This window comes from Xyrauchen texanus, chromosome 3, assembly GCF_025860055.1.
Source record: "Xyrauchen texanus isolate HMW12.3.18 chromosome 3, RBS_HiC_50CHRs, whole genome shotgun sequence".
NCBI lineage: Eukaryota > Metazoa > Chordata > Actinopteri > Cypriniformes > Catostomidae > Xyrauchen > Xyrauchen texanus.
Window position 1 is genome coordinate 44,175,238 of NC_068278.1, and position 60,948 is coordinate 44,236,185.

Below are 60,948 nucleotides of genomic sequence, written 5' to 3' on the forward strand. Positions count from 1 at the left end.
TCCTTTCATTTTTCAAATTGTTTGTGTTTTTTCTCTATGATAAATTTATCTTCAGACAACCCCAATATGACTAATTAACTCTGAAATATAGGAACCAGATGTTCGGGTAAAGGAAGTTTTTACGCGGCAGCCAAGAGAACATGCCAATCTCTCTCTCTCTCTCTCTCTCTCTCTCTCTCTCTCTCTCTCTCTCTCTCTCTCTCTCTCTCCTTTCTCTACTCATTTTATGTTAAGTCAGACTCACTCTGCTCTAATGTGTGACCTGTCATATTGAGGTCCAGAGTAAATTTCCTGGCTACACTGCACATCCTGCAGTTCACAGTCACTTTCCTCTCATTTCCATTACCTCTCTCCCCTCATCACTCAACAGTCCATGCTTAATAATACTCCTCCATCTCTCCAAGACCACAAATTTAAAGGGAGCATTTATAATTACACCTAATACACCATAAAGTTCAAAACATTTACACTAAGTGAACACAGGCTATAAGCAAGTCACAAATTACTGCTGTTGAGCTTGAAAGTGTTCGAACTTTGATTCACATATACATATAGTATGTAGCAATTAAATGAATGGTTTATTTAGACTTGAACATGAAGTGCTAAGTTGAAAAGAGTCTTTTTGGAGTGTTTGTGAGAGGGGCATGTGTGTACTGCTGCTAAAGCAGAGAGTCATGGCGCCTGGCCCGGAAGGGACGCATTGCTCTGAAACTCTGACAGTTTGCCATGAGTGACGTGTGATCTGTACAAATTTCAGGACTAATAAATCTACCTGTCAGTGCGGGGGACTTGAAAGGGCTGAGGCCCTCGGGCTGAGCTTTAACACAACTCATGTTGATGAAATTCTGTAGGCTGGAGAATTATAGCTGTCAGAAAAACGCCCACGTCAAATCTCCAGCTTTTGGCTCACTTAATTTCTCTCTCTCTCTCTCTCTCTCTCTCTCTCTCTCTCTCTACTCTCTCTCTCTTTCCTCTTGTCCCCTGCTCTCTCAACACTATCGCTCATGTACACCCCCCCAAAATCTATTGCCACAGCTAACTCACCAGCTCTCTTCCTTCTATTCAATGTAGAAAATAAGACACAGGCTTCTTTCATCGCTTGGTAACTATTATTACATCACTTTTACACCCTACAACCTCAGGCCTTTCAAGCCGCACCACACAACACTGTTCCTTCTCTGTTACTGCACTTAACACAAAACACATACTCGCAAACACATTGCAGATGACGTCTGTGTTATCTGTGTCTGGCATGACTGCTGGTCCTGATCTCTTCTGTTTTGAGGGGTTATAGGTGTACAGGACATGGAGAATTGCTGTTAGCGGTCGAGGTTAAACAGGGGGGAAAAGCGAGGGGGGGACGTGCTGAATTCAATACCAATACGCCAATAAATCACACACTCTCTCCTTTTCCTTTCTCCTTACTTGAAGGCTTGCAGTGTTAGATTTATTCCTGTTTGTCTTTTATTTTTGGCTGTGTTTGCTTAGCGTGTTCTCTCTGTGCACTCAGAGTGTCCGCAGGGCGATAACTCATGTTGTTTGGACACTTCTCGACTGATGCTGTCTTTCCCGTAAAGTATATAGAGGGGGGATATCAGGACGCTTGTATTTACACTATTGAGTGAAGTGTTCAGTATTGTTTGTGTGCGTGGAAAGCTACATGGCCTGTCTATTTAAATTTCAACAGCATTTTCTTACTGCACAGCAGCCTCACCCTCTCATATAAAGGGGTTATCCTGACTTTAATCAAAAAGTTTATGCATGTTCTCTCTCCCTCCGTAATACACACAGATGAATCTCATAAAACCTGTGAAGAATATTCCTGGGTCATATTTCACACCATAATGAATAAAAAGAAACAACATATATATAGTTTAATTTTGTTTTACACATTTATTTTTACTTATTTGTTTCAATGATTTAATTAAATGTATTTATTTAAATTATGTATGATTTTTTTTATTTAATATTTGTATATAATTAATGTAATAATACTTTTTTATGTGTAACAGTTTAAAATATTTGTATTATAGTACTGGAAAAAAAAACTGTTACAGTAATGAAAGTCTAAGGAGAATCACCATTAAGAAAATAGATAAATAAATAAAACATCCAGACACACAACGGTAGAATTTGGAGAAATGCCTAAAAACATTGTAATAGTCCTAAATATGATTTTGGCATGAAATGTGACCTGGACATACATGTTTTCATAAGATTCATCCGCACAGGTCTCATTTGTCATTATCGTTCCACATTATATGAAATCCTGATCTGCTGTAATTTAGAAAACCTTCAACAACAAAAAACATAAAAAAAATAAAAAACTGTTCATCTGTTTGACTTACATCTCTCACCAAACTATCTGCCAACAGATATTTATGATGTTCTTTAAAAACTGTTTCCGTGAAGGTTTACACTGACAATAAGTCTAGTTATCCTGCCATAAATATGTGGTTTAAAAGTGTATTTTAAGGGAGTTTCATCAAGTGTTATGAAAAGAATTCACCAAAATGAAATTCCACACCCCATTCTATGATAATGTCATCAGATAAAGGAAATGAGTCACTACTAGATTAAAGCCTGATCCCAGTCATTCATTCACTGACCTCACCCCATCATCAACACTTAGTATTTCCAAAAAAATACAAAATAAATAATGTCTTTAACTCCGTTAAAGTGTCATGGAGGGTGTGGCTGACAGTGTGTGTGTGTGTGTGTGTGTGTGTGTGTGTGAGCGTGTATTTATCACTTTGTGGGGACCAAATGTCCCCATAAGGATAGTAAAACCCAAAATGTTTGACCTTGTGGGGACATTTTGTCAGTCCCCATGAGGAAAACAGCTTATAAATCATACTAAATTATGTTTTTTGAAAATGTAAAAATGCAGAAAGTTTTCTGTGAGGGTTAGGTTTAGGGGTAGGGTTAGGTTTAGGGGATAGAATATAAAGTTTGTACAGTATAAAAACCATTATGTCTATGGAAAGTCCCCATAAAACATGGAAACACAACATGTGTGTGTGTGTGTGTGTGTGTGTGTGTGTGTGTGTGTGTGTGTGTGTGTGAGTGTTTGATAAAGTGTGTGATCTCAGAGCTTTAGCAGGGCTCGGGGTTAGGAGCAAAAGCGCCGCTTTGCAAATCCCAACAATAAAGCGTTCTCAGTGTAGCTATCAGTAAGTACACAAGATCTTTGAAGACAAATTAACAAGCACCATGCGTGCACACATGCAAATGATTCTGAAATGGGACCCTGGCTAACTACAACCAGACCTGTTGCAAATGTGATTTCCTAGCCTAATGGACTGAAGCGTCGCTGATGGCTTTAAGCAGCTGAAACCGCATACCTCTGTTCCTCAGCCTGTTTGTTGACTCCTACATGAACTGGGGAGTATGGCCCAGGGGCATCCAAGCATTTATGTGTGTGACAGCAGGGTCTAAACTAACAAACAAGAACCAGGATTCAGAGCTCTCGCCCTTTCTATTGCCCCGGTATTGACCTCTGAAGTCCTGCTGCAGTGGTCAGAGCCAAAGTCCACCCTAGATCTCCTCACCTGCCTGTCATTCTCACTTTTCACTTTAAATGAATCTGAAAACACACTTTCTGCCTCACCGAGTGTGTGTACACAGCTACATTAGAACAATATTATAGAAAATGATTGCTATGTTAGAACAATATGAGATAGAGTTAGATAGACAGACAGACAAACAGACAAAACTCATATTAAGGGAGACTACAAGGAATATACAGTATGTACTTTTAGAAAAATGTCACATTGCTGGACCATTTAAAATTACATAATTAGTAACTAACAAGACCCATAAAAAGATGTACTTTGCTTGTACATGTCAACTTTAACCTAAACTCTTGATAATTAAGAATAAAGATTTTTGGATATTCTATATGTCAAGTATCAATACATAATTTGAGCACTAAACACAACATACAGAAATATACAGTAAAGACAACTAAACACAGGAATCTTTAATGGAGTATTTACATTTACATTTACATTTACATTTACATTTACATTTACATTTATTCATTTGGCAGACGCTTTTATCCAAAGCGACTTACAAAAGAGGAAGAACATCAGCGAATCATCTTAGGGAGACAGTGGTACAAAAAGTGCCATATTACAAAGTTTCACTATCATCATAATAGCATACAAAACAGATTTAAGTGCAACAAGAAATGTACATTTTTTTTTTTTTGTGACCGGTTAAGTGCTTTTGGAAAAGATGTGTTTTTAGCCGTTTTTTGAATATAGAGAGTGAGTTAGCTTCCCGGATTGAGTTGGGAAGGTCATTCCACCACCGTGGTATGATGAAACTGAAAGTCCGGGAAAGTGTTTTGGTGCCTCTTTGTTTTGGTACGACAAGGCGACGTTCCTTAGCCGACCGCAGGCTTCTGGTAGGAACGTAGCTCTGCATAAATGTTTTTAGGTATGCTGGAGCAGACCCAGTGACTGTTTTATATGCCAGCATCAGGGCCTTGAATTTAAAACGTGCATGAACCGGCAGCCAGTGGAGAGAGACAAAGAGTGGTGTAACCCTCTTAGGTTCATTAAAGACCAGACGTGCTGCTGCATTCTGGATCATTTGGAGAGGTCTAATAGCACATGCAGGAAGGCCTGCAATGAGAGCGTTACAGTAGTCCAGTCTAGTTATGACAAGGGACTGAACGAGCAGTTGTGTGGCATGTACAGAGAGGAAGGGTCTTATCTTCCTGATATTGTAGAGTGTAAATCTACAAGATCTTGCAGTTTTTGAAATGTGGTCTGTGAAATTTAGCTCATCATCAATGGTTACCCCTAGATTTCTGACCGCTTTGGAAGGCTGAAACTGTAGTTGGACCCAGCTGCACGGTGATGTTGTGTTCAACAGCCGGGTTGGCTGGAAAGACAAGGAGTTCGGTCTTGGCAGGGTTGAGTTGAAGGTGGTGTTCCTTCATCCAGGCCGAGATGTCTGCCAGACAGGCAGCGATTCGAACGGTCACTGTGGTGTCTTTGGGCTGGTAAGACAAGTAGAGTTGCGTGTCATCAGCGTAGCAGTGGTAAGAGAAACCATGTGTCTGGATGATGGGTCCCAGTGATGTTGTGTATATGGAGAAGAGAAGTGGCCCAAGCACTGATCCCTGAGGTACCCCAGTAAGTAACTTGTGTGGCTTGGATACTTCCCCTCTCCATGCTACCTCAAAGGACCTTTCTGAGAGATAAGAGTTGAACCAGTCAAGCACAGTTCCAGTGATACCCAGTTTAGAGAGGGTGGAGAGTAGGATCTGATGGTTGACTGTGTCAAAGGCAGCAGAAAGGTCCAGCAAAATCAGAACGGATGATCTCGATTCAGCTCTCGCCTGTCTCAGCGACTCGATGACAGACAGCAGGGCAGTCTCAGTGGAGTGTCCACTTTTGAAGCCCGACTGATTGTCATCCAGCAGCTTGTTCTGTGAGAGATAGGCGGAGATCTGATTGAAAACTGCCCTTTCAAGTGTTTTTGCCATGAATGGGATGAGAGAGACTGGTCTGTAGTGTTCTATCTGTGTGGGGTTAAGTGCAGGTTTTTTCAGCAGTGGGGTTACTCGAGCCTGCTTAAATGTAGTGGGAAAAGTGCCTGCAAGAAGGGATGTGTTAATTATGTGTGTAAGTGCCGGTAGGATGGACGGAGAGATGGCCTGGAGAAGGTGTGATGGAATTGGGTCAAGGGAACAGGTTGTGGGGTGGTTGGAGAGGAGGAGTTTAGAGACCTCAGTGTTAGTTAAAGGAGAGAACATAGGGAAAGAAGGGTTGCATACAGGAGCCAGGTGTTTGACAGGGTGTGGTGCTGTGAATGTATTGCTGATGGCTGTAACCTTATCAGTAAAAAATGTGGCGAATATATCTGCTGTCAGTGATGTGTCAGGTGGTGGAGGGGAGGGCAGAGAAGTGTGTTAAATGTTCTAAACAAGCTACGAGTGTCTGTGGTGCTGTTGATCTTGGTCTGGTAATATTAAGTTTTTGCAGTTTTAACGCTTATTTGAAAAAGTTGCAAGCAGAAGCTGATATTTACCTAGATCAGCTGGATCTTTAGATTTCCGCCATCTCCTCTCAGCTGCCCTGAGATCAGTCCGATGTTCACGAAGGACGTCAGACAGCCAGGGGCTGGGTGGTGTAGTCCGTGCTGGTCTAGAGGAGAGAGGACAGATGTTGTCTAGACAGGTTGTTAAAGTAGAGCTAAGTGTGTCTGTGGCAGTGTTCACATCAAGCATGGAAAATACATTTATTGTGGGAAGAGAGGCAGAGACATCAGTGAAAAGGCGAGAGGGTGAGAGGGAACGGAGGTTACGGCGAAAGGAAACCAAAGGTGGGGTCGGTTTTACAATGGATGGGAGAATCATGTTGAATTGAACAAAGTAGTGATCAGAAACATGTAAAGGTGTAACAAGAATATTAGAGGTGGTACAGTTACGTGTAAAAATGAGGTCCAGCTGGTTGCCCGACCTGTGAGTTGCTGTGGTGTGTAGTCTTTCCAAGTCAAATGAGGCCAGAAGAGTATTCAGTTCAATGGCCTGGGGTTTGTCCTGGTGTATGTTGAAATCACCAAGAACCACAAGTGGCCTGCCATCCTCTGGCAAGGAGGACAGCAGGACATCCAATTCCTCAAGAAAGCTTGTCAGCTGACCTGGGGGGCGATAGATGACAACAACATGTAATTTTGTGGGTTGCATTGTAGTAATGGCATGGAATTCAAAAGATGTATTGTTACATAGTGAAGCATGTGGTGAAAAAGTCCAGTTATTATGAATGAGCAAACCTGTTCCCCCACCCCTACCAGTATGTCGAGGGGTGTATTTACACTTCGTCACTTTATGCATTTTTACTTATCAGATTGCTATCCAACTGAGTGAGCACATTCCATTAACACTTGGCCACATCAATGTTTCTCTGCCAAAAGGATATAAATCCGATCTTCAATTCCTGGCCTATATGCAAATAATCCCTTCCGTGATTATGCTAATGCAGGGCAGCAAATTTAAAAGATGTTATATATTATTTGTTTTCAAGTGACTTTTGCCCAGTGCATGTGTTTGTCTGTGTGTGTTCATGCTGTGTATTTCCCCCTTGGGCCTTGTCGTAGGTAAGATGCATCATGCATGTCAACTGTTATTGTGGTGTTCACTTTCAGTTTTTGTCAGCAATCTGCATCAAATACACAAAGAAAATGTTCTGTTTAGCCAACAACATGAATGCATTCCTTTCTTTGTTATTATTTACTGTGTGATGCAAGCCATATGCAAATGCTCAGTAAAAGCTGTGATGTTTCACTTTTTCTCTATGCTGACACAGAGCTGTTTGGGCGGAGTAAAGTTCACATATGTGGCTTAAAAGCTGCATTAACACTTGGCGAGTTTCGTCTGATGGTTGATGTGAACATTAACTGAAGTTGACCCTTATCTGCATTATTTTATGCATTGCACTGCTGCTAAACAATTGGCTTATTAGATAATTGCATGAATAATCAAGTATGCATAATAAAGTGGTCGGTGAGTGTATACTCTACTTTATTGAGGAAGAACAGTTCAACTTGACATCTCGCCTCTCTCAACTGCTGCTAGCCCACACACACTCACATAATCAGCATTTTAATATACAACATAATATCAAAATCACAACTAATGTTAAAGAGTGTCTCAAATATTATAAACATAGGCTGCATGTGGGTGTGTCTGTTTAGAGTGACAACTGAACCATGCATATGACCTCTTAATGACCCCTCTATCATGGCCACTCAATCATACCTGTCTCTTCACACACCTCCAACACTCCTTGGTAATGCAACAGGATAACACACACACACACACACACACACACACACACACACACACACACACACACACACACACACACACACACACACACCCTCTCATGAGAGGGGCCAATCATACTGAGCAGGGAGAAAGTTAACCCCCCTCCCACAGAGAAGTTCACACACACTCAAAGGGTTGTGTGTCTGACCCGGCTTGTCAGTTGTTATTCATTATTCATCAGGCAGATCAAAGGATGCCCAGCAGGAACTTTGAGGACCCTGACAAGAGGCAGTCTGTCCCTGCTATTGACAGGTCATCTCTCATTCCTTACTGACAAGGAATAGAAGTCACAGGAGCAAAGTCACACACATGAGCACACACACTTCAAAAGTGTGTGCATTCATGGACACATAAAAAAGTGGATTTTTGTTACCTTAAAGGGATAGTTCATCTAAAACTGTAAATATGCAATGAAACTAAAGGGTGACTGATGCTAATATTATGCTTACTATTGTACTATAGAGGATAGAAAGTCATACAGGCTTGAAACAACATTAAAGTGAATAAATTATGACAGAATTTATAGTTATAAGTGAACTATACCTTGATCTAACCCTTAAAAATTACTTTATTTGGCATAACCCAATGCAGAAAGGTTGATTCTGTCATATTAAAAAATATTTCTGACTTGAAGAATAACTACGTGTGTGTGTGTGTGTCTAATGCTTACATTAGATGGTGCCCTGCTGTAATGTCTGTATTAGTTTAGTATGTATGAGAATCTGTTTGAATGTATTTTTTTTATATGGTTGTGTGCGTGCCTGTGTGTTTTGACCATCTAAACAGTGACCCTTTCACTGTGTGTCTGAACAGCCCCCCTGCTGCATAGGAGGCATCAATTACAGCCTGCCGTCCCACTGTCACAGCCTTTAATTAATGAGCCCACAGCACACTCCACCACAGGGCTGGCCTCACCGTGAACTCTGCAGGAATTCAAGAACACACACAGGCCCAAATACACACACAGATGCAGATGCACATGCACAACAAGTCACAGTCTCTCCTGAGCAAAGAGTGAACCCACCACACACACATTCACATCGCTCCCTCCCCTGCTGACAAGCGCTCCTTTCGTCCATCAGACTGATAAACAGAAGCTTGTGGTCTGTGAAGGTCATCAGGTCATGGGACAGTTGTGGCTGAAATACAACTTCTGCTTCCCTTAGATCTCCCCATTCTCTCCCCTGCCCTCCTCCGCCTTCTCCGCTTGTCATCTCAAATGGTCTTCTACACTCATGATAATCTTACGCCAGAGATGCTTGTTGAGCGAATTTCCCCATAATGCAAGTATGTACTGAATTTGATAAAGAACTTTCCTCTTGACTGTTAAAAATTTACATTCTTTAAGTATGCAGTTGTGTAGTATTAAAAGCATTCTCTAACATACCGCATCCGGAAATGTGGGCATTGTTTTTTGTCCTGTATGTTCTTGGACCTGTGATGTACTAACAGCAACCACTAAAATAATTTACCAAAGTGCAATTTGACCACAAGGAAAAACTTTCTTGGCACCTGTTGCATTTACTAACGTAAAAAAAAAATATTTTCAGATCAATTGTGATCTTCATTTGAACTATCCCGATATTGATTCTTAAAATCACAAGATCGACTCATATGCCAGGGGTGCTTGTTACCTCGATCGAAAGACAATTACTGGTTTCCTAATTTCCATCTTATGTCTGTCTGCTTTATACCTTTATCTACATGTGCTATCAAAGCACTTGTAGAGTTGCTGTAATGCTGATACAGTGCATTCAGAAAGTATTCAGCCCCCTTCATTTTTTCACATTTTGTTATGTTGCAGCCTTATGCTTTAAATTATTATTTACATTTTTTTTATAACTTTGCAAATGTATTAAAAATGATGTGTATCACATGTGTAAGCACATTTTGGGTATGAAACGACAGGCTTTGCACACCTGGATTTAGGGATTTTTTGCCATTCTTCTCTGCAGATCCTCTCAAGCTCTGTCAGGTTGGATGGGAACCGTCGGTGGACGGCCATTTTCAGATCTCTCCAGAGATGTTGAAGTGTAGAAACATCTCGAAGATGATCCAGAGAAATGGGATGCACCTAAATTTCAAGTGTCATAGCAAATGGTCTGAACACTTATTATGTCAATGTGATATTAAATTTTTTTTTTTAAATGAACAAATCTGGTTTTTGCTTTGTCATTATGGGGTATGGAGTTTGGAGTGTAGATTGATTTGGATTTTTTTTTTTTTTACATTTTAGCATAAGTCTGCAACATATCAAAATGGACTGAATAATTTCTGAATGCACAGTACATGCCTAAACATTACAATACACTTTAGTTTCTTGAAAATGCCTGACTTGGTGAGGTCTTAATCTAAGCACAGTCATTTTAGCTTTGTAAGTGTCATAAGTGTTCTGTTGTTGGCTGTAAAAGTGAACAGAAGAGTATTCATGTACTCCGAGCCACTGAAGACGCAGTGGGCAAGTTTTGTTTTTGAAGGAAATGTGCCCAAAACATTAAAAAAAATTGTGTATGTTTGTGCAAATCATTTTACACCAGACTGCTTTGTGAATGAGTGTCAATATCAGGATTTTCAAAAATGTGATTCTCAAGCATGGATCAGTAGGCTACCAACTGTTCATTTTCCAGCTTTATATCCTGAAGATGTAAGTGTCGCACTTTATATTTTATGAATGTTTGCAAATCGCCTTTATGAATGTGCTTGTTAGCTGATTTCACGGCAAATGCAGCTAAAGTTACCATTGTCTCTGAATGTATTCACAGAGAACAGAGCTATGTCGTCATTTTTTATTTTTAACCTGAAAATGCTTACTGTCATTTACTACTGTCTCTGATTGTATTCACGGAGACCAGATATACACATACATACATACATATACTGTATATATATATATATATATATATATATATATATATATATATATATATATATATATATATTCATATATATATGGCTGAACTATTTATGCTGTCAGTCATATTGGTTCTGATTTGTTGTTGCTGTAGTATCCGAAGCATGAGCTGTAAAGGCACAGCCCTCTTCCAGAAAGGGGCGGAGAGCAGCAGCTCATTTGCATTTAAAGAGACACACACGAAATCAGCATGTTTTTGATTCTACCCAAAAAGATGCATATATAACATTGTATAATAAATTATCCATGGGGTATTTTGAGCTGAAACTTCACAGACACATTCTGGGGACACCTAAGACATATATTACATCTTGTGAAAGGGGCATAATAGGTCTGCGTATAGGTATGCGTGAGATCTTTCTTCTGCTGAACCCAAACTTTTTTTAGAAAGATTTTTTTAGAAGTTTTTTAGAACACCTCTCTAGGTCTACACAATGCAAATGAATGGTGACCAGAATTTTGAAGGACCAAAAAGAACATAAAGGCAGCATAAAAGTAATCCATACAACTCCAGTGGTTAAATTAATGTCTTCTATATTGGTATGATCGCTTTGGGTGAGAAACAGACCAATATTTAAGTCCTTTTTACTATAATTGTTTACTTTTGCACACCCAGAGAGCACCCAATTGACGCACTCTCTCATGTGATGTAAGCATGTTCACGAGAGAACTGATGCGATACACTCGTAATTGCAGCTCAGTTTATTTACAACAGAACGGTGTGCACAAAGCTTCAATGTGGTATTGAAATTGGGATTAAAAACCATAAAATGTATTTCATATGTAAGCAAAGTGGAATCAAAAAGAATCTGAATCAAATCAAGAGCTTCTAAATTACCTGAATTAAATCCTACTGTTTATAGAATTTATGTTTTTTGCATACTATATAGTAGAGAAATATGCATATTCGGATGTGCAGAAGGTCTGCCACTGTATTTTAACAAGATTTATTTTCGCCCCCATTCTTTCTTGCTATCCTCCTTCTACTCTCTTCTTCTTCTGGAAAGTGAGCGATCTAAGTTAAGAACAGCGACACAGAGGAGAAACAGCTCAAGCTAAAAAGAACCCTTACAACAGAAACTTCCAAATTATTCTAGGTGACATTTGGACAACCATACAAGTGCGAACACCAAGAAAAAAGTCTTCAAACAAGGTAGAAAACATTCCATTTTCCAGCTTTTATTTTTGTGGATCCAGCAAATAAAAAGGAGGCCTGTTAAGTTACGGTCAGAAAGAGAGCATTGTAGAGGTGACATTTTGACCATTATACTCGGCCTGCAAAATATTATCTTTATTAATGTGAGCAGGAATCAAGCTCTCCACAGCACTCTGGAGTATTTGAACAAATAGCTGTGTGAGAGCTTCAGGCAGTGAAATAAATAAAACAGTAACAAGCTGCCTCCATATTTCATTTTACAGTCACCTCAGAGAGCAGAGGAGAGGTAGAGCTAAATGGCCAAGCCAAACACTTGGAAGTTTGCACACTCATAAATTAACAGCTTGACAGTTGAAAGCGCTCTAACTAATTCATCACACAAATCAATCTCTCCACCACAAGCACCCTTTTTTTTTCTTCCTTTCATCATTTACATTTATTACAGAAGGTTGTCTTTCTTCTTCCAGGAGGGTTTGGGAGTTGAGGTGCTAATTTTTTTTACCACGTGATGGGGATGATCTTAAAGATTTATCCGAGTCTGGTCCACACTGAGGGGATATTTAATGTGTTATGCCATAATTTAACGTAAGTGACTTAGAAGTGATGGGAGGGATAGAGCTATAGATTAACCTCCAATGAGGATTTATAGTTAAGAGCGATTGCGGAACGAGAAAATATTTTGCCCATTAACTTCATGAGTTATTTTCGCAGTGTAAATCAAAACGTACAAAAACTATAGGGGAACTGATCCCAGCTGTGCTCAGGAGAATATGCTGGAATGAAAGCTTATCAATATGAGCACGCATGCAACTTGTGTGGCAGCATGCCTTCACAAACCCCTTCACCCCAATCTCTTGCAGTGGTTTGGTATGGTCACGGCATGTTAAAGTGCTATTCATCTTGACAGCGGGGTGAAGGTAGGTTTGGAGAATGTGCAGTTGTCTCGGGGGTGATTCCGCACGTCACTACATTGGTTTGGAGATTGACAGTAATACAGTTTGACATCCGCATACGTGTGGGGAAGACAGTTAGAGCAATTGGTGGAGAGGGACGGGGTGAAACTGAGATGGGTACTGTTCTGCACAGCACGAAACAAACTGCTGTTGACATCACTCTCACCAGCTCTTATTTCAACAGCACAGTAAAACTGAAGGCAGCCTATTAAATGGAAAAAGAGAGAGAAAAGTAAAAAAATAAAGTGAGAGCAAATATGCATTAAATGTTCACTCTACATTGAAAACTCTACATTTGCTCATCCTAGTGGTGTTCCAAACCTGTACAGTATCACTTTCTTTCTTGAGTGGAACACAAAATATTTTAGGCAGAAAAACCTTAGTTATTATTCACTTTTATTGAATGGGAAAAAAAGCAATACAAGTGAATGGTGACTGAGGCTGACATTCTGCCTTACATCTCCTTTTGTGTTCCACGCAAGAAAGAAAGTCATGCAGTTTTAGAACAAAATGAGGGTGAATTTTTTGTTTTTTGGTGAAGTATCCCTTAAATATTAGGTCTACCGCATATTTAGCTTCACACCTAAAATGTTTATCGCACCGACCTGATCAAAGATGCTACCTAGTAAGATTGGGGGTAAGTTTTGACATTTTTTTAATTTATTTTTTTAGATCAAAATAAGCTACAGGATCTGACAACTCTTACTCTTGCTTTGAACTGCTCAATCACAGCAACACACATATCCTTTGCTCCATGTAAATTTATAAGTAGAATTTTATGGGAAATAAAGTGTATAAGAGATGACAGACAGCATATTTTCATAAATCTTCCTAGTTGGCATGTAGTTCACTGGCAGAAGGCCTGTCAGCAAACTGTCTCTTTAGTTTAACAGGCAATAATGCTGTACCAGCCTCTCAAAATGGAAAGAGTAAAACAGAGTGAAAGGCAGAAAGAGCCAGCAAAAATTTGTGAAGGAGAGAGAGAGAGAGAGAGAGAGAGAGAGAGAGAGAGGGAGAGAGAGAGATTCAGTGTAACTAAGATATTATTATCGATGCCAAACAGCAAATATGAGGCCTTTCTTCTCTCTTACTGGAACTGTAACTTAAGCCAAGGTGCTTGGAGCTACACGCGTCACTAAGAGTTTGAGTAAGTGACTTTGATGAGGTAGCCTGCAGCCAAGGCGGTAAGCCCACACACACACACGCACACATACACATGTATGCCATGAAAAGTATGCTCCACTTCACCTTTGGTTTAGTGCTATGAAACCCCCCCTGTCCCCAAAAAGCAAACAAGAGGAAAACACCTATTGTTCTTCAACAGATAACAGACGATCGCAAAGTAAAAATCCACCCTAACACATAGCAAGACATAAAGCATGTATGCACATTGACACACAAGTACACTCATCAATGTTCAACATTATGAATAAAACATGAAGCAGGCAGTGAGACAAAGACATAATGTCCTGTGTGACATGGTGCGTTGTTCGCAAGTGCATGGAAATATGACACTGTGACATGCAGAGCACAGCAAAGAGAAATGAATGGCATTAAAAAAGCTCTCTCGCCCTCATGACTGAAAGGGCTAAAGGCAGAACTGCCCATACCATTCAGTCCTCGCCAATGGGAATGTGCCAGAAACAGGGGCAAGGTCAATCACCTCACGTCTGAATGTGCTACCAACAGGCTGGTATTAACAGGTTTTAATAGGTATTTCCCTTTAATATTCTCCAGGCTGTTAATGTGTCTATGTGTGTCTTAGTCTTTCTCTCCTGGGTCACTGTGCGTAATACTTCACAACATTTCTGAAGCCATTACGACACCATTTCAACCTCCCTGAGCCTGTCACCCACCTCCAGTTGAACAAACATGTGATCCAGTGTGTGCATGTGAGCATGTGTTTGACAGGGTTGATGTGTAGAGGGAAAATGATGGATAGCATTCATTTTCTTTTATTAGGGACTTTGGGTTGTGTGTTTTGGCTGTTAAGAGAGTGAGAGAGAAGAAGTTCATGCCAGTGGAGCATTTAACATGTTATTGGGTGGGAAAAATGGGAAGGAGGACTAAGCAAAGCTAGACCGCTGGCAAACGCAGCTCATCTCCATAGCTATTGACACATTTTTAAACAGTTCTAAAGAATAAATATAATTTCTGGAGACTGAGGGATTTGCTCTATTTGGCAAAACAATACCGTTTTAAAGCTGTAAACACACTCCTAGTTTAAAAGCTGCCATGCAAACATTATTCACTTTTCTCTTTTTAAAACCAATACTATAAATGTTCATTCAGCCTAGAACTCAAAAGCACACATATACAAAGTTCTTTGGTGTGAGGAGAGATAACCATTGCTGCTGGTCAGTAATGTAGTAAAAGGAGCTATGCTAGTTGAATATGATTGCCATAGGAATGGAAGTTTTGTTACAGTTAAAAGAGCCAATCATCTTTTTGATAAAGACATCACCTTATGTGCATCCATATTAGCTATAGAGCAGACTGAAAAAAGTGGTATTTATTTATTATTTATTTTTTTATTGAGTGGTCTGAGCTAAAGAAGCACAATTTATGATACCATTGCTGTCAGATTATATTGCAGAGTTGAAATATCATGTTTGATCATGTAATCTTGACTAACCATTTTGGAGATTTCAGTTTTTCCCCCAATTCAAGTAGACAGTTTCATGGTAAACATTCGGTACCCTCTCTCTCTCTCTCTCTCTCTCTCTCTCTCTCTCTCTCTCTCTCATTCTTTCTTTCTTTCTTTTGCCTTCAGTTTCCTTCCTTCCTGCCAAATATAATAGCCCCTGTCTTTATTCACCCCGCCCCACTTTATACTTGTACCCACACTTTTTTCAGTGGCAGCTGTGGACTTTTAAAGAATTTTTATTGGATTTCCTTGCTGGACTTAACAGCAAAGGCCATTTATCCTGTCTTGCTCCCTCTTATTTCTCTTTCCCTTTCACCCTATTTTACACTTTCACAAGTGTTACAGCCATTGATAATTGCCTTTTATTGCTTTTTTTTTTCTTTTTTTTCTTAGAATTGTAAATTTTTTGACAGTTCTCCAATATCGCTAACACAAAACTGTGTATAGGGCAAACCAGGCAACTTGACATAATCTTAAGTAACAAAACTGGAAATTTAATTTGAACTCCAAAACATTCATATATAACCCAAGTGTCACACACTCACTTGTATCCCGGTGTCCTCATCTCTTGTGCCATAGCCAGTGCTCTCCCATTCTCTACACATGTGTTAGTGATCACACATTCAGAGTTTTGATTAAACCTTAGCGTCATCCCTAGGCTTCCTTAAGCATGAAACATTCAAACGTAAACTCTAGCAGCTAAAAGGCCAGCTTACCTCTTTCTTGTGGTAATATGTTTGCCGTTTCTGGTCCAGACTTTCCCTCAGAGAGCTCTGAGTGTAGGCAGAGAGTGCCATATGGCCATAATCACATTACTGATGCCATAATATGTGTCGAGCTGTCAGAGTTCATTTGAATTTCTCCCTCATGGGGTTCAGGCATTTCTTTTATTTATGTTTCTGTTTTGATGTAGGGTAGATAACAGCGATAAAGTATCTGTGTGTGCATGTGTGACATTGAGTATGGCAGAGGACTGTAAGTTTGTGATTAGTGTTGGTGGATAGGGGCCAGTTTGTGTAACCTCTTCCTAATTGTGGGCATGTCTGAAGTCATTGAGCTTTCCTTGCTGAAACTCTGTCAGGAGGTTGAACCCTGCCTATCTGTCAGATTGCATCCACCTCATTCACTCTAAGGGGAGACTATTGAGGGGAGCAGAGAAAATTACAAAGACAAAATGTAAGAGAGAGAAGACCAACCATATTCTTTTCAAACTGGAGCTTGCAAATCTACTTGTCTTACCTGTCTTCTCCTGTTCACTTCCTAAGTTGATCAGGGCAGTTATGGAAACAGTGTGTTTTAAATGTTCTGCATACAGTATATTTAACGTACCCGCAAAGTAGCCCTACGTGTGTAATGGAGTCCAGCTAATGGGACTAAAGATCTCTCTTGATTTATGACAGCATATTAAATCACAGAGTGACTAAGTGATCTGATTATTAATTGTATTATTTTATGAAGTGTTAGTAAGCTTAATTGATAAGCATGATATGACATGGTGTATTTGTCAAGATTTTTCACTCAGCAGTTGTACCATGTGATAAAGCTGAAACTCACTCGTAAGAATTTCAATGCAATCTCAATATACCTGGGCAAAAGTCTGCACATGTATAATTATATGAAACTTGTAAAAAATGACACAACAAATTTACAACAGGTAAAAAAAAATGTTTGCTCAAAGCTTTATGAAGCAACTCAGCAGTTCTGGTTCATGAGTGAAGATTAAAAAATTTACAAGCCACTTGAACTTATGGAGGCTTGTAAATATGCATGTGCAATGTGTGGTGAATTATTGGCATTGGCAGGTCACATTAATATGTCAAATTAAAGCAGCAAGTCTGTTGACAGGTGCTGTTTGACCTCCATCAAAGCATGCACACACACACACCAACACAAACACACACATACACCTCAATTTGACCCATTTTCCATTTCTTCTACCAAGTGGTCTACCTTGCCATGCACTCTGAATCACATTTTCACACATACATACATTTTTGACACATATGCTCTAACATAAACATACACCTACATTTTAGACACACACACACAAATTGTTTAAACCATCCATAAATAGATTAAAACCACAATGAAGTTCACCATAATGGAAAAGGGCATTAAAAAGGGGCAAACTCATGAGTAATTCAGTCTGAATTAACACAACAGTGAGGCAGGTCACACTTCAGCAGATTCTTGTCAATACAGAAGTACACTCAAGTAGAACATTGGCCACTTGAATGCTCTTGTGTTAAGCCAGAGGGGTTAAAGAGAAAGAAATAATGAGAGACACCGAAAGAGGGGGGGAAAGAAAAGAGAAAGACATCAAAGGCCATGTTCCATTCAGAGACCCGACGCAGACAGCGGCAGGTCCTCATCAGACAGGCCCCCTCATGAGTTCCCCCACCAGCAGTGAGCTGCTCTGCTTATCAAAGCACCACAGATCTATAGAGGAGCACTTAAGCAATGCTCAATACACACACACACCTCAAATCCTTAAATAAGGCCGATTATCTTGGGCCTCACCCATCAGCAGATTTTCTGTACCACCCCTCTTCCTTGGATCCCCAAGACAAACCCACACAAATGTCTCTGTCTATCTTTTACCTTTTCACCACTTTTATTGACAGGGCTATCTACATATGACTGGAAATGATGGGGAGAAGAAAAGGGATTTGAATTGGGAAGATTCCAATTTGAATCAGACTCAAACTAAAATCGGTCACATGAGGACCACACACCCAACTTCACTCTCTCTTAAATATTACACTGTCGCTCCCTTGTTTTCCTAGACAATTGTTCTACAAAGGTTTTGCTGGGCACATATAAAGCAGGTTAACCTTCACAGAGACCAAAGAACTGGCAATGGTTATGTATCTTCCTTTTTCCTTCTTGAGAGTGGTCTTAGGATGTCATTGATTTTTCAATAATTATTTTTTATTAAGATATTAACATTTATGAATAATTATTTAAAAGATGTATTACATTTTTTGTTTTAGGGTGAATTTTACATTTAAAATGCATACATAAGACATTTAAAATGCAACTTTCTTCCCACCAACATTTTAGCTGAAATAGACTGTAGTAGTGTTTACTATGTGTAGTAGTTGTTTTTACTGGTTTTAATTAAATATATATATATATATATATATATATAATTGTTTTGAATAAATGTTGCAATTTTGCTACTTTTGGTCTCTGAGGGTTAAGTAATGGTTAAGATGGTGATGGCAATAATTTTTATGTTAAATGTTAAAATAATTTCTCCTAACCAAGCTTAACCCTTAAAGGCATACCTCAGGTCTTTAGTGACCCAGGACATCATTCCACACTCTCTACTTCATCCATTGTTTGGAACTGTGCCCAGACCTCTTTAGTATTCCTCAATCTCTTTCTTATAAATAGTGTCACGCAAAAATGCCAAAATTGCCAAAAATGCCAAGTCCCTTGGTATGTAAGAGTATTGTGTGTTTTTTTATAAATTGAAAACCGCTTCAATAAATTGTTTTTATGATTATTTCATATCTATATAAGTTTACTATCACAGGATATATATTTATTTGTTTATTACAGGGAAATTACTAATATTTTCCTACAAATATATACTATACCATGTTGATATTCTGTGCAACAATGAATTATCAAAAATGATGAATTATCATTATTCCACGTTTGTACATGGTGGTGCTGATGTGTCAGTGATTGGCTTGATTTACATTTGACATTGCTATTTGATGAAGAAGTAACATGGAAGTAAACTATAGCAAGTGAAACACATGAACAGTATGATTTAGCTTTGTCATTTGGATGTACTACTGAAATTATAAGTTGTGCATCTATTTAGACACAATAAGTGCCTAAGAAAATACTTATGTGGTATCTTATCTTTAGCTTATTAATGTTTATATTTGTGTTATGTGTACCTCAATATGCTTTAAATTTAAATTTTAGTGTGAAAATAATGAATCCACTTCTAGATCTGTTGCATTATCTCTTTGATACATGAAAATAAAACATGGTAATAAATCAAAATATATTTTATTTTATTATTTTCTAATTGTCTTTAAAATATTTTGAAAATGTGACACTATCTTGGCATTTTGTAGATCCCTTTGTAATATATATAAGTGCCAGGTCTCAAAAGACCCAAACATGTAGGTGTGTTTCTATGCATTTAAGGGTTAATGTGTTCAGACATCTACAGTCCATTCAGAAAGTATTCATACCCTTTCATTTTTTCATATTTTGTTATGTTGCAGCCTTATGCTAAAATGCTTTAAATAAAAATCACATCAATATACTCTCCATACCCCTTAATGACAAAGTAAAAAAAATATATTTTTGATATATTTGCAAATTTATTAAAAAGAAAAACTGAAAAATTACATTGACATAAGTATTCAGACCCTTTGTCTGTGTTGAAATATAGCTCAAGTGCATCCAGTTTATTTGGAAAATCGTTGAGATATTAATACACTTTGACTGAAATCCACCTGTGGCAAAATCAATTGATTGGACATGATTTGGAAAGGCAAACACCTGTCTATATGAGGTTTCACAGCTGAAAATGCATATCAGCGCAAAAACCAAGCCATGAGGTCAAAGGAACTGCCTACAGAGCTCAAAGACAGGATTGTGTCGAGGAACAGATCTGGGGAAGGCAAAAAAATAAAATTTTCGGCTGCACTGAAGGTTCTCAAGAGCAAAATGACCTCATTAATTCTTAAACCGAAGAAGTTTGAAACAACTAGGACTCTTCCTAGAGCTGGCCACCCAGCCAAACTGGACAATTGGGGGAGAAGGGCCTTAGTAAGAGAGGTGACCAAGAACCCGATGGTCACTCTGGTTGAGCTCCAGAGATCATGGGTGGAGATGGGAGAAACTTTCAGAAGGACAACCATCACTGCAACACTCCACTGATCTTGGCTTTATGGCAGAGTGGTCAGAAGAAGCCTCTCCTCAGTGCAAGACACATGAAAGGCCACTCTGAATTTGCAAATAAGCACCTAAAGGACTCTCAGACTGGTCTGATAAAATGAAGATTTGAACTGTTTGGCCTCAAGTGTCATGTCTGGAGGAAACCAGGCACCGCCCCTCACCTGCGCAATATCATCCCAACAGTGAAGAATAGTGGTGGTAGCATCATGCTGTAGGGGTGTTTTTCAGTGGCAGGGACTGGGGTGCAGGTCATACCCAAAAATACATGAGGCTATAATCACTGCCAAAGGTGATTGAAGTAATGCGATAAGGGTCTGAATACTTATGTCAATGTGATATTTCAGTTTTTCGGAATGCAGTATATACCCATTTGTACAATGATTTTGCTTTCAAAATATTGCTCTGTTTGTTGAAGCAATTCTTTTTGGTGACCATTATGGCACAGAAATTACACATTTCACCTTTACATCTCTGGGCTGGTTCCACATAAGACCACTACACAAACTTAGTTGTGGCTTGGGGCTTCATTGAGGCACAATAAAAGTACTAGTACAATGCTTTTTAAAATACACACAAGAGATCATCTCACCACTGACCCTCCCAGCATCCATTTTGTCGTGTCATTAGCACTAGTGTTGTTTCCTCTGCTATTGACTGGAAGTCTGTTGTAGTTGCAGGTCTAGTTATTTTCCTGCAGTCTCTCAGTTGTCTGAAGAGTGCAGTTTTACAAGCTCTCATCCCTTCTCTTGTCCTCTAGTGATCAAAGCCTCTCTTTCACAGATACATTTCCCCATCAGACAATACCTCCTCACAAGCTACTGTCAGCTCATCTTCTTTTCTTTAATTTCATCTTTTAAAGTTTTTTTAAAGACTCTTTCTTTTTAATCCTCATTCCCCTGCCTCTCTCTCTCTCTCCTTCTTTGTGTGTGCTGTCAGGCATGACAGATTGTAGCTTTGAGGGATGAGTGCGGAGAGAAAGGTAGAAGCAAATTTACAACAGTACACCACCTGGCCTTACCTCACTAGGACTGTCAATCACAAATACACACACACATACTTTGTGTATTTATATATATATATATATATATATATATATATATATATATATATATATATATATATATATATATATATATATATCACACACAGACACTAGTTGTGCCCATATATACACCGATCAGTCAAAACATTAAGACCACCTGCCAAATATTTTGTAGGTCCCCCTCGTGCCACCAAAACAGCACTAACCTGCATCTCATAATAGCATTCTGAGATGCTATTCTTCTCACCACAATTGTACAGCAGCGGTTATCTGAGTTACCATAGACTTTGTCAGTTCGAACTAATCTGGCCATTCTCTGTTGACCTCTTTCATTAAAAAGGCATTTCTGTCCACAGAACTGCTCCTCACTGGATGTTTTTTGTTTTTGGCACCATTCTGAGTAAATTCTAGAGACCGTAGTGTGAAAATCCCAGGAGATCAGCAGTTACAGAAATACTCGAACCAGCCCATCTGAAACCAACAATCATGCCACGATCCAAATCACTGAGATCACATTTTTTTCCCATTCTGATATGAACATTAACTGAAGCTCCTGACCCGTATCTGTATGATTTTTATGCCACACAATTGGCTGATTAGATAATCGCATGGATGTTTGTTGGTGCCAAGCGGGCCGGTTTGAGTATTTCTGTAACTGCTGATTTTCACACAACGGTCTCTAGAATTTACTCAGAATGGTGCCAAAAACAAAAAACATCCAGTGAGGAGCAGTTATGTGGACGAAAATGCCTTGTTGATGAGAGAGGTCAAAAGAGAATGACCAGAGTGGTTTGAACTGACAAAGTCTACATTACCTCAGATAACCGCTCTGTACAATATTCTGAGATGCGGGTTGGCGCTGTTTTCTCAGCACAAGGGGGACCTACACAATATTAGGCAGGGGGCTTTAATGTTGTGGCTGATCAGTGTATGTATACAGTATTATTCTATGTATATATGTATATATATATATATATATATATATATATATATATATATATATATATTAGGGCTGTCGATTTAACGCGTTAATTCAGTGCGATTAGTTTGACTAAAAATAACACGTTAAAAAAATTAACGCAATTAATCACAATGCACGCAATGATATGGAAGATTCCTGAGAAATGCAAGCTTGTAGTACCAACTGTTTACTCCAGAGGGCAGTAAATTAAACTTCAGCTGTGTGGCAATGCGCAATTTATACAGTGAAGAAAAACACCCTTTAGCAGCAGAACAACACAGACATGTGTGTTACGTTCTTGCGTTCAAAACACTTGATGGAGGGCAAATCCGAACTAAGGGATCTCAAGCTGTGTTCTATAAATAAATATATATATTTTTTAATATATATATATATATTTAAAGATAACTATGTATCATTATTTCATCATTATATATTGAATTATATTTATATGAGGGGCTTTCTCAGCAAATATTTGTATATGCGATTCAATGCGATTAATTGTGATTAATTAATCGGGACACCATTTAATTAATTGTAATTAAGATTGACAGCCTAATATATATATATATATTATTAATATTATTTAAAATGTATATATTATATATTTGCTATCCCACCAAGATGGCTGAATCTGAAGCACTTCTACAACAATCAACAAATAAGCTGTGTATCTGCAGAACTTGTGTCATTCCACAACTGTATGAATTTCTTTCCTCTGTGGAACACCAAAGGAGATGTTAGGCAGAATGTTAGCTTCAGTCAACACTATCTTTTATTAGGGGGAGTAAATGGTTACAGAATATTCCTTTTTGGGTGAACACTTTAAGAAAAGGCTTACCCTCACAATACCCTTACATTCATAAAGGGTTTTCTTAACTTAAGTGTTTTGTTGCAACTGGTCACTGATCTCCCTTAGATGTTGCATAACATGTAATGTGTTTTTCTGGATCACCATGGTGATAGTCAGAGGTGAAACCTGAGTGTCAGTGTTTGTGCTCTGAGCGGCGACAGTAACCACGGTAACTCAAAGTGACAAATAGCTGCCATGATGCATTGATGGGCTCAGGGTGATAGACAGTCACTGACACAAGTGTTCAGGACATGGCTGCTGACAACATGCTGTCGTCCGAGGGGGACCAGCGGGCTCCCGTGAAACCTGAGGACCTCTGTCGTCTACAACGCATATGCACACACACGACTTCATGCCTTAATCGAGCAGCTCACATAGAAGAATTTTAGACAGCGAGAAATGAGAGGAAAGAACAAGGAGAGCATATTATTTCAGCCAGAGGAGAAGAGGAAGCAAAGAATGAAAGAGAGGAGAGTTGTGCCCTAAGGGTTAGACAGGAGGAACATTAATTTTCTTTACTTTATCCTGCATGACTTTTGTTCTTTTTCTTACATCTGATGATTGACATCTTGCAAAGAGAGAGAGTGAGAGAGAGAGAGAGGAAAAAATAAAAAGACTGAGAGAAAAAGAAAGATACAATTTTATCTCTTTGCTTATATATAGTATGTTGAGAAGAAGTGGAATGAATGTGGCAGGTTATTTATTTATTCTTTCACTTTTGTATCATCCTGTTCAAGGAAAGGAGACAATGATAAAACCAAATAAACAAAATTTTTAGAGGTCAATGCCCAGTGCAAATAAAATATTCAGTTACATAAAATAAGTTCTGTAGCCTTGTGGTTAGAGCATGTGTTTCAAACAGTCCCGGTGTTCATGTGGGAGAAAAAAAGTAAGCTTTTAAGTTTAGGGAAACAAATGCTATTTAGATTGACTTAAAAAAGGTTTGGCATTAAAAGATTAGTTCACCTAAAAAATGCCATTTTGTCTTTATTTACTCACCGTCATGTTGTTCCAAACCAATAGGACTATTTTCTTTTTCTTCTGTGGAACACAAAGATATTAGGCAGTATGTTGGTTTTAGTCACCATTCACTTTCACTGCATTATTTTTCCCTACAAAGAAATTGGATGGTAAAATTCTGACAAACATCTCCTTTAGTGTTCCACAGAAGTAAGTTGAATAATGTTTTTTAATTTGGTCGATTTGATATCGATTCTCAAAAGCGATGGATCGATCCTTTACTCTATGTGCAACTCTCCACTACAATGAAAGGAAGTCATTCGCATTTGCAACCAAATTTTGCACAATGCGACTAAAAATTTATATTTGCCAAATAGCTGGTAAATGTTTAGATTTCACTCACCTGTAATTGTGTAGTAGAGTGGTGGAGTATTCAGCAGCAAGATCCTTTAACTTATATTAATTTCTCTTTCTGTCAGTTGTTGATCATAAACGTAAAAAAGAAGCTTTTAATTGTAATCAGGCATAGCACCGATGAGATAAAGCAATTGGAGTCTCTATCGTTAACATGCGCTAATTTAAAGATGCTGTTTCCAGAAGTGCCGAATTTCCTTAAAGAGACAGTACCAGTTTTTAGCACATATTCAATAAATCAATGTAACAAATTATTCAATTAAACAATTAAACTGTAACAAAATATACTATATGCAATAGGGATGTCCCAATACCATTTTTTGGTACTAATCGGTACTAGAACCGATACTTCATTTTTGGCACTCGCCGATACGAAGTCTGATACCACTTTTTTTCTGAACTCCATATCAACAGTTTATTTACATTTTTATCAACAAAATGTATTGAATTAATTCATTAAAACTTTAATCAAATTAATATATAACAATTTATTTTCAACATAATATTGTATTATTTTTTTTTCTAATGGGGTGCTTTTATATAGAACCTCACAGCATAGTTTAAAATACAGCATTGGAGTTATATTTTGTCAAATAAAGTGCTGCATAGCAGAGCATTACAGATGTGAGATATTGCTTAAATATAATACAATTACTATTGATTTATTGTTGTTTTTATTGTTAGTAGTAGTAATACATTGAATATTACATACATTTACATTTACAATATATATACATTTACAGTAGTGATATATTTCTGTCATACTTTTTCATTTAAATTGAGCTTTTATTTTGACAGAGCTTTTATCTTTAAGTTTTTCTGTGTGAAACACTTAAACAAACAGAGCCTATGATGCTCATGATGTTGTTTCCGTGTTTGAGCCAAGGAGGAGCTTTAATATGACAAATTGCTTGCTATGTTCCTCATTTGTAAGTCGCTTTGGATAAAAGCATCTGCTAAATGACTAAATGTAAATCTAAAAGCGTTGGCAAAACACTGTCTCCACATATTCACAAATGCTCACATTTGATGTGTGCCGCACATGCCAACTAAATAATTGGACATAACATTTTTTAATTTTTGCACTGAATGTTGACGGAAAGACATTCGTATGTCAGATGGTATTGGTTTTTGGTATCGGAGCATTTTTATGAGCAAGAACACGAGTACATGAGTGTGGTATCAGACCCGATTCCGATACCAGTATCGGGGCATCCCTAATATGCAATATAATATCATATTTATTGATTAAATACATTGAATTGTTCATTTTTTTAAAAGCTAAAATGTGACCAAAATTATGAAAAACTAACAGTCTTCGGCCTCATCAAGATGATGATGAGTCTGCATACAGAAGGGAGGTTGAACAGCTGGCCATCTGGTGCAGTCAAAACAACCTGGAGCTGAACACGCTTAAAACCGTGAAGATGATAGTGGATTTTAGGAAGAACACCACAGCATTAACCCCACTCACCATTCTGAACAGCACTATGGCATCAGTGGAGTCATTCAGGTTCCTGGGCATTGCCATCTCAAAGGACCTGAAGTGGGAGACCCACATAGACTCAATTTTGAAAAGGCCCAGCAGAAGTTGCACTTCCTTCACCAGCTGAGGAAGTTCAACCTGCCACAGGCGCTGCTGACACAGTCCTTCTCAGCAGTCATGGACACTTCTTTTTCTGTCTGGTTGGGTTCAGCACCAAGATAGACATCAGAAGACTTCAAAGGATAGGTCGGACTGCTGAGAGGATTATTGGTGCTCCCCTGCCCAAGCTGCTAGAACTGTACACATCCAGAGAGATGAAAGGGGCTGGTAAAATCACTCTTGACCCCATTCACCCAGCACACTTTCTTTTTTGAACTGTTGCCCTCTGGCCAGCGCTACAGAGCACCAGAACAGTCACGCACAAGAACAGTTTTTTCCTTCAGGCCATCCACCACATGAACAGTTAAAACTGCCCCCAAATATTTTCCTCCATCAATACAACCATGTGCAAAATTCAATCCATCCATTTCTACTTATATCTATATTTCATTTATATTTTTTATTTTTATTTATCTGTTTGTTTGTTTAATATGTCTTGTATATATGTTTAAATGTATATATTTGTATGTATGTATATATGGTTGAATTCTCTTTGCACTGGAAGGTTCATTCACTGTGACAAATTCCTTTTGTATGTGTAAGCATACTTGGCAATAAAGCTCATTCTGATTCTGATTGCGCTGTCACTCAAAAGTGAACTTTAGGTGAACCATAGTTTCTGCACCACTCAAGGCCTTTATAGGTTTTCTTTTTCCAGATAACACTGATCTTCTGGAGTCTGTGTAATTGGAGTCAAGATGACCGACAATGGAAGTATGGATATTATGTATTCATGCAGGTTATAATCTACTTTATATTGCAAGTCCTTTGAAACATAAACCGCACTTTGTAGCTCTCGCTCTCCTGACCACATTCACATATATGAGAGAAAAACTCACACTGACTCCAATCTACAGCATCAGCTCCCATACCTCTCTAGCCCCTGAGCACACACATTAGTCTAACATGTCCATGTCAGCTCTCCGTCACATGCACGCATGAAAAGACACATACTGCTTGATGCAAACATATGACCCTGCGAGCACTGGCTAATGGAAACTGGGGACGGTGGCAATAGGGGACGGTTGCAACAAGTCTTATTCCTCCAATCAGAAACATGCTAGAGTGATGGCACTCATACTACACATGCTCAGTTAGACCCACCAGTAATACTTTTACCAAGGTCATTTTTTTCATGAGATGTATTTTTGTCATACTGTCCTAATCTTTTGTATGAATTGATCAAAACTTACTTAATTTGAATCATTGTTTTGATGACTTTTAAGTGACATGGTTAGCATGTGTCAAGGTCAGTGTGTCTAGCTAGCACATGATGTTGCAACACATTCTCACACCCCAACTCGTCACATACGGACGCTAGGGCAGGACTCCTTGGCGTCGCTTATTGACGCGCCGGGTGTACCTTTGGCGTCAGAATGTGTTGGATGTTCTGTCATGGCTGATGTCATTGCAACTGTCCCCAAGCTAAGCAGCCATATAAAAACAGACTGCACAACAGTACAGTATTTTTCAACATAAACAATTCATTGTGGGTTACATAAAATGATAGTTCACACAAATACAAATTTCCCTACTAACACGGATATTTTATTAATTCGTATTAATGTAATCTTATTATTTTAACAGTCCATTAGCTAATAGTAAGCCATTATTGATAGTCATACAGTGAATAAATAATCTAAAACTAGAAATTGTATTCTGTTTGCCAAGAGTGAGGAAGAGTGTTACTAATAGATGGATTCTTCTCAATAAACAGTAGCAGTTTTGCACAATACATACATGTTTGTTTGTATTTTGTTATTAACAATTTTATTGATTCCAAAAATAAAACATACAAACACAACAAGAAAAAATTTTTATCAATTATTCACATTTCACAACTCACTCATAAAGTTCTGAACCCTCAACCTAAATTCTTGGATCTTTACACATCCCCAAAATACATGTATTGTGTCCACGTCTTCTGATTGGCACTGCCAGCAGATGGGTGTGTTTATAAGACCCAACCAATACAATCTAGAGGGGGTACAGAAGAACCGAAGCAATCTTAAATTGTATCCGATGAACCCTAGCATCTCTACCTCCTCCAAATCCTTCTCCCATAATCTTTTAAGAGGAGATGAAGCTAAATCCAACAGACTCTGAACTAACAGGAAGTAAAACACTGATGCTTCATGACCTTTCCCAAAAGCAGTAATCACCATTTAACGTATCTGCCTCTTTAGGGGGTTGTACAATCCTCCCAAAAATAGTACAGAGCAAGTGGTGCAACTGTAAATACCTAAAGAACTGGGATCTAGGAATATTAAAGTGTTGAACCAAATTATCAAAAGATCTCTGTACTCCACTCGAGTGTAGTACAGAGTGTAGTAACCACCCTCCCAATCCACTCTGACCAACAGAAAGGGAACTTATAAATATGTCCTTTAGGGTTCAGCCCATGCTTGAGGCAACATTTAAATAAATGTCAGAATTAAACACTCTGGACACTTTTGTCCAAACCAGGTGCAGATGCAAGATAACGGGGTGTGACTTCTCTAGTTAGTTTTATAGAAAGGCTTTGCAATGGCAAAATAGGGGCAAGAACTTCCTGTTCAATACAGAACTAGGGAGGGGCTCTCTCATGTGTAAGTGACCAATGAGCCAAATGTCTGAGACCGAGCGCATAATAATTAAACAAATTATTGTGTAGGCCTAGCCCACCTTTGTCAATTGGCCTATGTCATTTATTGAAATGTAATCTGGGACACTTACTATTTCAAACGAAGGACTTCACTATGCTATCAAATTGTTTGAAATAAGAGAGGGGATCATCTACAGGGAGAGATTGCAGCAATTAGTTAAATTTTGGAATGCAGTTTGTTTTAATAACATTAACCTACCCAATCAGAGATAAATGTTATGAAGCCCACTTTCTCACATCAATTGAAAACCTTTTTATTAGGGGTCAAAATTAACAAAAATAAATTTGCTGGGAATAAAATACCCAAATACTTAATGCCCTGTTTGGGCCACTGAAAGGCACCCGACTGGATATCCATTACTGGGCAGTACGCAGTCAGAGCCAAAGCTTCGGATTTAGACCAATTAACTCTGCAACCCAAAAAATTTAGAAAAGGAATTGATCATTCTGTAAAGGCAAGGCATAGATCTAGTATGGTCGGACACAAATAATAAAATATAATCTGCGTAAAGCAAAAGCTTATGCATCACACCTCCCGCCATCACCCCTGGAAAATCATCCTCCTTTCTTATCACGGCTGCTAATGGTTCCAGGGCAAGACAGAACAATAATGTGGCAAGAGGGCAACCCTGATGGGTGCCTCTATCCGGAGTAAAATTATCTGAAATTATCTATAAAGTAACTCAATCCATCCAATAAAAGTATTCCTGAACCCATATATTTCCAAAATCTTAAAAAGATAATCCCATTCTACCATATCAAACGCATTTTCTGCAACAAGTGAGATGGCAGCGACTGGAGTCTGATCATTCGCCACTGACCACATGATATTGAATAGGCAACTGATGTTATCTGAAGAGCTGTGTCCCCGAATATACCCCACCTGATCTATATGTATAAGAGATGTCATAACTTTACTTAATCGGTTAGCCACAATTTTTGCCACAATTTTTACTGATCAGGGAAATTGGACGGTAACTTTTACCCTCACTTGGATCTTTGTCCTTTTTAAGAATCCTGTGAAGCGTCAATGTTGCTCTTGGGGGCTTACACACTTTTGCATCACTATGATCAAGGACTGAGTCCATCAATAAATTAAAGTCTCCTCCCAATATTATATCATTAGGGGTGCCAGTGGCTTGCAACATCACTTCAAGATCTATAAAAAATAACTGATCATCAGTGTTAGGTGCATAAATATTAGGCAAAATCAACCTTTACCCCTGAATGTCTGCTAAAACAATATTGACTCTTCCTATTTTATCTTTAATCTGTTTGAGACATTTTAATTTAGATGTTTATTTATCAGTATAATGACCCCCCCTACTCTTACTCGAGCCAGCACTAAAGAAAACATGTCCACCCCATATCTTCCCAATTTTTTAAGCTTCCTGCAGTGAAAGATTCGTTTCTTACACTTAAGAAAAGAAATACCTTCATTCTTTTATGAGGTGCCCCAACCATTCACATTCCATGTGGAGAGAGATAACTTACTCAAATGAACAATTGACATATTGATATAATAAAATTAAAAAAAGATGTGTCAAAAGCAAGATTATACAGACCACATTCCCCCATTAATGCAACACTCAAACCCTGAACTTCACCCCAAACAAAACAAACAGAAAAAAGAAAAACGTGTGCATTAACCCACGCATGATTGTTCCAACCGGCATCAATCCCTCTGAACTCAAAAGGTCCATGTATGCCTACGAGAGCCCCCACAACAAAAAAACAGTGTAATTAAATAACAGAAATTACTTTGTAAAACAGACCCCAGCCAACAGGCAGAATAAACGCAAAGAACATGTAGGTTCATTCACAGAACTGTCTTGAAGGTGTGTTCCTCCACAAAACAAACTCCAGCTGATATAAAGCCATTCAGTTTCCTCAGACAGACAAACAAATATTCATACAACAACAGAGCCGGCTGTTATGAGTGCAGCAGATGATGTAATCATTCTAATGTCCCTTAAAAATACTCCACAAAAACAAACTCTAGCCAACAGGAGGCATAAGAGACAAGGAACGATCAGGTTCTGAAGCAGTGTTTTTCAACAAAACAAGCTCCAGCCGCAAGGTGGAACCAGCACAAAAGATTCAAAATAGACATCACGGTTCTTCGGATGATCAAGAGTGTATTGAGTGAGTCAAATTCATTTGTAAGCCGTGTAATATTTTTTTAAAAAATACACCATTACTTACTCAGTCCGTCAACTTTATAAAAGACGTTCTTTATGTGAGCATATAGATATTTTGCTGTCATCTATAGTGTACATTCTCAATCTGGCCAGGAACTTCAGTGTAAAAGCGATCTTCCGTCAAGGCAAAAGTTTCTTGAAGGAGAAGTGTCATGCCACAAAACAAACTCCAGCCGCTAGGCAGAGCCAACGCAAAATGAAACAAAAAATGCCGCCCAGCTTTCTTAGACAGTCAAGACACTGAACAGTGAGTCAGCCCACTCACATAAGAAATGCCCAATGGTTTAGTCAGTCATAGTTTGTATGAAGGCCAGTGCCTTTTTGGGGCATAAAAATAATTTGCTGCCATCCTTGTTTTCTATTCTCAGTTTGGCCAGAAACATCAGTGCAAATCAATCTTCTGTTGATTTAAGAGTTTCTTACATTCCTTGAACCGATCGCATTTCTCTCTTTTAGAATTTGCAAAAACCCGGGAACAATAATATATTGTGATTCTTCCAAGGAAGCTTTATTTTACTCCTCGCCTTGCATAACACAAGATCTTTATCGGATGATCTCAGAAATTTGGCCAGAATTGAGCGGGGACTCTTTAAGCTTGCACGATTTCCAGCTTATGGCCTGTTATATCGAGCAGACTCGAAGAGCTCATCCAGGAATTTCACCATACCTCTGGCCTCTACATGCTCAGGAATTCCAACAATCTGTATATTGTTCCTTCAATTCCTATTTTTGAGATCTTCCAGTTTTCCTAAATGAATTCCAAGTCTATTTTGGATGCAGTCGGATTAGTGGATAATTCCCTTTCCGTTGACTCCAGATAATCAATCCGTTTCTCAACATCTGCCACTCTTGTGACCAACTCAGAGAATTTTGTTTCCATTGCCGTAATCGATCGACGTATTACATCGAGACCTCCAAGTCAGAAACAACCTTCGTCAGCATCACCAAGATGTTGGATTTTTTCTCCCGACGTGCCTTCCAAATTGAGTCCCTGGCTCGCTGGGCCGCCAGAGGTTTCAGCTTGAGTACTTAAGTGTCTTTTAATGTCTCCAGTGTCTTCAATTTGGAGAGAGACTTCTTTGGCATGTTTACCTCAAAGAGCAAATATGTAACTGGGTATATTGAATCTCACTGGATTATAACATGAAAATATATTTTTTAAAAATAGCAAAGTGCGCAGAGCTAGTCGCTCACACACCTGCTTCTCGCATGGCATCACGTGACCTCCCAATAAATCCATGTTTAATACAAATTTGTTGCACTGTAAACTGTACCATTCTTCCTGTCTAACACTGAAATATGGAGAGATTACACAGCATCTGTTATATCTGCACATTGACTCAAGGTTGGTCTATGTTCTACTCATAAATGACCAAAACTCAATAACTGTTATTTGACTAAATAAATAAATAATTCTATCATATTATTGCATAAATAAATAATACTGTAATATTATTGTAAAACAATATATATTTTCAGAATACTGTGCTCATTGAGACAAAAGGCAAAAGTTATTAGTGAAATTTAATGTATTTTTAATATGTTGCAACCGTCCCTGATTGTGCTGCAACTGTCCCCAGGGTTGGGGTCAGTTGCAACATCTGACTTCTTCCATTCAAATAAATATTGTGAATGATATGTCATATGTAATCATCTTTAAATGGTATTGGGTAATTAGCAGACAGGTGTAAGTTCAATATATTAAAATTGGTTTGGTGAAGTCCAAATGGTCTCTGAGTAACTGAGAGAAATGCAAAAAGTGTTTCAACCGTCCCAGTCTCCTGTGCCACCTCTCCCTGCAGTGCCAGCAGCTCTTTCTCTTTATAGAAACAGATGTCCACTATAAACCCACACCTCCTCTTCAAAGGTCTCGAGTGCAGGGATTCACAGCTTTATAAATGTGTGTGCTGACTTTGATGAGCCAAGGCGTCCCATTTAGCAGCTCCCTTAAAAAATCCTATAGACGGCCGCCCACTGTGTCAGGATGAGGATATTAGCCTGTCAATGAGGTGTAAACTTTGTCACAATGCTACAGTTGGCTTCAAGAGAACATTAAAGGGCAGGATGATGTCACTCAAGGTTACTTCACAGATAACTTCCCACCTCCATGAGGAAACGGATATAAAGCCATTATGGCTCTGTAAAATTCTAAACCACCTAGTAAGCTGTGGTCATTGTATTTGGCTCTAACTCAGCGCTTACAAATAGGTTTCTTTTGTTGTATGAATATGTAGTCTCATTCATCTCCTGGTTCTTTGTAGATCATTCTTTGCCATCATAATGTCATCAGCCTCAAATGAATGGCATATTTCGAGTGAATGAATATAAATGTAATACTTGTCATTCGATTCATATTAGCAAAAGAAAAGGAGTTCCAAGTTCTGCTTGGACAAAAATCTTACACTAAGGCTTTTATTCATTGGAAAAGATTTGTGCATTTTCTATTGGTGCCAGCTGCCAGTTTCTGTGCTGTTTGTGTATGGATATGATCTGTCCTCACTGACATTATCTTGTGTTCCTCAGGCTCCTCCTATCACCCATTCTGATCTAAAGCATTCGCTCAAAGACCGAAAGACCTTCTCCAGACAGATGTAACTTAAATCTCACTAAATCCACACATGCAGCACATTACCCATCCTGACAGCCGCAGTCAATCTAGGATATTTACTTTCTTACTTCTGAGCAGAGAGTACACAATTACAAAGTCTCTCAGAGGATAAAAAAGGAAACTCAAAAAGAGGACAAAATATGCTCTCTTTCCATCAACCCTCCACCCCTCACTCACCCCAATCCCTCTCTTCTCTCTCTGTCACTCTTTTCTCTGTCAAATCAATGCCACCAAATCTGTTTTGCTGGCACATCACAGAGCATACTGTTTATAATCCCTGGCAGTTTAATGGCAAACCCCTCTCTTTCATTTAGTCTTCCCACATGTGAGCTGTGTTTGTAGATAGAATCTGCCTGCAGACTGAGATCAACACATATTGGAAGGCTAACACACACAAACACTCTCGTTTCGGGGAGGGAAGCCATCACATAATGCCCCTAAAGGGCCCCATCACCAAAGAAAGTTCATTTTAACACACCACCCAAAAACTCTGTCATATTTTCTAAAAATGAAACCTCCTATCACAGAAGATGAGCTGTGTAAAAAAAGTATGAAATTTGTTTTTGTTTCACAATATACTGGTGACAGCTTAGAAAAGATTAATTGCACTTGAACTGCACAGCTTACATATCTTATCCAACTTTTAAACTGATCATAGCGACAAAATTTCACAGATCAAAACTAAACTAGAGAAATCATTCCTACTCACACTACTTAAGAATACTGCTCTATCTCTGCATGTTGTAGATCATATAACAAAACTCGATTAAGCATTTGAGCTAAGTGAGCTCTAAGTCTACAAAAACATGCACAAAACTTAAATCAATCATATTCCGTTGCGATTTAAATTTGGTTAAAATATTTTTCCAGTGAATTAAAGAAGGATGAAGGTGTAGGTGTAGGTGAAAATATGCATAGAGGTTTAAAAAATGCATTAAAAAAGCAAAAGTTAACAAAGAGAAAAGGATTAAGTGCATCCTCTGTGGAAGAAAAGAAAAGAGGGAATTGGTGGAAGAGTGGAACAGAAGGAAGATGATGTTGAGGAGGAGGAGGATAGGCCGTCTTTGCTCTACCCTGTGGGAAGATAATGGGTGAGAACCTACTTCATATCCAAACAGTATGCGTGTGTATGTGTGTGCACACTTATTCCCCTGCTGTGTGTGTGTGTGAGCATATGTGCATTTTAGATCTACAGAGGAATGTGATTTATATTGTGGAACTTTGATCTCCTAAAAGGCTTTGAGATTTACACAACAATAATTCTTCTTGGCCAGCGCTGAGATAAATGATGTGCTTATGGCAGACGTCCAGAGCAGATTTTAATAGACCGTAGGGAGAGGGGCTGGAAACAGAAGACATTCGCCCTACATGTATTTGACAGGCTCACACAGACTACAGTACACACTGGAAGGAGTCAGAGGTTAAAACAGTGTATAAATATCATAGATAATAAAAATCAAGGGCAGCGAGACTCTCGAATAACATTATGGGCATCCTGTCTTTCTCATCGCTGCTTTAAATTAGCCAGTTAAGGAGCAAATGGCTCTCATGTTACTGTGGCATAACAAATGTTAATGGAAACAAATGAGAGGTTTAGCTATGTTTGTGTATGGAAGAGCAGGTTACATACTGTAAACCTAAAGTTTTTTTAAGCCTAAGAAGATTGAATTACTTTTATAAGTTATAAAGAGAAGAGGAAGCTATAGAGGTGAAAGATGGCTGCCAGAGGCTAAAACATTAAGGTGCCAATATACACCTTCTTACTGCCATTGGCTTATGTTATCGGTGGGTGTGACCTATACCTATTTTGATGACAACATATTTGTTTCTTACTTATTTTTAACAAACTTAATTTCTTCACTTTGTCAAGATCAGTCGTCATGAACACATTGGAATGCAAAGTTACCTAAATATGTAAGATTGTTAACGTAGAGATATATTACAAATAAAAATAAAATAATTTTATGCTTTCATGATCTTACATGGATTCTTTTCTCATAATTCATCATAAATACAATAGGAGATGGTATCTGGTGATTAATATAGTAACATATAGTGTGAAAGTGTTAGCATTAGCACCATGAAAAGTTTTGCGGCTGACCCACCGGCCCGCTCGGTTCTCCCAATGGCCAGTCCATCCCTTATTGGCCCCAAAGTGCGTAGGCCCACCGGGAAAATGCCCAGTATGCCAGATTACCAGTCTAACCCTGAAGACAGCCCAAATAGATAGAAGAACTGTGGCATATTGGCCAAGAAACTTGTAACATCCTATCTGCCAAAAAACAAGAAAAACTGTGTCCAGGTGTATGTAGGAAACAGGATAGTGCACATCTCATATTTAAATGCTCTTCAAAGCACCCACCCCCAATGGTTTGGGTAGTGTCCAAATGTTTGCAAATAGTATACTGTTGCTCAGCTGTTTTGAGCTTCTTTTTTTAGCTCTGAGTGAAGAACAAAGAACTTTGCAATGAATGTATCAGAGCCTTTATGATGTATTACAGCCATGGTCCAGCGGTTAGTTGGTGCACATGTGCGGACACATTGAGCCATGGGTTTGAGTCTAGCTTGTAATAATTCCTGGTTTCTCCTCTTCTTCCCTTTATTTCCTGCCCTCCCTCCAGAATCCATTTAAATAAAAGTGTTAAACGTTTAGGTTTGTTAAGCTGTGTTAACCTTTAGACTGAAGCCATATGGGTTAGAGTCACTAGTATTTAAATTTGACACATACACTCCAAGTCCTAAGACAGGGAAGAGAGAGGAAGGGGGAGACATAAATGAAGACAGTGAGAACACAAGTGCCAGCCTTTTGTCTTTTCATGTTTAATTTGTGCTCTCTTTCACCTCTCACTGAGGGACTGTTTCTGTCAGGAGTGTAATGCTCTCCAGAAGCTCTCTCAGAATGAATGACTGACAGGCAGCCGTGGGTTTGGTTTCAATAACACCAAGCACAAACAATGTAAATTTACAGCTACAGATGACTCTCTTAAAAGATCACCCAAATCTCAGCAGCCATAACTCATTTTCTCTCTGTCTCTTTGCCCCCCCTGTCCCTCTCCCTCTCCCTCTCCCTCTCCCTCTATGTAGCAGCTGGTTGTACTCTGTATTGGGCCTGACATGGCACTTTGAAATAGCAATCAATGCCTTTGTACTGCAGGGAGGACTCGTAAAAGTGTCACGGCCAGAATACACGGCACAGTATTTCATCGCTTTTCTCTATTTTTAAATGCTGAGTTATGGTGGTGGAAATGTGTACCTATTAAAGGTGATATGATGTATTCTCTGCCTTGTTCAGAGGCTCATTCATCAAGTGGAGACCGAAAAGAAAACTGCACCCACTTCTTCACCCTCTTCCCTCTCTCTCCTCCAGCTCCCTGGTTCTATCGGGCTGTCAATGGTAATTTATAGCACGCAGGCAGTGTAACCTTCTGGCAGGCTTTGTGGAAGAAGCTTGTGCTCTCTCTCTTGGCAACTAATAACCTTTTATAAGGCTCAAACTTGGCCAGGCCATTGGGCACTGGAGACAAATCCAGACAGGACCTGAAAAGTAAAATGCGACTGAACCTGAGCTTTCCATAGAAAAACCAAATTTAAATAAATCATGGAAAACTAGTGGAATTGTGGCTAAACTAAATAGCAAAACCAATCAATAAGAGCATCGCTGATTTCAGCTTGACATCATTTGATGTTGATTTGGCATTTATTTGCTATGTGTGATTTAGTGTCATAGAGAAAGGCAGTGAAAGGGGAGGAGGGGGGAGTATTAATGGTTTAGATACTACAAGAGTAGGCTAAAGACATATTTCACTGCTGCTAGCTGGGCCATTCATGTAGCATCTGAAATGAGGATGTGCATTCCCAGTTAACAAATAGTTTGCATATGGCTTTATCAAAAGCTTTGGACAATGTAATGTCAGTTCACTTTCCTGCACTTGGTATTTTCCAAACATTTAGTAGAGATTTTAACAAAATAGTTGCCTTATAGCTAACAATTGTGTAAAAAATGCAAATAGGTTATTTTCCGATTATTAACTGATTATAAAATCATTGTTGAATACATTTTCTTCCATTTTTAATAAAAAATACTGTACATTAGCAATGTTAAAACTATAAAAATAAACAAAATGTTGTCTACACCATAGCTGACGTGCAAAGAAATCATAATTATACTACACTGATCTCTTGAGTGATCTTGCTTTTAGGTATTTCAAGTTAGACCAAATGTTTTGAGATATCCATTTCCTTATTCATTCTGTCTTCTGTGTGCCTCCGTTGTGACCTCGTCTTGACAGCCACACACATTGCAAGATTAATGAGGTGGGCGGAGTAGTATAATAAACGTTTGTTTGAAGTGACAAGGCTGATAGTTGTTGATTTACTTATACACTGATAAGCTTCTAATTGTGCGCCTCCATCTCTCATCACATCAAACAGGGCGCTCCTTCATACTCTAAGCTGATGACTGACAGCTGACACTCTGCCTAACATTTACCCCTTGCCTTGAGAGCTCACTCCAAAAGTACAGTAAAATCCAATAACTATTAATGCAGATGTTTTTAAGGTGTTAATCAAAATTAACGATAGTTTTCCCAATCCATTTTTGGGGATTTGGAGGTTTGTTTATGTTTAATTTGAGAGCCTTATGTAATAAACAGAATGTACCAATACCCCCACAAATTCTGCATTATAAAGAAGGATCATCTACAGTATTTGTCACAATATGATGTAATCTTTTTTCTGAGGTAATGGAGGACTCCAGGGAGGTGATGAAGGAAAACATCTGTTTTTTACTGTGACTTTTACAAGCCGCCAGGAACTCGGCTGTTGAGTTCTTATTGTTCAGGCAGCAAGTTTATTTCTTTTCATTATGTGCGACAGTGACATTAACTGCTCAGAGAGCCACTGGCAAGTGTTTAAGCCTTGTCTGTCAACTATGAGCTATGATTGACAAAACTAATACAATTTAGGTCAGTGTCATATATTTATTGTTGAACAAACATCTTTTTCTTTGAAGTCTGTATTGCATGACAAAAATAATGATAATTTTAGTGTGCCTAATGCCTCCTACACACTATATGACTTTCAAAGACATCGGATTGTGGTACCATTCATATTACACAACTGTCTGTTTTGTCATGAAGTCGTAGGGCTTTCAAATTACATGAGGAATCGGTGACAGGGGTGAACACATTACAAAACATTTCACTATTGATGAATTCCCGACGACTCTGCCTGGACTCTAAATTACGTTTCACAACAGAGTACACGTGAGAAGTGATACGAGATATGAAAACAAATATATGATTATATGTTATGCATTTCAGAATATGATGTGTATGTTTTTAATTGCCAAACGGCATCATTTATTTTATTGGTTACAATTAGAGTAGGCCTATGTGAGCGGAGCGGAGTGGGAGCGGAGTGGGAGCGGAGCGAGGAGTGGAGCGGCATGATTTTGCCTGGAGCGAGGAGCGGGTTTTTAAAAAAAATCGGAGTGTCATTGTTTTCTCTCGCACCAAGTGCACTCTGCTAATGCTCCCTCACAGGCAAAACACCTGTTAACGAACCTTAATGCAATAATTCACCATGTGTTAAGCAGTGTTAAACACTATTGGCATGAAGGAAAGATGGAATTTCTGATATAACCAGAAAGATTGTGATAAAAAAATCTTTGCAGCACTCTGTCATGTTTGACCTCCGGTGCGGAGGTTACTTGCACTTTCTGTTTTCATGCTCCCTATTATTGACTTAAGCTTGCGGTAAAGCTTGACTTAACTACATGCTTGTGTCGTCTCTTTATTCTTACGTCAACTGGTATGTAGTGAAAATGAATAATGGGATGGCGAAGGAGAACACGAGTGGGGAGGTGATTGCCACGATCAAATGTTTGCTGTGAAATCCTAAAAGACGTGTCCAAAAAACACGATGATAATCCGTGAGAGAAGATCTAAAGGTCAGTATACATATATCATATATTAAATATTTTAAATAATCACATCAACATTCTAATCTAATGCATCTCAATCTTAACTGTTGGCTATTATGTCCCGCATTGAATAGAATTGAACTTTTAACGACGTAAAACACCAGCTGAACTAATCAACATGTTAATATTGCATAGTTTGACTTTAATCGATTGCCATCTAAATGTACTTTAGTGCCGCTAGTATTTCTCAAAGTGAACTCTGCAATAGACAGTTTTGACAGTCTTAACTAGTTTTGATTAAAAAAAAAAGTGTAGAACATTCTGAGAATGTCTTTTTTTTTTCATTCACAGAATTATAGGGCAAGGTTAATAAAAAGAAGTGCAATTATAGAAAATAATTAGGCAATAATACATAGGCCTAATAATGTTTTTTGTTTGTTTGTTTTTTGGTAATTTATTAATTTGATTTAATGTTTTGTTTTTGTTCTGGTAACTTAAAACATTTTTTTCGCTAAGTCATTTATATTTGTTAGTTAATTTATTTTTTTAGTTATTTAATTACATTTGTTTTGTTTTGTTTTGTTTTGCATATAGTAAGTTATTTAATTGATAAAACCCAGAAAATGCTGCTGATATGTTTCAAAAGTAAGCTATAAAAATTATTTAATTTAGTCTTGGGCTAATGTTAATGTTATAATAAAGCAAATTGTAGCCTTTCTTCTAGTATTGTGTATTTATTTTTCATTGAATACACCTTCTGCATGGAAGGTTGTGATATTAAAAAGCATACTGAAATAACTTTACAGTGGAGAGTTAGTTAGGTGCTAATTTTGCCATGGAGCGACCATGGAGAGCGGTTTCTCTAATCCAGGTGTGTGGAGCGAGCTAGGAGTAGGAAATGGACAACCCGGAGTGGAGCTGGAGCGGAGTGATTAAAGAATGCTTTGAGAGCGGAGGGGAAATTGTTGCCGCTCCACTCCACTCACATACTCTGGTTACAATATGAAAAAGTAGCTCCTACTGAAAAATCTACCTATTTGCATATCTGACTGTCCAAGATCACGTCTTTGATCATTCATACATTGTGTTCGTCACAAGCTCCGATTTGCCTATGATTTCAGGCTTTTGCGATCTCCACAAAACTGTCAGCGAGTGAAAATCGTGCCTAAAGTGTAGTGTACACTCGGCATTAGTGAGTGTGACTGACAGGAAATAAGGGAATAAATGTGGGTGGGAAATGAACCACGACAGCTATAGGAATGGAGATTAAATTTGCCCAATGCATTACTAAAATGCAACATGTCTTCGGCCTTGTGAATGGAGTGACTGTTGCACCATGCAAGCATTTACTAGGCCAGCAAAAGATAAAACTCACCTTTTAATGTCTGCTTAGTTTTCAGACAACATTATACAGCAATCTGATTTGTGGCTCTGCAATGTATAGCTGGGTAGTTCTCCCACCCCTTCTGATAACTTCTCCATGTGGAAGACAATGGGACCTTTTGTTTAAGCAAGAAGGGTGCATTTAAGTTCAGTGTGCGTGTATATATGCGAGTATGTGTGTGTGGGAGTGTGTTTTGGTGCACATGACATGTTTAAAAACTAAATAAAGATCTTTCATTAACTGTAGGGCATGTGCATAATCACTCAGAGATAATCTGGGAGACAGGAAGAAGACTAGGTCTGCTGGGTCATTGATCGGAGAGGAAGACAAGAGAGACTAGCCATTAAAATCGAGAGATCAGTCACAGATATATTAAAAGACACGGAATGAGCCTTTACTGTGTATATACGTAGCAGACTATTACTCAGGTCTAGTTGATCCATCTTATTGTATTATATTCCATTCCGTCAGATGCACACATGTGGTTTCACACAAATATTTATCCTGTCATCACACCATCACTCAAGTATTTGGATCAGAGAGTCTCAAGATGTTCAAGTCTGATTATACCAAAACACAGAGATGAGTCATTAAATCAACCTGAAGAGCTCAGATTCTCAGAGGATTCTGGGAAGAGCTTTTTTTTTTTTTGGTCATTTGTTACGCTTACGTGTATTCCGTGTGCGTTATTCACACTGAACTAAATAAACTCTCTCTCTCTCTCTCTCTCTCTCTCTCTCTCTCTCTCTCTCTCTCTCTCTCTCTCTCTCTCTTTTTATTTTATTTGTTTCATGATTACGTTCTTGGCTGTTTGATTTGATAAACCCTCTTTATCATCTCTTTCTATCTTTCACACGTACACATGCACACACAAACATTTCTCATTTAATAGTGGAATACTGCCACTTCTGTGCTTTTATGCATTTAATACTAAATCTCAGAATCACTGTGAAGGATTGTGAGGTTTGTGGATCCAAAGAGAGGAAGAGAGTTTTACAGTTCTCCAGGGTTGGTCTCACATGTCAGCTACACTCCATAAAGCTGTCCTGTCCCTCTTTTTTCACAGGATTATTATTTCTGGAGAACAGACCAGGCATGAGCAGCAGACTCCCTGTCTCTAGGCTCCCTTTTCATTCTACTCACCTCATAAATCAGTCACAGGTAATTAAATGCATGTGATTTGCATCCTTTTTGTTTGTTTTGTTGTGCCTTCTCTCAGTCTGCACCAAAGAGTGACAAACTGTCCTGGACTGGAACTATCAGGTGCCAGTTAAATAATAAATTATGAACTACAAGAAGGCCTATTTAAAAAAAAACTGTGGTTTTATTTTAGATGGAAAAGCAAGTTAAGTTTATGTATATTGGGTGTATTAGTATGCAACTTTTTTCTATCTTCTTTTCCCTGTTTTTGTCTCCAAGTTTCATATTCATCACTGTTGCACATTAACATGAATGATAGCCTACTATAAAATTCCAGTTTGTTTTCTGCACCTCAGTAATCTATTTTACATGGCCACTCAAAGAATGCAGTCAGAGATATGAGTGGGCTAAGGTCATGCAGGATGTTCAGCCTCTGCTTTTAGCCCTTTGTTTAGTCAAAGTTATGGTAAAGCCCTGTGCTTTGATACAGTCATGCATAGGCGAACGCCTTCAGTCTTAACCAGGATTGGTCAAACTGTCTCTTAAAGGGGAGGCCTGCCCCTTAAAATCCACAACAGGAAATGACCATCCGTCATTTATACGTCAAAACAGCTGTTAGCAGCCCACTTCAAGGCCAGACTTGAAAGGAGCTGTTCCCCGTTGTTCCAGCCCACCCTCAGTTCTTTCTCTCACTCTCTTTTTCTTTTTCATTTTCCCTTCCTCCACCTCTAGGGTGCCTTTAAACTCCCTCCATTCCACCCACACCTTTGCCCCCTGCCAAACTCACTTATCCTGAAAGTTTTTTTGTAAGGCAATCCATCTCAATTCCAAACCATGCCTTGGAATTCTAAGATTTAAGGTTTTAGGTTTGTTTAATGTTTTTCATTTTGAAGAAGGCAGCAATCCTTCATTTTCTCCAAGACAGAGATCGTTTTGCTGTCCTAAGAATAAAACAAAGGTTACACCCTGTGATTCTGGGTTTAAGTTTAATAATATAATTTCTAGACAAACTGAAACATTCCAGACATCTCAACCAAACTTAACAGAGTGCCAATGGGGATGGATCCACTGTTAAAGATGAAATGAAGAAACAACGATTGTCTACCACATTACAGTAATATGTTTGTTGACAGGTCAGACCACACCTGTCATAACCCAAATTATCTGTTTGTGTGAAGCAAAGACAACTCACAAGTTCAAAGGTAAAGATCACACCATCTCACTTAAACCTGAGAACACCAGAATTTGAATGTTCCTATAGCTTTGTAGGTTTGCATGGGCATTAAAGACTCATGTATGATAATTGATGGATGACACTAATAATGACTGAGCAAACAGCAGGGCTGTTGACAGAAGGAGAGTTGACTTTATACAACTGCTCAACAATTTATATGTCCTAGATAAATAAGAAAATGTGTGTTCAAAACCCAAACAAACAATATCTAAATATCTATGTTGTAAGACAGAGTGACAGTTTAATTAGCTTAACACATTACAAAAGCAAGATAAAGATGACTTATGTATGATTGAGTGTGGTTTAATACTTTGTCACTCAACTTTGATCCTCTTGTGTATGTGTGTGTGTGTGTGTGTGTGTGTGCCTGAAGGCAAGTGTGTGCGTGTGTGTGCGTGCGTGCATGCGTGCGTGTGTGCGTGGTTTACAAGGAAAACATTTTGGGTTACAAACTGGTAATTACAGGAGTATTAGGCAATAAATGTGGATTATGAGGACATTTCTAGGTGCCCCCATAACTCAAATCGCTTAAAAAAAAAAAACACATACTTAATGTTTTTTGGAAAATGTAAAAATGCAGAACGTTTTTTGTGAGGGTTAGGGGATGTATATAGTTCGTACAATATAAAAATCATTATGTCTATGGAGAGTCCTCATAAGGATATCCACACCAATGTGTGTGTGTGTGTGTGTGTGTGTGTGTGTGTGTGTGTGTGTGTGTGTGTGTGTGTGTGTGTGTGTGTGTGTGTGTGTTGGATCTAAAGTGATAGGTTGCTGACAAGCTAAAAACTCTTTCTGCCTCTTAAATGTAGTGTCCTGAGGCTTTCATTCCTCCCTACACACCATTATTAAATGAATATTCACCACCCAGATATGTGAGACAAAGCCCTCCTAACACATGTTTGCCCATGGCTCCTCCTCTCCCTAGGTCAACAGTTCAAGCATTCTGTCTCTTTGTCATTTTTATTACACCAAGGCAGGCAACATCACCTTTCAAGAAGCTTCCCAGGTGCTCTTTGTTTTTACCCAAAGAACAGCTCTAGAGAGCAGGCCTTTTTCATCTATCTGACTCACCTGAGAGGTATTGCCAATCAGAGTAACATAAATATTCTCTACTGTGCATACATTTAGGAGCTTTGTATTTACATTGTGTAATAGAGGGGCCCCTTTTATCCAGTCAGTTTGAAATATGACTTCAAACTGCACTATATTATCATATAGGATATGCAATAAAGGAAATGTAAAGCTTTGCATAAGCTATGTCATAGAATAACAGTATGGTCATGATGATGGGTAATGTCAATATTTAATGGCAGGCTTCAAAAAAGTGCAAATGTGTTTAATATTTATTATATAAAATTATAAGAGGCAGTTAAATATATAGTTTTTGTTTGTTTTTCAAACAATAATAGATCCACAGATTTACAATGCAGCTGCATACAAAATACACTTGGCAAAATTGTGTTATTATACAAATAGGTTCAATGTCAAGAGTTTAATAAAGCTGGGTATTAGTGCTTACGAACAATCAAAGCCATTAAATATACTGAACTTCAAAGTTACTCAGACATGAATTAGCACATAATAGACTGTAATAGACTCTGTCAGGCTTCATTTTTCTTTGATTAAGCCACTTCATTGCATAATTAATTTAGCTAAATTTCTTCAATGGCAAAGTAACATGGGATAATGTAATAATGGTATTAACATTCCAGGACTGGAGGCACACTAGGCATAGGATGTTATTATGTATGAATGTATTACTCAGTATAATTTGACTTGTTTGACCTAAAATGAAATTGCTACCATATCCCAAGCTTTTACACAACTGCCTATTACTCCTATTCAATTACAGTTTGTAGGTTGTAAAGTAAAACTAACATAAACATTAGTTCTAAATTTGTATTATTGGTTTCAAGTGGTGTAAATTCTTGCTTATACAGAGACAAATTAAAATACTAAACTATCATTCCATTTTGCACCACACATATAATCGTGAAGTATGTCTCAATGAGCCTACTTTTCATTAGTAACCAGTAGGCTATCAACGTGGCAATCTATAAAGTGTCAACCATATAAAGAGACTGTAATGTCTTTGCACGTTTAGACACACAACGATCAAGGACTAGGCCAGCGGATCCGGAGCAAATCAGAGGAGAGACGAGGATAGTCTCCGCCTCTTTTGTGCCTGCCGACTTATTACTAATGCAGATCCAGCCGATTGGACGGCGGCAGGGTGCTCTGAAGTTCTCCCTCAGATCTCCAGTGCGATGAGAGTGTATATGCGTACGGAGTGTGTAGTGCACACACCGGAGCGCACACGGATCGACGGAATGCCATTATTTGCCACGCTATTTATCAGTATGTCTGTTGATTAGTTTCTTTTAATTTATTTGATCACAAGTAAGCAAGGCTTCTCTTGGTTTTCATTTTGTCCTCGTTTTTTGCGTAAAGGACTCCGTATCGTTTTGGGTTAAAAGGCAACACTGATTCGGTGACGGAACGATGTGGAGACGGAGTGTACGTTCTTCCTAGAGACTATAACAGCTCTCTTTCTTTGGACTACAGACAGCGTTAATGTTTCAACGGGATATTCAACTGTCAATAGTAAAGGATATAATGTCGTTTGGTTCTTTGTTGAATTATTGAAGACATTGGATATTTTGTAAATGAAAAGTGAAGGACATCCGCCCCGTAGCTGTCCTCGTCAGGTCTCTGATCCGCCCCGATCCAGATGAGCGAACTGCCTCTTGGATTTGCAGTCAGCGCACGGTATCAGACCCTTAAAAGTAATTACATTCACAACGATAGTTCACCCACCTGTTTACGATCCCAGTTTGACTCGATCGCATTACTACTACCGTACAGTGATCCCGCGCGTCAGGAAAAGAGGCTGCCTATACGGATTCTCAAAATGTTGACCGCTCACACAAGTCATATACTTCACCCCGAGTATCTCCAGCCGCTCAGCTCCGCGCCAGTGAGCATTGAGGTAAGAATAAATCCTATTGTAATAAAATATCTGTTCTTTACATTGGCCACTCTTACCTTTTTCCTAATAAATGATAGCCTACTCCGAAATGCTTTGTGAGATCTTACGGTTCTTTTCTTCTGAGCGAAAGGTATTTTATTTTTTTATTTTTTTGTAAACGTTTTTATGTCAGATTCTGTATTATTTTGCATTAGTAAAAGTTTACTGAATTCTCTGAAAGATTCTGAATGCGATGCAGCACGAATTAAAAGGAAAGTCCGGGTCTGGAGAGCCAGAGCACAGAGGCCGTGCTCCACTAACTGCCAACATTTAATGGGTTCACATTTCCTGATCGGTACTGACGTTTGTTTTCCTCGTCCATGATATTTAAAAGCTACCGTTTATCTGAGTTTTTTTGCTGGCAAAAAGTCATTAAATTGAATAAAAACGTAGCGCATCCACTTGATATGTATACAATGCTGCAAAAGTATGTCATAGAATGTATATAGTCATATAATCCACCCCACACAATTCAGACATTTTAAAACATGAATGACTTATTTGCAACAAGTTTCAAATCACATTTTTATTATTATTAAAAAAATGGTATATTTTACATATATTACTACAAAATCAGTAGAATTGTTCAAACATTGGTCATCCTCCTTCTCAATATCTGAAAGTCATTCAAGACATTTCTTTCCTAGAATAGGTTTTGAAATTAGATATAATTTCTGTCTATATGTGAGACTTGAATACCAACATTGTTAAAGATATTTGGGGGAAAACCATTAAAGATAATTTTTAAAGGTAATACATTTTTTCTATTTTTTCCTTAAAGCTGGATGCTAAGAAGAGTCCCTTGGCATTGCTGGCCCAGACCTGCTCACAGATTGGTAAACCGGACCCCACTCCCTCCTCTAAACTGGGATCACTCTCCTCCAGCAGCCATGGAGACAAGGACAGCCGTTCCAACAACTCTAGTCTGAAGCCTGGGGAGCACCAGAACCAAGATGACAAGTCCAGCTTTAAGCCTTACTCTAAAACTGGATCAGAATGCCGAAAGGATGGTGCTGGAATCAACAGCTCAGCCGATAAAGCAGGGTTCAGAGTGCCAAATAGTGGTTCTGCTGTAGTGACATGTCCCTCTTTACCTCCACATGCCCCCTCTCCGCGGGCCAGCTCTCCTTCTCAGCAGACATCAGGACAGTCACACACACATCTTCAGTCTCAGTCTCCCCTCTCGCAGAAAACTGCACATCTACAAAATGCCCACATGGACACCAAAGCTGCCGACTCAGATCCAGGGAATGACAGCAGCAGCAGCAGTGGTGGCGATCGCAATGGGAAAAAAGATTTAGAACACAGCAAATCAGGCCTGGACAATGCACAGATAGCAAACTCCAGTCATGTGCGTGCTATTGCGAACTTCAGTAGTGCCAGTTCCTCCAGCAGTCCTCAACCTGACAATAAGGCTGACCCCCAGCCACCTCAGGCTAGCCTGGGTGCAGGCCATATTGCCCCCATCTCTCCTTTCAAACCAGGCCACTCTGTTTTTCCCCTCCCGTCCTCCACCATGGGCTACCATGGCTCCATTGTTGGGGCCTATGCTGGCTATCCTTCTCAGTTTGTGTCGGGTTTGGATCATCCTAAATCTAGTTTTGTTGGCACTGGGATGGGTGTTCCAGGAAAGCACCCCAGCTCCAGCCCTCTTACAGGGGCTTCGCCTCCCTCATTTATGCAGGGTTTGTGCAGGGACCCATACTGCCTCACCTACCCCAATCCACCTCATCTTGGGGGCAACAACTGCTCTTCTTGTGTTCATGATCCTTCATCTGCCCTTAAATCTGGCTTCCCTCTTATGTATCCTACCCATCACCTCCACTCCCTGCACCCCAGTTCTCTGTCTTCTAGTGCCACTTCATCTCTTTCCCATCCTCTCTATACCTATGGTTTCATCCTGTCCAATGAAACTCTTCCTCATGCCTGTAATTGGGTCTCAGTGGGTGGCCCTTGTGACAAACGCTTTGCCACCTCAGAGGAACTTTTGGCCCACTTACGTACACACACAGCTCTGCCAGGTATGGATGGAAAGCTGCTATCTGGCTATCCATCATCGGTCTCCTCTGCTGCCTCCAGCCACCTCCACTTACCTCATCCCAACAGCCCAGGAGCCCTTACCAGTTCCCTCTCCCTGCGTGGGTCACCAGGGCTAGGTTTGGCCCGGTACCATCCCTATGGAAAGGCTCATTTGCCAGGAGCCCCATCCCTGCCTATGCATTCTCTCCCAGCCACAGCGCCCTACTACTCTCCTTATGCTCTATATGGTCAGAGACTGGGCTCAGCTTCTGCTCTTGGATACCAGTGATGGAAAGACTATGGACAGTGTATAGATACTAGCATGAGCTTAATGGAAGCTGGAAAGCACAGGAACATGCAGGATTCTCCTAAAGTGAACCAAGCAAAAACACAGGATAGCTATATTTGCCATGAGGAATAAATTCTCATCTGCTTTCGGGAACTCATTTTATTTTATCTCATCAAATTTTTTTCAATTTACCAAAAGTGTGTATTTATTTTTCACTGGAGCGCTTGATTTTATTGTTTTTAAGGGACATTTACTGCCCAAATGCATTATTATTGTGTGTACAAACCATACACTTTCTATACAGTGTTTGCAAAGATGGACTTTGACTTTGTCTCGCAGACAAAAATCTTTCTTTTATTGTCACTTTCTTTTGTGTGTTAGATCTTTGCAAATCAATCTCTTTATTGGATAACGGATGAGCATGACCTGGTTAACAACTACTTTGTTCCTTTTGATTTGGCATTTATTTTGTACTTGTACAGTTCAAAGACTAAAATGGAAAGATGTGATATATTTTCTATTGTAGCTGACTCTGAAAGCTGGGGATGGAAGTGTAGAGGGGAAAATAATTCAAATAAGAGTACTATGTTCTGATGGCAGCGCTATCCATTTAACAAAGTCTTATTTTGTGTAATAAATGATACTTGAGTACATTATAGATGTGTTTTTGTCCCTCTCTTCCCTTTCATATGTATCTCTTACACTCTTACTAACAGAGTAACATCTTTTCTTTCCCATATGTTATCTTGACCAATCCTCATTATATCATAGTAGTCTTTAAGTAGCTACTTAGAACAGTGAAGTTATATAGCTGTTGAACTACTTTTGAATGTACAGCCATGAATTCCTTAAAACTTATCTTACAAAAACTTCTATACCATTTATCTCCAGATGTTCAAAAATAACTTTCATAACTGTTTATTTAATAAGTATTGTCACATATAGTCATCTCATCAAAAATAGCTTTTTTATTTCAAATTTATATAAAGATTGTGCCTGTACTGTACTTGAGCAACTAATTTTTGACTTTAGCTTTGTACACTGTGCTGACAGTTTTGTTCCCTATTAGTCTAACCTATTAGCACACAAAATAAGGCCCTCTCTCTCTGTTCCTAGTGTGAAAGTGCAGTGTTAGTCACTGCTGCTTGTTTGTGCCTCTGCAGCATTGTGTAAAGAGCTGCCTCAGCACAAGGGAGTATTGGGTCTTAAATACAGCTCAATGATAGCCCGTTAATAACCCATGGGAGCCCTGCACTCACTCCTTGCACACTCTGATGGATTGCCTTGCTACACAAAGGGCAAAAGATGACAATGGGAGGCTGTTAATAGAGAAATATTTATCAAATGCCTGACATGACCCTCAGGAGTAAAATCCCTATTGTTTGACCTGAGTGTACTATGGTTTAGAGGAAAGTCTTGCACAATGCTGTTACAAAGAGGGTCAAGATTCAAGATGGTCCATATGATTGTGTGACTGTTGTAGTCTTTATGGATGATTGAACATTTCGAATTATTGAAGTGGTCAGTTAAGGGTGTACTCTTCTTGTGAACCATTTACAAGAAAAAGAATAATAGGGCTATTCCGAAGCGGTAGAATGAACCAAACACACACACACACGTACACACAGATTTGCAGTTCATTAGCACTTCAGACAGAAGAGGACGCAGCACAGGTGTCACTTGACAGGGCCATTAAATGAATAGATCACCCCACCAACACTGTTAAGTCCAACTCTCCAGCAAGGACACAGCATACGGTTCCTCTTATGGGAAACCAGGAGGTCAGGACTGTGGATGAGAATAAACACTGATTATATATTGGGTGTGGGTAAAAGTAATTCAGGCACAGTACCCAATACCCAAACCCCAATTTTAGTAAGACATAAAAGAGGCCTACTGATTGCCAACAGAATGCAGTGCACTTTCTGCTGCTACCGTCACAAAGCAAAAATATGTAGACTGCAGTAAAGAGAATCTACGCTGTCTTAGTGTGGCTTTGCAGTTTCTTGACAAAAAAGGTTCAGATCTAAAAGTAATGTTCTTTGCCAAGAGCCTAATTTAAAATAAATGGACTTGAATAACTTCCTGTGAGCTCTTGTGAGACTCAGAGAGGAAGTTGTTTTAATGGAGTTAAAGACGATTTGGGTACAACCCAAGAGAACTGATCAAGAATTCATTACTTGGTTAATGTTGCCCCTAATGGAATAATAATGAAACAGCACCAGACAAAGGGAAAACGAATTGTTGGATTTGGTAAACAATTTGTTTGTATTTATGAGAATATTTCACCCATTTTGTAGTAATGATAAATGAGAAAGTGCAGACTGTGTCATGAAACAGGCCTTAAGCCATGTTCCAAGCATGCAAATATACAGCCTTTTGATGAAGAAATTTAGTTTTATATAGACCGTACGTAAAGGTTAAAGAGAGGGGATGACTTTACGGTTTATCCAATGGAGAAGGATTCATCTTGCAATCACCCCATTCACACTCGTTCATCACATTCCTGCTCTATCCTTCTTTCCATGTCTCTCCTCATCAATCTCTCTCTGCCATTTATCTTTCTCTCCCTCCTCTCCTGGGCTCCAGCTGAGTCAATATGCAGTCACTCTGTTTCTGTCGCCTGCTTGTGGAGGGAGGGGTGCTGGATGGATGTGTGGGTGGGGGTGTGGAGTTAATTTAGTCCCTGACCAGTGTCTTCTCAGCAGGGCTACACCTGTTTGATTGATCTCTTTCTCCCCTTCTCTGCTGTCCCACTGGGTTTCCAATGGAGATGGGGGGTGATATCCCCCACCCCTTTCCCCCTATGTGTCCAGTCAACTACTGGAGGAGAGAAAGAGTCTGTGAGAGAGAGAGCTGCAGCCCATCACAGCAGTGTCCCGGGCAGGCAGCCCGGCAGGCCAAGTGATTAATGACGACAGGGTGTGGAGCTGCTCCTCAATTAGCCGCCAAGTCCACAGCAACTCATGGGCCTGACAGCCCCAACCTGAAAAAGAATGAGAGAAGGAGAGAGTAACCCCCCACCCCACCCCACCCACCCACACACACACACACACAGACTTTTCTTGTGCTGTCTCTCTTGGTTTCGATCTTGTCTCTTGTCTCTCTTCACCTACACCATCTTTCTCCCCTGGCTTCTCTCCTGTTACTTTCTTGTTGTCTCTTTGATTATGTTACCCTAATGTAAACTCTCTCTCCCTTCACAAACTCCCATATACATTACACTCAGTTAATTACTGCATGAATGCTCTGATGATTGTTTTCCACAGTGATACAGAACAGACCTTTCTTTCTCCAGCTCATAAACAAATCAATCACACAACTGCTGCTTCATGACTGCAATTCTATTGATGACTTTCCACAAACAAAGCTAACTCTTCATTACTGAGACCACATCACAAAATACCACGCCATAAGCCAGCAACAACAACAAAAATTGTGTAGTGCACACCTCTATACAGAGATCTCTTAGCCATCCCATTTGTAAACCAAAACTATGTGTATGTGTGACAACACCCATACAACACAAGCAAATGAGTGTGTCGCAATTATGGCCAACCACTAATAACGCACATTTCACCGCTACAGCTGGATTCCATTTGCGAACACACTGGGGGAGCACGGTACCGATGTCACGAACGTTGCACTCATGAAAAATTGTGCCTTGGCACTAGAACAGTGGGGTTCAGATTGATCCCGAGTCAGGCCCAGAGTGACAGTACCTTTTCCTGCTCTGCTGTGGGAAATCTTTCCCAGTTACATCCCCCTGCAATCTCAATTAACTCATTCTTCCTATATATAGTATGTCTGAGAGCAATCCTCACATTAGATTAATGTAACTGGGACTACATCTTTTTCCAAATTAAAGCTCTCATTTGACTTCAAAGGGCCTCTGTACATCTTGCAGTATGGAGTAGTGACATCTGCTGGGCAACAGTTTCTATTATTTAATTACTTTGATTAATTGCATATCATGATTGGATATCAAACACATAATCATCCTACTGTGCTGTGTGTGCACTTCAGCGTCAGTATTTATAAACCATCAGCATATAATTCAAACAGCTAGCTCAAACATGAATTTAACATAATTTGTTTTAATAAGATGTCTTTTGAAATGAAATATTGGAACATTGTAACTTGTAAACTTCGCTAGAAGGACATTGCTGAGTAACAGAGAGAGGTTTGTAATTGTTTATCTTACCTGCTCCCCTCAGTCACAGGCTTGGTATAACATTGTCATATTGTTTAAATAATGCTGTCATGTTCAAGTTGAATTTATTACATAATTTATAAAACTTTCAATGGGCAATGTTTTGTGCAACCACGACACAATAACGTGTGAAACCAAAGGTTAACCAATCCATTTAACACCAAGTTTTAGGCTGCTGTAACTGGCAAACTCTATAGGAATGAAAAGAACTTGCAATGTTTTAAGGCAATGTTAAAATTCAGTTAAAAGGTAAAAAACCCACCTTGGCTTTTAATATATAGCACATTTTGAAAGGTTACATATCTGTCCACACACACACACACACACACAACAGAAGGGCACATAAAGGTATAGAAATCTGTCAGGTCTTGTTTAATGAAATGTACAGAGATAAAAGTACTCTTGTCAACACCCTGCCATTTTTCTTCATAATGTGACAAACCTGTACATACCACCGGCTCTGAAACCTTCACCCAAAGCCTCTAGTCACCAGCTTTTTCTTCCGCCTCTTTTGGGATATTTTATGGGACCTTCAATGTGTGTTTGTATGCGAGATAGCAAGCGTACACTTACAGTACAGCCAAGTTCATGTTATGAGAAGCGGCAGGGGTTTCTTAAATAAGATAAAAATTTTTCCAGAGCAATGTGATTATTTTTACTGACTCAACGGCCCTTTAGCAGAAGTGATGGTAACCACAACATCTCCTTGCCCGGTAAGCTAACCCAGCTGTTCTCAATGCCATTTTGAGAAGAGGAAAAAACCAAAGGCAGGAGAGGGACAGAGAGCAAGAGAGAGAAACTGGCAGGGAGGGGAACTGACCTGATTATCCAAATACAGTCATTAAAGGGGAAATGTGTTTTTCAAACTGTCAAGATGATTAATGAGGGGGAGCAAATCCTCACAAATGCTCTTGTTTAGTCTAACTGGCAGACATGATCCTGGCCACTGATTAATGGCAGTGCTGGTGCGTAAGGCCACCACGAGGTGAGATGAGTGGGTGTGTGGAGGGGGGTAGGTGTTGGGTAGTTGAAGGATGTGTGGTGTGGTAGAGCGATATAACATCACAGGATGTTAAAGAGAAATAGAGAGAGACGAGAGAAAATATATAAGACACAATAGCAGATTTATCTTTTGAACGTTTTTTAGGTTTTATGAGAGTGAACAACAAGTTTGAATTACTTCACTTAAAAAATATGCTCATTAGATATTTTTGGCAAAACTCAAGGTGGTGGAACAAATACCATAAACACAGTGGATGTGATTTATGGCATAAATAACCACAGTAATAATTATAGCCAAATGATTCAAACAACAGGCTCGCTGTGAAGAAACAGTCATTAGTGTAAGAAGAAAAGCAGAGTCAGTTCTTACCTAACAGTGTTTAAGGGAGATTGTGTGTGTGTGTGTGTGTGTGTGTGTCACACAGCTGACCTAAGAAGTGACTGATTTTTCTCTGGCAGGAGCTAAAGTGCTGATACCTGGATATTTTACTTCTGCTGACCTTAAAGAGCAGCAACAACATACACACACACTCAAACACACACACAGCCATTGCTGTAGATTTCTGTTGCATAATGACACAGCACATACATTCATTAACCACCATAGTCTCATTGATAGTATTGGAAACCAATTGATGTGCAAGCTATTCATCAAGACTGCAGACAGGCGAACAGTTCCTGTATGGGCCGCAATGCTATGCTGGGAGGTATTTTATAGCCTCACTGGTTACAGTGTGTTCGAACCAAGTTCGAGAACATGTGGGTGGAACATCAAAAAGTAGCTTGCCACTGCTTCTGTCCCACATACAACTCATCATTGCATAATTTTTAATTTGAATGAATTTCCTGTTATTCATAACTGCTCAATACAACTTGGCGGTCAAAAGTTATGAAACCAACGTATTCTTTAAACACAACATAACTAACCTAAACATCATCAAAACAACTGTAAAACTTGAGTTTACAACATTAATACTTCTTTACTATGTTTTTAAGCAAAATCTATTCTATTTACTTGCATGAACTGCCGAATGTTGATGCGCGAGTATCAGCATCAGATGGCTGCAGAGTAAAATGTGTACAGTTTCCTCTTTCAAGCCCTATTTAGACTAATGTGTGCATGAACCTTTGCTCTCGCCACACCCCGTTTAGACAGAGGTCCTTTTGATTTAGGTTATTTGTTATGTTTGTTGCATCTGTCATTTCTGTTTTGTATGAGAATGTGTGTGTGACTGTATGTGTATGAGCACGCTTGTAAACCAGATGCAGTCCTAGTGAGAGACATGGGTATGGGTAAGAGGTTAAATGTAAGTGAAGTCAAATTCATAGTTGTACAAAAAAACAACATAATATCATGTGTAAAGTCACAATGGATGCCCGGGTCAATTTTTTTTTAAAATGGTTATAATCGGAAACAATTTGATAAAACAATCTGGAGAAAAAAATTATATGTGTTTTGATAGTTCTGACAATGTCACAAAGTTTGGTTCCCATACTTAAAACTATACAGTATTTAAAAATTATTATTTAACTCTCCCGGGTCAAAAATTACACAAACGCAATAGGAGTTTCAAACATCTCAGCACATTCTCATTTTTGTTTGATCCTGACATTATGTTCTGTTCCATTTTCACTTCATATCATACAGTACAAAGAGTAGCAATATAGCTGATCTTTTAACAATTTTTTTTCAACATACTATTCAAGTTAATGGTTTACAGTTACATAAGCACCAACAACAATTATTTCTATGAAAAAACAAAAGAAATCCAAGATTATCAGTGATTTATTGGTTTTATTTGTATTATTTGCATGATCTCCTTGTCACTCTATTCTTTTATTTACTTCCCTACATTAACTATACACAAACAGCTCTGTGTGTATAGAGCAACCTCTCTGAATGTGGGAAAAGTTAAGGATGTATGTCTCTCTTCTGCCTCCTCATCATAGCCGTGTTCTGTTCTGTCCATAAACCTCTCACAGTGCCTCTTCTGAAACACACAAGCCACAAACACCAGCATGCACTTTCACTCAATGAAGCCTTGTATAACTTAATCTGCCTGCCATGTAACTAACACACACACACACACACACACACACACACACACACACACACACACACACACACACACACACACACACACACACACACACAAATCCATTAATCTGGCTTGTAATATACACACATACATACACCAAACAGCTTCTTTCAGTCAGATTTGTAAGTAGATGACTACAAGAAGAACCTAAGCATGCTAAATGACCAGCTATAAGTAAATTAAGACATGGAAAATGAAAGGAGGAAATGGAGAGATACTGTGGTTGGCAGTCCAAAACTCTCAGAATGATATCTAGATGAATGTATCCCTTATTAGACTGATTTTTGATGTATCAATGAGAAGATAAGGCATGTCAGAGAGGGAAATGAAGACAAGAAGAAGCTCAGAGAGGGAAAAACAGAGGCAGTTAATGGAGGGCATGGGTCGGAAGACTGGGTGGAGAAGTCAATGTTCCTGAAGAGATGAGAGTAGGGCAGCTGTGTGTGTGTGTGTGTGTGTGTGTGTGTTTTATGAGGTAATTTTTTCAGGTTACAAACTGGTAATTACAAGGGTATTATGCTATAAATGTGGATTATGAGGACATTTCTTTTGTCCCCATAATTCAAATAGCTTAAAATCATACTAAAATGTGTTTTTGAAAACGTAAACCATGAGGTTTAGGTTTAGGGGTGGGGGATAGAATCTATAGTTTGTACAGAATAAAAATCATTATGTCTATGGAGAGTCCTCATAATGATAGCTGTCTGTGTGTGTGTGTGTGTGTGTGTGTGTGTGTGTGTGTGTGTGTGTGTGTGTGTGTGTGTGCGCGCGTGCATGCGTGTTCGTGTGCGTGTGATGAGGCCAGAGACCCGAGATCTGTTTGTACGTGTCAGAGGGAGTATTGATTAATGACCCACAGGCCTTGTTTCTCTTGCTTCCTTCCTCAGTAGCGATGTCACACATACCGTCACATGTCAGACTACTGGACATGAGCAGACAGTGGCGGGAGCTGCGCTGGACTCACATACACACATTACTACACGCATGCATGTCGACAACTGTTCCATTGAAAACAATACAAACAATGCAAAACAAACACAAAATTTTACTGCATGATTTGTGGCAAGAAAATCTGTGGTGTTCGTTTTGTTCAGTGATTATGTGGAACAGAAGGACAGAACAGGAGAGAAAGATGTTGTGCGTCAGAGAAAAAGGACAATGTGCAGCTAAGAGAGAGAGAGAGAGAGAGAGAAGTCGGTGTTTGCATGTGTGCTGGTTCCCAGCCCTGTCAGAAAGCTGTCAGAGTGTGATTTATGGTTGTGAGACTCACAGCAGTCCTTGCTGCCAGTTCAGTATTGTTACAACTGACATCTAATGAGGCCAGACGTGCTTTCAAGCACAGCACTTAACACAAGCCTCCATCTCCACCAGTCACAGTCCCCCTTTTCTCCTCCTCTCTCACTCCCATTTATTTCTACATCTGGGGTGGCAGACCATGCAGGGAATGGAGGAAAGACACAGTTTTGCTATGAAAGCTTACAAGACAGAGAGAATAGATGAAACTAGGGATGCACCGATATCGGCTGCCGATATTTATCAGCCAATTATTGACCAAATTAAAACCATCTGCATATTGGTTACACACATAAAAACTAAGATATGAAAACTGATGGTTACATTGGTATGATATCCAATAATGCTGCGTGATTGACTGAATTAATATTGAAAAATCGAAATATGGCCTTGACCAATTATTAAACCTTAAAAGGCTGCATTTTAAAATATAGTCTTCATTCAATGCTTAAGTCAGCATTGACAGCATTATCCATTATACCACTAAACTTTTTATTGTACCATGATGTGGTTGACATTTCTGTGGAATTGGCCAACATATGCATGGTATGAATCTGTAATCATATACAGTACATACATTGAAAATGTGAGTTCTAAAAATTATTTTACAGTACAAAATAAAAAAATGTTTTTCATATAAATCATCATGTAATCATATTTAGTTATTTTTGTCTGTTATTTATCTTTTTATCTTCTGTTTAACTTTCATTCAAATTTTGGCCCGTGTGCAACAGATTCATTCTAAGTTCACTGGAAATTATTTATTGTTTGAACAGTAAAAAGGCTCTTATACATTCTGTGTTTAAAATCGGTATCGGCCAAAATAAATTAATATCGATGCATCCCTAGATGAAACTGCAGACATCAGTATATGAGTCTTTTTCCCCCTCTCACACCAAGAAAGCTAGCACAATGGCAAATTAGAGTAGCGTGAGCTTTTATATACTGGTGACTTTGCTTTGAAAACCAACATCTCAATGTTTTTCTACTGCATTCATATTTTCAACTCAGCTCTGATGCTTGGTAATTGTTTGGAGGATAGTCGGCGCTCAGGTGTAATCGTAGGCCTATTGGTGGCTTTGCCATTTTGAAAGGGAGGAGAGTAATGCTGGACGAGAGCTCCTTGGCTTTGACTTTTTCCTGATCTTGAATTTCTACTCCTCTCTTCTCTAGCCTGCTAGCTTAGTCAGGACCCCTTGCAGTAATCATAAACAGAGCCGCTGGCAGCGGCACCCGCATACTGTGCTCCCTCCCTACGCCCCCTGCTCTGGTTCCTTGTCAGACGTGATTAATGGCACACAGGCCCGGTGCGCTTTGCGTTGCCAGTTCCAGCGATGTTCCCTTGATACTTAATGAAGTCTGACAAACTTCTTTTCCCTCATTGTGTTCCAGTTATTTTTCCCCGCTCTATTTAAGAAAAGCCCAGTGTAGCTAAATTTGCCACTGCCACACAAAAACCCAGGTCATAGTTTTCATATTTATTGTGCAGTCAAATTGCACAAGCTATAACAACACTGACAGTGTCGACTATTCTCAGGCTGCTCATGATGTTCATATGATTGTTGATAGTTTTAATTCCAGTCATTCCGTTCCACAGTAAAGAACTTAAGGTCACTAAACCAAGGTCTCAAACATGTGCATTGATTTTACATACTGCCAACCACTGAAATATTTACATTTACATTTATGCATTTGGCAGACGCTTTTATCCAAAGCAACTTACAGTGCAATTATTACAGGGACAATCTCCCCAGAACAACCTGGAGTTAAGTGCCTTGCTCAAGGACACAATGGTGGTGGCCGTGGGGTTCAAACCTGCGACCTTCTGATTAACAGCCCTGTGTTTTAGCCACTACGCCACCACCACTCCAATATGTTCAATACTCCTCTCTACAATAAATTTGGAAGAAATATTAGCCAGACACCTAATTATAACAATAAATATTATAATACAATTTAGAAATCGTATTCTAACCAGTGAGTAGAAAGTAAAATAAAATACAAAATAATAGCTATTTCTCACTCATCATATTTATGCTGATGCATTGTAGACTACAAGATTAAACAAAAGTTAAATTCTTTTAAGGGTACTCAAAGGATTATTTACTATAGAAAGCAAATAAAAAAACAACCATCAAAAAGGAAAAATGTGCAGCAACGAGAGGTGTCATGTGTCATTTTTAAGTAACTTTTCTGTACTTGTAGCATTTCTTTCATGTAAGTATTTTAGCTTGTACCAGCAGGGGGCTATCTTGTTGCAGTTTTAAAAAAGCAATTTGTGTGAAGGTGTTCTGATCCTTGCCCCTTGTCATAGGCAGTGTAATGAGCAAGGATATTTTCTTTTCCAGCAATTCAATGCAACATGAGACATTATATATAGAGATCAGCACACATGGAAAATGTCTAAGCCTACATTTACAGTTAGCAGTCAGCCTCAATTTTAGAGATAAATGTTTGGAATAAATGCTAATCACCCTATCTGACTGTGTAGTGTTATTTATGCAGTTTAAATCCTATATTCCTTCTAGAAATTCCTTCTAATTAGAACTGGTACTATACAATTAAAAGACTGATCTATTGTTGTATGGAGCCACACTCTTTCTGCTGTGTGTCATACATAGGCTTGGTTCTTTGTTGTTGAGACAGGTTTCTACCAGCAGAGGACTCTCTTTTAATATAAAATATTTAATGTAGAACTTCTTTTTCAAATGTCATTGTTGGAATGGAAGATCTTCCATTACCAGGGAACAGGAAAAATAGAGTAGCAGAGTAGTTTTGTATAAACATATGCCACATCAACTCCATAACTTTTACTTTTTATATGGCAAAGAGCATAATTCTATACTGCTTAAACAGCAATAAAGATATGTCCAGGCATGCATGGACTCATCATTGACTTTTACCAAGAAGAAAGATAAAGAAAGCAAGTAGAAAATGAAATTGATCACAAAACGTCATCAAGGCCAGGGCTGTAAGAAATGGCTCATATTGCTAAAACAGCATGATTACGAGGTTGAAAAAGTCTTAAGATGGCTGAAATTAAAAATAGAAGCTGCTTATGACAGCATGGGAATGGCAAAGCCAAGCACATGATTAAGAATTACTCAGTAACGCGTGCACACAGCATGCAATGACCTCTCATGTTTACAGCTCAAACTTCAAAGCCAAGCTAAGCAGCATTGTATCAATGTCACAGCATGTAACCTTTTAATTGTTGTTAAAGAGAATCAGCAAATTATATTTTTGGTGAAAATTGATCTACTAAGCATGTAGGTTTTACAGACATTTTCCATGACAGCACACTCAACTTCTAGAATCAAGAGCAGGGGTTCTCAACAGGGACAGTCTACTACACAGTGGGTTTTCAAAGGATGCCATGGGGTGTTAGGTTACAAATGGGGGGCATTTATCAGTCATGTTAATCAAATCTATTGTCAAGTTCGTGTTTGCATTAAAATTTGCATCTAGACTCCATTATATGGGTTGATATGCATTTGTACTGCGGTTCATCTGATTCTGAAGTACCTGGTTTAGCAGCGTCAAATAGACAG

General features: G+C 38.9%; 1 protein-coding gene across 1 annotated transcript; it reads left to right on the forward strand.

The window, feature by feature from the left end:
• The first annotated feature begins 45,563 nt into the window (after positions 1–45,563).
• On the forward strand, positions 45,564–49,437 carry znf703 (zinc finger protein 703). The gene is made up of 2 exons (XM_052102689.1): positions 45,564–46,443; positions 47,264–49,437. Exons 1-2 carry the CDS (start codon positions 46,186–46,188, stop codon positions 48,788–48,790), a joined length of 1,785 nt encoding a protein of 594 aa, XP_051958649.1. The 5' UTR covers positions 45,564–46,185; the 3' UTR covers positions 48,791–49,437.
• The last annotated feature ends 11,511 nt before the right edge of the window (positions 49,438–60,948 follow it).

Bases quoted from the DNA above. Each gene is read 5' to 3' on its own strand.
- znf703 (XM_052102689.1), top strand. From the start codon at position 46,186: ATGAGCGAACTGCCTCTTGGATTTGCAGTCAGCGCACGGTATCAGACC. The intron at 46,444-47,263 runs GTAAGAATAAAT...TTTTCCTTAAAG, and splicing joins CCGCGCCAGTGAGCATTGAG to CTGGATGCTAAGAAGAGTCC.